Source organism: Ipomoea triloba, chromosome 9, assembly GCF_003576645.1.
Source record: "Ipomoea triloba cultivar NCNSP0323 chromosome 9, ASM357664v1".
In the NCBI taxonomy this organism is placed as follows: Eukaryota; Viridiplantae; Streptophyta; class Magnoliopsida; order Solanales; family Convolvulaceae; genus Ipomoea; species Ipomoea triloba.
The window spans coordinates 12,450,124-12,522,212 of NC_044924.1; the positions used below are offsets into that span (position 1 = coordinate 12,450,124).

Below are 72,089 nucleotides of genomic sequence, written 5' to 3' on the forward strand. Positions count from 1 at the left end.
AGTGCCAAGGGTAGCTCAGGATCAAGCTCAACAAATAGTTCAGGTTTGGACATTATCTCAGTCTGGGTAGCTGACATAGATTAGTTTATAATGTTGAGCACAGCAAAGGATACCTGTAAATAAAACATTTACCTTCAGTTGTCCTTCCACATGTGCAGTAAAGAGTGCCTTACCAACAGCCTGACAGCAATGCCAAGTGTCAAAAAATTAACAGAAACATTACATAATTGTTCTACACAAGTACTCTACATCAAACCTTGTAAAGCCCTTTATAATCAAGTGGGCCAAGCTCTGCTGCTATGATTCCTTCATCTAATCTATCTACCATCTGAAAATGTATAAAATATAACTCAACTACAATGAACAATTAGATGATGTTACAGAACAACAACAACAACAACAAACAAACAAACAAACAAACAGACATAAAAGCAACAATAAATAATTAGATAATGCTAAGCAGAAAGCATATAAAAATTTAAATAAAAGGTGTGATAATTGTCTAAAAAACCTAGATTCAGTAGCAAAAGGTAATGCCATTTGAGACCAAGCATAAGCAGAATGGATTGTGTTTTACAAGAGAGGACAGAGGAGTGCCATAAATAGCAGTGTCTCGGTAGATAGCAGCAAACTACTTTCATAAAATTTACTAGACGCTTCCCTAGCCTGAAGCTGGAAGGAACTCATTTGATTTGAAAGAATCTTTTTTGATAGGAAACACATCATTTAATGTTATTAGCAGTAAACATTGTAAAATGATTCTCATTTTTCTGTTTTTGTATCCTGTTATTAGCCTCAGTAGGTTAGATCTAATTTCCTCAATCTTTCTTTGTTACAATAACCTCCTAGAACCAAGGTAACCTTAGACTATATTTTTGTAATTCAATAATCTAAGAAAATAACAAGGAAGATTCATTCATAAAGCTTCCTTGTTCATTATATTAGAGCCAGCAATGGCAAAAATTGATTTCACTAAAGAAACCACTGAAGCCCCCTCGTTTGCCAACCAACAGGTTGCAAACATACCTGTGCCACATCCTTCAACTTATGCCACCTTCAAAAACCATTCCCTTCAAATCACCCAACACAAACTCAATGGAACTAAATTCAGACATTGGTTCCAATCTGTCTTCCTTGTTCATAAAGGTAAAGGGAAAATTGGGTATGCTGTTGGTACTATTCCCATGCCCCTTGCAACTACCCTCAATTCAGCACACTGGACGCTGAAAATTTGATTGTCATGGACTCATGGCATGGTTAATTAATTCCAGAGCCCAAAATTAGGTGAATTTACCTGTTGTATAAGACTGCCAAAGGTATCAGCAACTCAAAAATCAAATCATTAATTTTATTTCATGTTAGCTCACTTTTAGTTTCACTTCCTTCTTGACTTATTCACACTTTTACCTTACAACAACCAAAGAGAGTTTCATAAAGATGGGCAAGAGCTAAAGCTATACGGGAAAATAAAGAACAGAAGGAAATGAATATATAGAATTATAAGAGCATGTACTTAGGAAGTGATATACCTGCATATAAGCTACAGCTTCTGAAACAGAGAATAGTGTATTGAGGAACACCCATCGACTCTCCTTCCGCAAATCCACCAGCTCTCTCCCATATATCTCACTTCCATTGCACACAAAGATAAAGAGTCACACTAAACCGATTTGTCATCAAGTACATGTCCAGATGTTGAATACTAATGCATAAAGTACCATATCAAAGAATTTAATTTGAACATAAATATATAACTGTTATTCCATGGCTCCTCAGAGGTTCAGTAATGCTAAAATTAATTGAATAGCTCATAAGCAATGGCAGATCTTACAAGTTAAAAAGATTGTATAAATATAAGCCATATTTTAAATTTAAGATGGCAAAGGACTCAGTTAATTCGTATTCCTCAAAGTGAACAATCAAAAGTATTCATTCTTACCTCATTTCTCGAGTAGATAACATACTTGTTCCATGCATAGCTCTCTTAACATATCCAAAACGGTCTGCTTTAACCAGATTACCTTTCTCTTTATCAATAACAAGCCCTCTAATGACCTACATAACCATGTTGCATTGTCTTCTCTGCATCTGTGAGTACATATATTTATATAACAATATGTATGCAAATGTAAGGGGAATGCTCTACCATACCAATTCAGGGTCAAAAGCAAGCCCATCCACAGGGAAGCCCATATTTTTCAAATTGTCCATACAATAATCATAAGCCCTTCCCTCCCAAGCCTATAAGTTTAGAAGTCAAAGCATTCCCATCATTTAACTGGGGAGAAAGATTAGCCAATGAAGATTTCAGATATAGGAATAAAGAAATACTATTTACCATAACATTATAGTGCATAAGGGTATAGTCCATGTCATATCCAATCGCACTGATTGACCGCAGATTCAATGTGCGACTACAAAATATCCCACGGGGTGAATGTCTTGTGGAAAATGGACCCTGCAGTTTGTTTCCAAATCAAAGAACTAAACAACATAGCACATTTAAACATAGAAATACTAGAACCTATGAGAAAAATAAGGGCTAATGAACATGGGATAACACATCATGTGATCACACATGGATTTCATCATTCAAGAGTGATGATAACTCAAGACCATTAACTTCTATAACTACTGTCACTTATAGGTGCAGTGATTAATAGCTTAATAGAAGGTGATATATCTAATGGACAACCTTCATATTTATACTTCTGCAGATAATGCTAATAGTTGCAAAAATGTCAGTACTTGCCACTAGGATATAACTGGGAAGTTTTCTGTTTCATATAGGGGTTTTTGGAATACCAACCAAAATGAATATAAAAGGAATCCAATAGCATAATGCTTGCAATCATCTAAGACCCACCCATAAGACATGTTACTTTTACTTGGTGGAAGCTACTCAAGCTAGCATAGTTTAAGACCAAGATTTAGACATTTGACATCACCTGGATTTTCAACCAAAATATCCACTCTTAAGCATAGAAAATGAGTGTGTTATTATTAGCAAAATCTATCCCCTATGCATGAAATAAAGAGTGGAATGCATCAAGCACTGGTTTTTTGGCTCCTTTTTACTAACCAAATACACTCAACCCTCTCATTAGAGGAAGATATTCATCAAAGGTATCACTCTTGTAGCTGCAGAAAATTTAATCTTGCAGCATTCTAGTAAAAAACAAATCCTAGGTAATGTTGACAAAAACAAAAACAAAAAATAATAAAATAATAAAAAATTTAAAAAAATAATAATAAACTCTGCTGATTTCTTTGCTGAAATTATTAATGTGGTTGAACAAAAGCATCACAACTTAGGGATGAAATGTATTTTTGGCACTGTTAGTGTGCTGAATTTCTCATATTGTATTAAGATACTGCTTAATAGAAGCAAAAAGAAAATAAGTTTAAATTTGCACAACAGCATTATCAAAATTGATAGCTAAGACTAAAAATTCACATGTACAAGTCTAATAGCATGCATATTAATTACCAATTAACAAATAACAGTAATATTCAAATTAAAACACAGTGGAGACTTTTACATGTTTGCTCACTTGGCTTGACACTTCTCTTGCTCATGTTTATTATCAATCAAAAATTCAGTTGCAGATAGTTTAGCTACTTTAGCAACTTCTTTACAGTTTCCTATGTATTTCAATTCTTTGAATGACTTGCCTAGTGACACTATATATATATATAATTTCAGATAAGGGCCAAATTCCCTATATCAACCCTAAAGCCACATTGGTGTTTCTTGATTAAAAAAAGATGTTAGAAACAATAATATTCTTTAAAAAGGAGAAAAAGAACAAAAACGGGTATAGAGTGCAACAATTAGGGTGTGTTTGGAAGCCCGGAAAATGATTTCCGGAAATCATTTTCCGGGCTTTGAGTGTTTGGCAACCCATGGAAAACCCAGTCAACGGAAAATGATTTCCGTTGACTGGGGAAAATCAGCCCCATATGGCGGAAAATGACTTCCGCCAAATTTGGGCGGAAGTCATTTTCCGCCGATTACACAACGCACACACAGCAACGTTTCCAACGAGAAACCAGAGCAAAGTGCTCTGGTTCCTCGCTGCAGAACCAGAGCACTGCTCTGGTTCCCCGCCGGGAACCAGAGCTCCGGCGGAAACCAGATCTGGTTTCTGCCGGAACGGGGTTTTTTTTTTTTTTTTTTTGTAAATTTATTATTATTATAAATTATTAATATTATTTTTAATATTATTATAAATATTTTACTATTATAAATAAAATAATAAAAATATATAATTATACATTTTTATCCATTTTCCGGAAAATGAACCAAACACACAAAGACAGTTTTCCAGAATGCAACCAAACACTGGAAATGAAACCATTTTCCGAAAAATGACTCATTTTCCAGAAAACATTTTCCAGAAGTCATTTTCCTGCTTTCCAAACACACCCTTAAAGTAAAAACACACAAAAATGCGAACGTATAAGCAGATAGTACCCCAATGCCAAGCTGTTGCAGCAAGTGCTCAGCTTCCTGAGCTTCTGCCTTGGCAACTTCCTGAATGGGACCTTCCAGTGTTGCACCATTGAGTCCTGCACCATCATTCAAAAATAAGAACAATTTAACTGATAGAGATAGTGGAACAAGACAACCAAGTCAAGAGTAACGTTATGTTTGGATGGACAGGAAGTGGAAGGGGGAAAGAAAATATGAAGTGAAAAAAAAAATGAAGAATAAAAGTTTTATTCAGGTGAAAGAAAAGAAAATAGAAAATATTGCATCTGCAATGAGTATGGTTAGCCAATTCATGGACCAACCTTGAGTTCCACACTTCCATAGTTCCATGTTGGCAAGAGGTACTTCAAATTCAACGGAATTTGAATAAAGCAAATAGTGCAGGGATATGGCACCATGCTCACATGTAAGAGTAGAAGATTATTCCAAATTTCCAATGCTACCATAGGTAACTTGGTTTTGTTGGTGGCAACTTGGTTTTGTGGAAGAGTAAGAAGCAGGTTGTTGTGTCCAAATAAAGTGCAGTCAGAATATGGAATGATACCTCAAAGTAATGAGTGAATTGAGGTGGACTAAGTAAATTATGGAAGATTTGGAGTTGAAGTGATAATATGCCTATGAGACCAACAGTGTGATAATCAACGTGCCATGCATATTGCCTCAAATAAAAATTTCATGCAGGAATCTGACAAGGTTGATTGTCATTTTGTTAGAGAAAAGTTGGAACAAGGGTTGCTTTTTCCATCCCATGTAGAATTGAAGATCAAGCTGGAATATTTTTACTAAAGCTCTTCATGGTCTTAAAGCTGCAAAGTTAGGCTTGATTAATATCAATATTCCAACTTGAAAGGGAGTGTTAAGAGATGTGTCTATCCCATATTATATAAATATGATAAGTGTTAGGGAGCCTACTTATAAATAGAAGTAAAATGTAATACCTACACACACAATATTTTATTCTTCCCTTCATGTTTACTTTTATTATACATACCCTGCCACCCCACCCCCACCCCCACCCCTTTCACTCCACAGTATCACATCCCACATTTTTAACCCTAGCTCACATATAACCATCACACAAATTCACTCCACTCACTTTGTCAATTGTTATATTGCATACATGGGAGTGTAAAACAATATACACCGTAGAAGTACACTTATATCAAAATGGTTATCCAACACACCTCCTCCCTTCTCTACCTTGATTTGGTCTTAGTGAACAATCTCAACTCCATCCATGCATCTAATTACATTATAAATGAAATACGAAACTAAACATGTTTGTGTGTTTTCCTCCCTCCCCTCCTTTTCCTGTATACATAGGGAAGAAAGACACTACAAAACACATAAAGAACACTAATAGAATCAGCCAGTACCAATGTACACAAGTCTCCCGTTGGTCCTGAAAGATGTGTAAACCCACCAAGAGACAGGTGACTTCAATCGGCACAATTTCATGTTTATGTCTTTAATTTTTCTTTTAACAAAACATATACTTGTCAAAACAAAGCACCTAAATTCTTCGCAACTTCTTTCCCCATTTTCCACCCATCGAAACACACTATTAACCTCATATCTTTGATTTCAAAAGGGGAGAGGGAGAAGTATTTGCTCTACAGTGGTGAGGGATTAAAGTAGTATTTGATTGATAGTTCATACCGGAATTGAGGTTCAAGTCGCCTTTAGTGCTTTGACCGAGGTAGTCCACTTGGGATCTGTTAGAAGAAGTGATGACCGAGAACACATCCCCTTCAGCTTCGGAGGAGAGTGAATTGGCATTGCAGCGACGTAACGACCTATTAGTACTATTATTGTGACTGAGACTTGGATGGAGGGTAAAGACAAGCGGCTGATACCAAGGCCGAAGATTGGATTTTGGGACAACCATCATTGACACCACTGGTCCTACTCCCATTCCTACCGGTAACAGGCCGGCTGCCATACTCCTCATTTATCTCTTTTTCTTGCTTTAATTTCTTGTCTCAGGCATTTATGTTTATATACTGCTTTACAACAAATCAAAAATAAAGCATATTACCTAACATGTCAACATGATAACTAGCCCAATACTTCACATAAAAATCTTACAACACAAGTTCAATACAATGTCTAGAATCAAAACCAACCAATACATAATAACAATGTCTAAAATGACACCAAGTCACCCAGATCAATCAAGGTTTTAACATAACCTCCTCCTATTCAATAGTGACTTCTTGTTCAGCAACAGAGTTGTTACTTTCTATTGGTTAACTTGAAGAGATTGATGGAGTTGCAGCATGTTCATTAACTTCTTGTTCATGAACAGATTCAATTGTATTGTTACTTGTCACCCTATATAATACCATAAATTGAAGTCTAATAAAAATGAATACAAACAACATATAAAAAAAAACTGACAATTAACTCAAGTATTGAATAAATGGCATAAATTCTCCAGTAGAAGAATACTTATTTTCCTATTTCCAGCAATCTTAATCTTTCACAATATTTTCCTCTATACACTCCAAGAGCTATATAGTCACAAGTGACTAAGAAAACTATGCAATCAAAAGCTGGAATTCACTAAGCTCTAGCAGTCATAAATAAAAAAGTCAAACACCTGACATATGATCCAGAAAGTTTAGAACAACATTTTCTCAATCCTAAACTACGAGTACCATTCAAAACACATCAGACTTGATCTTTGGTCCCATATTCTCATTCCAAAATCTTGACTTTCCTTTGAGTTTACAATTACTAATGTATTGAGAGACAGAAACAAATGACAACAAACCAACACAAACAAATTTCGTATAGCAGATTAACAAAATTGCATGACAGCATTAAATTCGTCTAAACATAATGAACACAGCAAAATTGAAATACAAATAAGCATATATTGAAATCACACCGCCGGAGGCAACCCAGAGTCGCAGGTCGCGAGTCCTAATATGCAAAATACAGTAGAAGAACTACTGACTACACGCTCAGAGAAAAGAAAGTAGAAGAGTAGAAGACCTACCTCAGCTCAGCCGTCCCCAGTCCACAGCCGGTCTGGCACACGTAGTCACTCCACGGACCACGGCTCCACCGATGTCCCCGCAAGTTGTCCGGGTCGGGATAGAGAAAACAGAAAAATGAAATTAGGAATAATGACTTTGATTTGGAAATTAGGGTTTCAAAATAATAAATTAATAATTGATAATTGATAATTACAAAAAATAATAAATTAATAATTGATAATTGATAATATAATGAAAGAGTTATAATTAATGAAATTAAGAATTATGACTTTGACTTTGATGTGAATACTGTAAATGTTGTGATGTGTCAAAATATGGGCAGGAGGCGGGTATTGCTATGCAAGCCCGCCTAGAATTATGAGTCTTCTATCCTGGAATTGCCGGGGGCTTGGTAACCCGACGATAGATCGAGTACTTGCGGACTTAATTCGCACAAAGAGGCCAAGTTTGGTATTTTTGATGGAGACGTTTCTTACTAAGAGCAAAATGGAACCAATTCGCAGTCAGTTAGGATTTCAGAATATGCTAGTCGTTGATGCCCAGGTCCATAGGGGTGGCTTAGCCCTATTATGGTTCGAGAATATGGAGGTAGAAGTAACTAGTTTCTCCCATAATGCTTTTGTAACTATTGATATTGGCAACCCAGAATGGCGTTTTACAAGTTTCTACAATTTTTCGGAAAGGTATCGCAAACGAGCTTCATGGGATTTACTTCGTACTCTTGTTGGTCTAAGTTCACTTCCATGGGTAGTCATGGGTGACTTTAATGACTTGCTTCATCAACATGAGAAGAGAGGAAAATTGCCTCACCTAGAATGGTTGTTATTGGGTTTTAAGGAGGTGGTTTTTTTTTTTTTTTTTGAGTACTACTGACTCTGTTACAATGTAGTATCTGTTCATAGCTACTTTCTCAACCTAATGAAGCACAAAGAGTCAACAGTGGCCGGGTGGATTTTCCCTTCACGGGGCATCAATTCACTTGGGAACGAGCTTGAGGTACGCAGGCTATGGTGGAAGAAAAGCTTGATAGGATCCTTGTTACAGAGTACAGACACATGGCTTACTTTATTTGATGGAGCTCCGGCTAGTTCTTTGACCTGTCCGTATAGTGGCCATTTGCCTTTATTTCTCTCGGCGGCTACGGTTGCTCAACCCCCACGTTGTTTTGATAATATGTGGCTTCGGGAGGATATTTTCAAGGAAATTGTTGAGCAAAGTTGGTATAGAACGACGGGTTTGGACATTATTGATAGAGTTGAGGTCTGTAGTAATGACATTTGGCGGTGGGGTCGTAACTATAACAAGGATTTTCATAAACGAATTGATTGGTGCAAGAGCAAATTAGATAGCCTTCATAATCGTAGGGATAACAGGGGACTTACTGATTATAATCATACCAAGAAGGAACTCATTACATTGCTAGAGCAGCAACATCTTTTTTGGAAGCAAAGGGCGAAGGAGCACTGGTGGAGAGGTGGTGATCTGAATACGAAGTTCTTTCATAACTCTGTTAAAACCAGGAAGAAGAGGAATAAGGTGCATAAGTTGAAGAATGAGGATGGTACGGGTTGAGGGCTTGGATGAGATTAGAGGTGTCATGGTGGATTATTTCTCTACTTTGTTCAAAATTGATAATGGTGATATGGACGAGGTTATCTCATGCATTAGTTCCTATGTGACACCATCAGCTAATGAGAGTTTAATTCGGCCAATTAGTTTGGAGGAGGTTTGGGTTGCAGTGTTTCAAATGTATCCCGATAAATCGCCAGGTCCAGATGGTTTTGGTCCGGGTTTCTATCAGAACTTATAGGGAGTGTTAGGAAGGGATGTGACTTTATTTTGTAAACGATTTGTTGAGACTGCACGTTTACCTGCCAAAGCGAATGACACCTTTATAGTTTTGATCCTGAAGAAAGTAAACCTAGAAACCATGAAGGATCCTCGTCCCATCGCACTTTGTAATGTGTTATACAAGATAGCGGCAAAAGTTTGTGCCAATCATATGAAATCATTCCTTGATGGTTGAAAGTTGTATTTTTAGTGGTTTGATTTAGTGAGTGTCGTCCTCTAAGAATGGCTAGGAGGGATTCGAGTAGCAAGGGATTAAACACGAGTTCATCAAGTGTTTGAAAGCTAACCAAAATGATGTATTTGATTGCATGAGATCAAAACAAAACAAGTAATTGATTTAAGAAATAAACAATGATAAACAGGAGGATTTAAATCAAATAGCAATGCACAAATGCTTCTATAATGTTCTAATGTTCTAGGCTTAACAATGCTAAACAATGAGGTGAAGACCAAGTGTTCGATGAAATGTTACTTAGGATTATAGTCACTTAAAGGTGTTCTATACCGAGAAAATGCTTACTAGACTGAGAGGTGAAAAGTATTTGTAAAGCCTCACTTGAATATCTCAATTGCAATGTCACAACCTTAACCTAAGACACTAGAAGCATCATGTGATAGATGAGCACTTTCATTCCTAGCTTTCTTTATATTGCATTCAAATACTTACTTTTACTCTTGAATTCTACAACCACAATCTTGATGCACAAAGCTCTTTGGTGAACATGTATGTGATTGACATATACGACTTCTATTCCCTAGTTTAAATATGGTTGCAGTAGGCGCTAGGCGCTAGTTGGACGGTAGACTAGCGCCTAGCGCCTAAGCGGTCTAGGCGGTACCTAGGCGGCGACATATAAAAACAAAAAAATAATGCATGTGTATGGGTGTATGTCATATTATATATATATATATATATATATATAGATATATATATATATATATATAGATATATATATATATATATATAGATATATATATATATATATATAGATATATATATATATATATATAGATATATATATATATATATATAGATATATATATATATATATATAGATATATATATATATATATATAGATATATATATATATATATATAGATATATATATATATATATATAGATATATATATATATATATATAGATATATATATATATATATATAGATATATATATATATATATATAGATATATATATATATATATATAGATATATATATATATATATATAGATATATATATATATATATATAGATATATATATATATATATATAGATATATATATATATATATATAGATATATATATATATATATATAGATATATATATATATATATATAGATATATATATATATATATATAGATATATATATATATATATATAGATATATATATATATATATATAGATATATATATATATATATATAGATATATATATATATATATATAGATATATATATATATATATATAGATATATATATATATATATATAGATATATATATATATATATATAGATATATATATATATATATATAGATATATATATATATATATATAGATATATATATATATATATATAGATATATATATATATATATATAGATATATATATATATATATATAGATATATATATATATATATATAGATATATATATATATATATATAGATATATATATATATATATATAGTTAGGATCATATGAGATCACTTGTTTAGGTAAGATCGTGAGATCACATCTTGTGCATCCATGTAATACTTTTTAATGGTCTAGATTGATTGACACACACACACTTCGTTCACACATATTTAATCATCGTTCGCACACACTTCAACTAGGAATCTTAATCAGTCTAGACCATTAAAAAATTTTGAGATCAAATCTTGTACATCAATCACCATTCGCACACATTTAATCACCGTTTACACACATTTAATCACCGTCCGCACACATTTAATCACCATTCGCACACATTTTATTACCGTTCGCACACACTTCAACTTAGCATTTTAAATCAATCTACACCATTAAATTATGAAATGGATGCATAAGATCTGATCTCACGATCTTACCTAAACAAGTGATCTCATATGATCCTAACTATATATATATATATATATATATATATATATACTTCTCTTATTTATATAAATAAATTAATTTAAATATATATAAATATAATTAAAAAGTTAACAAGGCTGACTCGCTTGAGTTAACTCGGTTCACTTTGATAATAAGTACCAAAGATGCTATATTTTATGAGGTGTTTTGGAGGCATTTTGTACTATTTGAGCTAGTTTTATGCATTGAATAAGCTTGATTTACCTAGATTGAGAAGGACTATGTGTAGGTACAATTGTGCATTTTCTAGAAAATGGAGCTAAATCAAGTGCATTTTGGCCATTGTGGAGCTCACAAGGAAGACCCAAATCTGTTGTCTTTACGAGCTAGGTACGCTCATACGTGGGGTCGTGTGGTTAGAGGTAGAAGGTTGCATGCTAACTAGTACGCTCGGGCAAAGCAAAGCGCATAAAGCGTTTATACGCTCATACGTGTGCATATAGAGCTCCAAATTAATAGGGTATAAATAGCTTTGTTCAAGGAGATTGAGGGGATTTTTGCCACTTTTTTGATCAGCTAACAAATTCTGTACTTTAATATTTTAGAGAGAGAAAGTTCTTCTAGGGTTCTTAGGTTAAATTGAATACTTGTTCCTAAAAAGCTTGTATGATCCTCTTTTTACATTGTTGAAGATCTTTTGCTTCGATTGCAACTTGTAATTGAGCTAAGTGTTATTGCTAATTTGAATTCCATTTCCATCATTGATTCCTACATGTCCTCAATTATGTCTTGCATTTCCATAATGATTATGCTTGGCTAGGCTTTTAGAGAATTAGATTAAGATTACTTGTGAGGATTCATGATTTGATTTCAATTGTAGATAGGGAATGATTTGATGCATTAGCGTGATTCTGGTTGGAAGTGAAACTTTGTATGGAGTATTGCATGGTTAGGGCCCAACCATGCAAGAATACTAGCTAGAAGGTGTGTAGTTACCAAGAGATTGAGATTACACTATAGCCTTTTTCACTTGCAATTCCATCTCACCTTACCTTGAGAGACGGAATTTGAAAGAAGATGTAGATGCAAGGTATTTGATAAAATGGCTCGAGTGGTTAAATTTGCTAAAAGGTATGACTTTAACCATTTGATAGGCCAAACTTATACTTTAGCATTGGATAATGTCTGCTAAGGATCATGGTTAATATATTACTCTACTCCCTAACTAGGATCATTCATTGCATCCAAACCAGGAAGCTTAATCCAAGTCCCCCTCTTCCGTTCATTGCTCACTTTACTTGATTTATTGACTGCCTACTTGACATTGTTTGTTATTGCTTGTTACTTGTTACTTTGATCATGCACACTTTTCCAATGTTGAGATCTAGCTTCCTATCGTTAGTACACTTTTGTGATTGACCACGCATTACTCCATTCCCAGTGGCCATCCTTTGAGAACGACAACTCGAGGAAGACTTCCCTCTTTCTCACCTCCCAACTCACCGCTCAATTATACTCCTCAATTCAAGGAGTTCAATGCAAGGGGGAATATCAAACCCCACTCCCATCGATTTACCGGGTTATCTCAAGTAACCCCAACTAGTTCCTCAGTCCCATTCCATCAAGGACCTATTGAGATAAGTAACACTTGTGCAAGACCGTCTCACGGATCCTTATTCGTGAGACGGACTTGTGCAAGACCGTCTCACGGATCCTTATTCGTGAGACGGGGTCGAGTCGGGTCGAAGCAATATGCAAATGTCATACTTATATGTGCAAATGTCATACTTATATGCTCAAATATAATACTAATCAAGAATACAATTTTTGTTACATATAAGAGAAAAAGTAATACATTTTTCATAATAAGTAATGTTGCCCCTTACCTATATAAGGGAAAATATAATACTTTTGAGGAAAAATGTAATACTTTTAAATTGAAATATAAAAGTATTGTATTTTTCCTTAAAAGTATTACATTTACCCTTATAAGTAACAAAAATTTTATTCCCCATTAGTATTACATTTGACCATATAAGTATGACATTTATGTATATAAGTATTACATTTGCATCTTGACCCGACCCGACCCGACCCGTCTCACGGTGAGACGGTCTCACACAAGTTTTTGTCCATCAGGGATATGGGAAATTATTATTCATATTAATTGAGTCTAATTTAATACTTGAGCAATAGATATGTCATTTATTATCTTTTTTTTCTTTTAATAATTTGTATCAATGCAAAGAGATACACAGGTTATTTTTTTTTAAAGAAATAGGACATCTCGTTTTATTATTAATTGAATTGGAAAAAACAAATCAACATAAGAACATACGAAAATGCATAAAATCAATTTAAACAACAAATAAAAACACTTGCAATGCACTACAACATTAGAGAAGTTTGCAGAAACTTCAAGGATTTTGGGAGGTGCTAGGCCCTGGTCCCCCCTGAGTTTGATAATTCGACGCCATTCCAGGATTAAGATTGGGAGACATGGGAGTCTGCACACCCACCATGCCTTGATAGCTTTGCCCAGAAATCACATCCGCTGAAGCAACCACATTGCCTGTCCCAGGCCCAAGAACTGAAGGTGACGCAGCTGCAGAGAGAAAAGGAGCCAGAGTTGGGGATGAATCTCTTACAAGTTCCCTAAACCTCAAACCAACATCAGCCAAGTTCGTGTTTAAAACCCAACCAATGTCATTTAAGTCTGTGAGATTCAAAGAATCAATTGTTTGCTCTCCGGTAAGGATCTGATGCATCAATGCATTCATCTCCCTCTTCCTATTGTTATTCTTCAGATTTAGAAGTTGAGTGCTCAACTTTTCAATCCTTCCCCTATTTAAGGTTTCATGGTCCATCATCCTTCTAGTTTGTTGCTCGTCTGGCAAGTTTAAGAACCTTACAATCAGTTCCTCAAACCTTTCAACAGTAGGCGGCCATATTACAGGCCCCTGCTCAAACGAGCTATACATTATCATGGCAACAACCGCATCGCAAAGAACGGTTAGCTCATTAATCTTCTTGAGCATCCCTCTCTTTCTTTTTCGGTAGGATGTTTTTCTTTTGGATTCATTGACGATATATGTCAATCTTAATCTCCTTCTTGCCATAGTATTGATTGAAAATGAGAGAATAGGAAGAAGTGCTCAAGATTTGTGATTTTTTATTCTTTTATCTTGTGCTGACTATTATGCAGAGATCATACTATATTTATAAGTCATCATATGACCAAAAATGGTTAATTTTTTTTACACATAATTAGATAATATTTTCATTTATAGTAATTTTTTACACATAATAAGATTATATTTTCTTTTATAGTAATTTTTTACACATATATGTATAATATATTTTCTTTTATAGTAATTTTTTTACACATAATTAGATTACATTTTCTTTTATAGTAATTTTTTACACATAATTAGATTATATTTTCTTTTATAGTAATGTTACAGTCTGTCACGAGATTTTTTACCTAAATTTTAAAATATAAATTTGGAAGCTAAAAAAAACATATTTGTTTCTTTGATTAATTCCTTATGAGGTTGGGCAATTCAATATTTCTATGAATGTTATTTTCTACTTACTAATATAGTAGAATATATCACAAAGGGAAGATATTGATTTCTAATTAATTGCTATTACATTCAATTGATTAAAATTATTTTTTTAATTGTTGCTACTAGGTCAAATTTAATTGTTGCTTTTTGAATATGAGTTTACCCTACAAAATATAAGATAATCTATATATGTTATTTTTAAATTATTATTTTCGTCATATTCAGATTTAAACATAATATTTATCCAAATTAATATCATCATATAATTGAATAAACCTCTTTTATTTACCAGTATGTCTAATTGATTGAAATTAACTTGTAATGTGTTGTTATTAGATCTAATTAATTATATAATTTGTTATTATGTAGTTTTTTCGTATAATTAATAATCGATTAAATGTTAAGATAATTAATCTAAAATAATAAAAAGATGAAATTATCTATATCCTCATTTTTGTTATTTATTTTTTTTGGAAATTTTATTTTATATATGTTCATATTCAAACATAATATGAACATATACTGCTTTTCCCCAACTTTTTCAATCACAGTTGGTGGAGGCAGAAAATTTAAAAAAAGTTATTACCAATTTCGATAGTGATGGGAAAATTGTTTATCATCATGATAAGGTGTGGTTTAACGGTGGATGGAAAGTAGGTTGGAGAATGAAGATTCTCTCGGATATATTCTCAAAGGATGGACACTTGAAATTGAATAGTGTCTTGTCAAATACAAGCACGCATTTCCAATACAAAGCTAGGAAGGTTTGTTGTTTGTGCAAGGAAATAGGGTCAAAGTATAGAGAGCAATGTAAAGTAAAGGCAAGCAAGTAAACTAAAAGTAAGCAAGGGAATGGAAGGTGAATTGGATGCCCTTAGATTGCAATGTAGAGACCTTGGAAATAAATGGAACTAAATAAGTGATGAATTGAGGTTTATGTGAGATGACTACCAATACCATAGCCATTTTAGGTCTTGATGACATACACTTCTTATCTTATTATTTTAATCCATTATTTTCTTATGAATTGTTATGGATGGTAGCGAGGTTAGGTAGAGCCATGGAGTATACTCCCTATCACTGTCCTCATTCGAAAAATTCCTCATTGGTACACTTCAGCATTCTCGTCCCCACTAGAGATAAAAAAAAATCTTCATCCAGTTCGCCGTCCCTGCAAAGAATTCTCGGAGATGAGTAATTCCCATCAACGGTCAACCTCTAGTCACGCTAGTATAATTCATAATACTTAAGTAAAAAAATTTCAAAAATTTAAATTTTAATCTTAATAAAATACTTAAGTATTGATTAATTATCAATGATAACAAAAATGTCAAATATAATATTCAAATAATTTTAGTGTAAATAAGAATACAAATATATAATTATAAAATGTCAACACATCCAATATATAAATACAATACAATCACTCTACAACCGTAAAAGAATAACAACAACAACAATAATAATAATAATAACAACAACAACAACAACAACAACAACAACAACAATAACAATAACTGTAATTGTACAAATGATACACGGTCCTTTTTAATTGGCTATATTATTTGTCAAAAATACACTTAACCTATATGTTTTATTATAGTTTTTGGACCGTCAGTCAGGTTGTCCGCCAGTGTTGAAAGGGAGGCTAAGTCAGCATATGCTGTCTCAGACAGCAAGCTCTCAACAAGGAATTAGTCAACATATTTATTTTATGTGGCTAACAGCTTTTTAAGGGATTGTGGCTCTCATTTAATCAAGGATTATTCAGCTCTATTTTTGTGAGGTTTGTTAAGAGATTCTAAGCTATAAATATGAAGGCACTTGAAGCTCTAATTTTCATCTCTTCACACATTAAATGTTCAGAGCTTCACACGTGAATTTCAAGTGAATTACTTTGGAGAATTAATGGCGTTTTGCAACTGTCTTTGAGACTGAAGTTGATGCTGAGTCGTGGTGATGAATTGAAGATTTCCCGGCTTGCAGTTTTGCCAATTCAAGTGTAGATGTTGAAGGTTGTGTTGGTTTAGGACCATTGTATGTTTGGGCATATATTCCAACTGTTGTAACCTTGGTGATCATCTAGTGGATTGAGCGAAAGCTGAGTAGGCCCGCAGATGTAGGAGTTCTAGCTCGGAACTGCGTGATCATTTCTTGTGTCCGGGTTCATTTCTTTTACTTTTGTTTTTATATTTGTTTGTCTTTTAGTATTATCTAATCTGGACTAATAACTATAAAAACGTTAAATATTTTCTGAACCCTTAAAGTCTTGCATTCAAGATCCACGAAGTAATTTCAATTGGTATCAAAGCCCGGAGACTTAATTTATTAGTCTAACAATCTCTTCACTGCCCCCTTCTTGTCTATACATACCACATACTCTTATAAACTTGGAGATGTGCGCATGAGGATCCTATGATGGCAATCCTGAGTATTGGCTATTTTGCACCAAAGTGAGTATGGTTGGATATACATGGAAGTTGACATTTTCCATATGTGGTACATAGATCGAATTGTGCATATTAAAGTCTGGCGTCATATAATCGGCGATTGATCTTTGTCGTTCTTGAGGTATTACATAGTAATCTTCTTCTCTTATATGTTATTGTGGATTTGCTCTATTAACTTGTGGTTCTTCCAAAATTGGTTCTTCCTGATTAATCGGTCCTAGAGGATTAACTGGCACAGGGGGGCGGGTTTGGTATAGTTGCTCCTCTCCCTGGGGGATTTCTTGTTGCGCTTGACGAAGCCATTTGTGATTTTTGGATGCTTTTCTTCCGAGTTGCTCTGTTAATTTCTAGAATATAAGGGAGTAAACCTTGATTCCCTTTTGCTCTCGTGTGCATTCACCTGTTAAGATTACCAATGAAGCAAATAATCCACAATTGACTAAAAGTAGTCAATTGGGTAAGTAACAAGAACAAGTAAAATAGAAAATAAAACAAAGTAAAATGTTATGGATTAACAATGCTCAAATCTCACAATCATTCAATCAAAATAAACAAAACAATTGACAACCTATTGCCTTCCCCGGTAACGGCGCCATTTTGACAGGATGCAGTTTTGCGTAGCGGTGAGGTGTCAAAAGATATGTGAATGTGATAAAACGGAAAGTCTACGACTCCCCGAGTGTCGGTCTCGAAGGAAGGACGTGGAGGTTGTTGGTCCCAAGGGGATGGGGTACAAGTCTAGAGGGGGGGTGAATAGACTTGTATAAGATTTTGCAAATCTTTTTCGACTTCTCGTGTGTATTGGACTTAGGATGTTTAGGTCTGATACCTCACAAGATGAAGACAAAGTTTTATGCGCAGCGGAAAGGTTATCCCCTTTTAGTTAGCACGAGTTTGAGTTAGTTCGAGAGGTGCGGTTATATGCAGTGCAGTTCGAGAGTTAGATCGAGAGATAAAGACAGAAAGTAAATGCGAGAGAGATTTTTAAGTGGTTCGGCCAACCCGCCTACATCCACTCTTCTTCCAGAAACTCCCTGGAAGGATTGCACTAAAACTTCCCTTTTTAGTACAATATCGAGCGCTTGAGCTTTGATCACGAAGCCCGCCTCAAGCCTCAGGTTTTTCGCCCCGCTTCTTGTTACTCCACCTATCGAGCACTTGAGCTTTGATCACCAAGCCCGCCTCAAGCCTCAGGATCTTCACAAGACAGCTCCCAGGTTACTCCGCCTCTCCTCAGGTTTTTCTCCCCGCTTCCAGTTACTCCACCTCTCGAGCACTTGAGCTTTGATCACCAAGCCCGCCTCAAGCCTCAGGATCTTCACTAGACAGCTGCCAGGTTACTCCGCCTCTTCTTGCTTAATCCAAAGCAAGGACCTTTGGTTGTCATAGTTGAGTGTAACAAGCTCCAATCTGACCAAAAGCTATCGTTGAATCAACTTCGATGTAGAGCTGCTTCGGTCACCTTCTAGATGTATAGCAGTTTAAGCTTTGTAACTCTCTCAAACACTAAGATGTGTTCTCTCGCTATTTTGAATATCAGGATGATATTCCGGATTGAGCTCAGGCACTTGAACGTTTGAAATAGACACCTCTTAAGATTTTCAGAATGAACTCACTTCTTCTGACCAAGACTTCCCTTCTTTTTCTCTCTTTTTTCCTTCGTGTCTTCACGTCCTTTTTATATGAGAGTTAAGGAATAATTCCGTTGGAGGGAAAATTATTCCGTTTGAAATTTGTCTCCCATGCTGTGTATGGGACTTGCATCTTTTCAGCATTTTTCATGGAGTAGTGGTCTTGTAACTTGAACCTTTTGTTTGGTAGTGGATATTCCATAATCCACTTTCTTGAGTCCATGCTCCACTTGCTACTTTTGGTAAAAGTTACTCTTTTTAAATTCCCATTGATTCTCGTTCTAGGGAATAAGATCGACTTTGGATTAGTGCACCTTCTATCCGTTTGTTGTGGAATTCTGATGTGGCATCCACTTCTGGCACCTCCTTAATATTTTATCTCCATGATATTCTTCTTCTCCAAACTTTATTCATGCTTCCTGACCGTCATTCAGCCTTTTGGAGAAATGTCAGTTTATCGAGACCAAAGTTGATGTCTCGATTGTTTGATGTCTTGATCCCCATGTATCGAGAGATCTATCTCTCGAATTCTGCTTATGTCTCGAACTGGGTTGTTGTATCGAGAGGTCCTACCTCTCGAACTCTGCTTATGTTTCGAGACTTAGTTGGTGTCTCGCAGACCCTTATTCCTCCAGTGTTGTCCCGTGCCTTCTTCTGATCTATCTATAGGATTACAACACGAGACTTTCTAAATGTTCACACAAGTTTAACTTAAGCTTAAATATTTTCCGAGTTGAGCTCAAGTTACCCGGTTGTATTTTCGCTCTTAGTTTACTTGTCGAACTTACATTGATTCCTATCTTTCGAGACTTAGGGGATTCTAAAATACATTTTGGTATCATCAAAACCTAATACATTATGTTCCTAACAATTTCCCCCTTTTTGATGATGCCAACACTTATACTTACTTGTATGCCTGATTAGCAAGAAAAGATCATTGATTTTATTTTCAGCGCATACGGTAAGTTTGACAAGCGAGCTAATCTGCTAAAGTATGAAGTAAGAACTCACGCAACACCCCACCTATGTGTACTAGGGCTTCTTGGACTTAGGAGTGCCTTTAAGCAACCAAAGTCCTAAGAGACATTAATATTTTATCAAACACTTTAGCTACACACTTTCCTACTATTCTTAAGAAGTCCATAGGATCTATGATTGTTACAAAGATTTCAATCCCAACTCTAATCAAAGACATGAAAGAGTCAAGAGCTCAATCTCTCATCTAGATTGGCCAAATCCAAACAAGATATCATCAAAACAACAATCAATAGACAAGAATAGAAATTCCAACAATCCAAGCAATTAAATAAAAAAGAAGACATAAGATCATCACACTAGCAACATATCTTCACACAATCCAAACCCTAGATTAAACTAGTCACTCATAATCAAGAATTCAAAGACAATAGCTAATTCAATCTAAGCACAAGATAATGAGAATAAAATAGATTAAGATGTAGTAGAGATCACCTAGTAATGAAATATAATGTTCTTCAATCCAAGCTTGTTGTCTTTCTTACAAGGTGAAATTGCTAAGCTAAATTATCCTAAAAACTAAGAAATGAAAAGGGAATTTTCTAATGATGAAAGAAGGAGGAACTCTCCCCCAAAATTGGAAAAAGGGAAGAACTCCCCTGAAATTCTATCAAGGGGCCTTAAATAGTCTCCAAAATTTCGCCCTAGAAAATATTCTCGCGTAGTGTCCCATCCACGCTTCCCACACGCGTGGTTGCGTGTGTGGTCGGTTACTGGAATTCTGTCACGCCACTCAACACGCGTGTGGGCTTCATTCCGGGTCCTTCGGGGCTCCAGACTTGCTCGGTTTGCTTCTCAAGCTCGTTCTTTGTTCCTAATAGCTCCCGGGACCTCTGTACTGTCTCAAATCATGCTAAGGGTAGCTTCGTGTGCGGTTAACGAATTTAAAGCACAAATTCTCAGAGATTTATCATTTAAGGATACTGAAAACGCTATAAAGCACCCTAGTTTATATTCAAATAATGGGAATCTTGGTAGCTTATCAGCTGTTCTCTTGGCACAAAGACTAGAACTGGCCGAGTAATCAAACAGTGTGCACGCGTGAAAGATCCGAGTTCGGCAGTGATGGAGAGCCAGACCTCACGGGCAGTATTATGGCCAACCGCGAGGTACATCACCTCGTCGAAGAGCGAGGAGATGAGGAGGGAGAGCATTGGTTGATCCTATTGCACCCATGCGGCGTGGGCTGGGTTGGGCGTCATAGTGGCAGCAGCAGAGCTCGTGGCGGGAGCGGTGATAGTGGTGGCCGGTGGACACTGGCATTCACCGTCAATGAACCCGAGGAGACTTTGGCCGCGTAGGAAGGGGACCAACTGAGTACGACAGAAGAGAGAGTTGCGCGTGGTTATCTTAATAGAAATGAAATGGTGCGCCGAAGAGAGGGGGTATGAAGGTGGCGGCCGGAGCCGCGGGAGTGGTGGCCGAAGCCGCAGTATGGTTGGCGGTGTTGCTGGTGGCCATCGGAGAGGATGTCAGGTTTGAGGAGAGAGAGAGAAAGTGTGGTGGGAGGTCCTTGAGCACTCATTATGGTGATACACTAGGCGGCTGGCCTGCGCATAACACCTAGGCGTCGATTAATCAAGGCAGGATTTTTGCAACACTGGTTGCACTTCACACTACACCTTCATTTGGTAAGAGCTTACATATGTTTAAGCCTCAATTGGGTTTGGAGAACCTATTATTTTACGCTATGTTCATGGAGGTTTCCTTAAAGAAATTGCAAGGAGAGATTTCACAAGTCCTGTAAACTATTTTCAGTTAGCTTGACCCTCTCCCTTTAGTCAAAATCTTTTCATTTTTACAAGGGTTTGGCCATGGGTGTGATTTTTGACAAATTTTACTATGGAAGGTGCTATTCGCTAATGTCTATATAGCATACTCCCTGCTAGCCCGAGTTAACATTGTATAACTGTTGCATATACTCTAAATTTTTTTTTAAAAGTGAAAATTTACATAGTATATATGGCGGTTAGACGTATATAACCGCCGTATATACTATAATATATTTTAAAAAACATAACGTATATACGACGGTTATTGTATAACCACCTTATATACTCTAAATACTTAAAAAAAAAAAAAACTATATAGTATATACGGCAGTTAAATACATATAACCGCCATATATTTTATAAATATATAAAATAATTAAAAAATGGATGCCATCAGTTATTGCAACCCCAACGTACATACTCCGTCAGCACTTTCCAGGGAGTATAGTCCCTATCACAGCATTCTCCGTCACGTTAGTATAATTCATAATACTTAGTAAAGAAATTTCAAAAATTTAAATTTTAGTCTTAATAAATTATTAAGTATTGATTAATTCTCAATGATAACAAAAATGTCAAATATAATATTCAAATAATTTTAATGTAAATAAAAATACAAAAATATAATGAAAAAATGTCAACACATCCAATATATAAATAGAATAAAAACACTCTACAACCTTAAAACAACAACAACAACAATAATAATATTGTTGTTGTTTGTTGTTGTTGTTAGTTGTTGTTACTGTTGCTGCTGTTATAAGAATCAGAGTGGGAGTGGGGTATTTTCATCCCCGCCCCCTTTCCCCAATTTTCCCACTCCCCATCTCCGTTGTAATGGGGAACGAGAATCCTCATCAGGAACATGGGAAATTGTTATTCCTATTAATTATGTCTAATTTAATACTTGAGCAATATATAATAAGTCATTTATTATCTTTCTATTATAATTTGTGTCCATGCAAAGAGATATGAACTTTTATTTTATATATTTATGTATTTTGAGAAAGATTTTGTGCAACTCAAATTTGTCAATGCAAAGCTCTTGAACCCTTTAAACTGTAGGAGGCCATTAATCTTCTTGAGCTCAAATGAGATATACATTATCATGGCAACATCCGCACCGCAAAGAATGGTGAGCTCATTAATCTTCTTGAGCATCTCTCTCTTTCTTTTTTGGTAAGATGTTTTTCTTTTGGATTGATTGACGATAAATGCCAATCTTAATCTCCTTCCTGCCATGGTTGGAAATGAGAGAATAGGTTGAAGTGCTCAAAATTTGTGGTTTTTTTATTCTATATCATGTACTAACTATTATGCAGAGATGATATATACAATATTTATAGGTACTTATATGACAAAAATTGGTTAATTTTTTTTTATACAGATAATTAGATTATATTTTCTTTTATAGTAATGTTCGTTACAATCTGTCACAAGAGTTTTTTCCTAATATTCATTATATGACTTATTAAGGTTATTTTATTAAATTTTTACTATTTAATGATTAAGTGAATTCTATATTAAGAGTGATGCAATGTTCTTGACATGTAATTACTTATTTTAATTTTTTAGTTGGTTATTAAATGTATTCCTTTTACCGCATGTGGTAGCTAGGTCAATTCTTAAAAATAATAAATATACATATTTTAATCCAACGTTTCGATTTAAACATTAAAAAATAAATTTGGAAGATAAAAAAAACACGGGAAATTGTCATTCCTATTAATTGTGTCTCATTTAATACTTGAGCAATATATAATATGTCATTTATTATCTTTCTATTATAATTTGTGTCCATGCAAAGAGATATGAACTTTGATTTATATAATTTTGTATTTTGAGAAAGATTTTGTGCAACTAAAATTTGTCAATGCAAAGCAAAGCTCTTGAACCCTTTCAACTGTAGGAGGCCATATGACTGGCCCTTGCTAAAATGAGCTATAGATTATCATGGCAACATCCACACTGCAAAGAATGTTGAGCTCATTAATCTTCTTGGGAATCCATCTCTTTCTTTTCTGGTAGGATGCTTTTCTTTTGGATTGATTGACGATATATGACAATCTTAATCTCTTTCTTGCCATGGTTGGAAATGAGAGAATAGGTTGAAGTGCTCAAAATTTGTGATTTTTTATTCTATATGATGTGATGACTATTATGTCTGGTGATATAATATTTATAGGTCCTCAAATGACCAAAATTGGTTAAATTTTTTTTTTTTTTTACAGATAATTAGATTATATTTTCTTTTATAGTAATGTTCGTTACAACCTGTCACAAGATTTTTTTCCTAATATTCATTATATGACTTATTAAGGTTACTTTATTAAATTTTTACTATTTAATGAATAAGTGAATTCTATATTAAGAGTGATGCAATTTCTTGATGTGTAATTACTGATTTTCATTTTTATAGTTGGTTAGTAAATTTATTCCTTTTACCGCATGGGGTAGCTAGGTTAATTCTTAAAATTAATAAATATAAATATTTTAATGCAATGTTTGGATTTAAACATTAGAAAATAAATTTGGATGCTAAAAAAACACATGGAAAATTGTCATTCATATTAATTGTGTCTAATTTAATACTTTAGCAATAGATATATCATTTATTATCTTTCTGTTACAATTTGTGTCAATGCAAAGAGATAATGAACTTTGATTTTATATATTTATATATGGATTTTGGGAAGGATTTTGTGCAGCTCAAATTTGTCAATGCAAAGAGATATAAACCTTGATTTTTTTATATTTATGTATTTTGAGAAGGATTTTCTGCAGGCAACTCAACTTTATTAATTGAACTGGAACAAACAAAAAACACATAAAAACATATGAAAATGTTTGAAATCAATTTAAACAACAAATAAGAAAAACTTCATTGCACTGCACTACAGCATTAGAGAAGTTTGCAGAATCTTCAAGGATTTTTGGAGGTGCTAGGCCCGGGTCCCCCCTGAGTTGGGTCATTTTGAACACTGCTATTCATAAAACTCCAATTTTGATAATTCGACGCCATTCCAGGATTAAGATTGGGAGACATGGGAGTTTGCATACCCACCATGCCTTGATAGCTTTGCCCAGAAAACACATCCGCTGGAGAAACCACATTGCTTGTCCCAGGCCAAAGAACTGAAGGTGACGCAGTTGCAGAGAGAAAAGGAGCCAGAGTTGGGGATGAATCTCTTACAAGTTCCCTAAACCTCACACCAACATCAGCCAAGTTCGTGTTTAAAACCCAACCAATGTCATTTAAGTCTGTGAAATTCAAAGAATCAATTGATTGCTCTCCGGTAAGGATCTGATGCATCAATTCATTCATCTCCCTCTTCCTATTCTTATTCTTCAGATTTAGAAGTTGAGTGCTCAACTTTTCAATCCTTCCCCTATTTAAGGATTCATTGTTCATCATCCTTCGAGTTTGTTGCTCGTCCGGCAAGTTCAAAAACCTTACAATCAGTTCCTCAAACCTTTCAACAGTAGGCGGCCATATTACAGGCCCCTGCTCAAACGAGCTATACATTATCATGGCAACAACAGCATCACAAAGAATTGTGAGCTCATTAATCTTCTTGAGCAGCCCTCTCTTTCTTTTTTGATAGGATGTTTTTCTTTTGGATTCATTGACGATATATGCCAATCTTAATCTTCTTCTTGCCATAGTATTGATTGAAAATGAGAGAATAGGAAGAAGTGCTCAAGATTTGTGATTTTTTATTCTTTTATCTTGTGCTGACTGACTATTATGCAGAGATCGTACTATATTTATAGGTCCTCATATGACAAAAAATGGTTAATTTTTTGCACATTATTAGAAAATATTTTATTTTATAGTAATTTTTTACACAAAATTAGATTATATTTTCTTTTATAGTAATTTTTTACACAAAATTAGATTATATTTTCTTTTATAGTAATTTTTTACACAAAATGAGATTATATTTTCTTTTATAGTATTTTTTTTTACAGAAAATGAGATTATATTTTCTTTTATAGTAATGTTACAGCCTGTCACAAGATTTTTTTCCTATTATTATTCATTATATGACTTATTAAGTTTATTTTATTAAATTTTTACTATTTAATGATTAAGTGAATTCTATATTAAGAGTACGTGATGGGATGTTCTTGACGTGTAATTACTTACTTTCATTTTTTTTAATTAGTTGTTTTAATTGTTGCTATTAGGTCAAATTTAATTGTTGCTTTCTGAATATGAGTTTACCCTACAAAATATAAGATAATATATGTTATTTTTAAATTATTATTTTCGTCATATTCAAATTTAAACATAATATTTATCCAAATTAATATCATCATAATTGAATAAACCTCTTTTATTTACCAGTATGTCTAATTGATTGAAATTAACTTGTAATGTGTTGTTATTAGGTCTAATAAAGTATATAATTTGTTATTTTGTAGTTTTATCATATTCAAATTTTCTAGATCCAACTGATTAAAATTATTTTTAAATTTTTTACAATTAGATTTAATTTAATTGTCTAATTATATTGTTTTAGTTTTTAGTTGTTTATATTAATTTGTAAATGTTATAAGATATATGAAGAAAATTGAATATATTTTATATAATTTACGTAATGTTACTCCTTGTTACCAAAATTTTATATAATATTATTTGTATGACTTATTACTGTTATTTTATTAATTGTGTTTTCTATTTAATTATTAAGTGATTTCTATATTAATAACAATGATGCAATATTCCTCTTAAATATACTTCTTAATATCAACATCTTGACGTTACACAACTTTATTAGTGTTTTTTTTTTCAATAGTTGGTAATTAAATGAATTCCTATGTAAGTCAATTCATGAAAAATATAATGCATGGGCATATGTAAGTTTTGTTAGTGGAAGAATGGGCATGGAGATACGTGAGATGAAAATTTGTAAGCCTATGTATAATTTTATATATTTTAAGGGGAAAGAGTTAGTTAAATAAGCTCAGAAACTTTACGTGAAAAGTCAATTAGATACTTAAATTTTTAAAAAGTTCAATTACATCATTTGACATATTATATTGAGTCAATAAAGTTCAAGAATCGGTAAATGGCATGCTATTTATAACAGTTCTGGCATTATTTTTGGCACGATTAATCTAAATTATTAATCACCGATTCTTTTTCATTTTCTTCCGCAAAATCTACCTTATGTTCATTATATTAATAGTAAAATAACCGATTTTTAATCTAAATTATTAATAACCGATTCTTTTCCCTTTTTTGCACAATCTTCCTTATATTCATATTCATTAGATTAATTAGTAATTTTATGAACATTATGGATTCTTGAATTTCATATCCTTTTCTATTTTTTTTATTGCTAACCTTATTATTATTATTATTATTATTATTATTATTATTATTATTATTATTAAGTGAAATTACAGATCCTTTTCTATTTTCCTTTTTTTACTCCAAACCTTATTATTATTATTAAGTGAATTACGGATCCTTTTCCAATTTTCCTTTTTTACTTCTAATCTTTAATGCATCCAATGGTCCTCTGAGTATTAGCGATTTACTAGTTCTGGTCCCTCGACTTTTAAATGACCTCCAATGGTCCTCCAAGTTTAATAAAAAAATGATTGCTATAAAAATTAGTAGTAATTTTCATGTTTCTTATTATTAGTAGTAATTTAATTTAATGTATAATTGTAGTACGAATAGGAATTGTATTACCATATTTTACAATATTACATTGCAGAGAAGTATATGTATAGTATTATTACGATTAGTAATTTTAATCTATAATTGATCAGAAATAGGAAAGTATGAAAGAATATATTTTATTATGAATTGTATTACCATATTTTAATGTACAATTGTATGTAGTACAAATAGGAATTGTATTACCATATTTTACAATATTACGCAAACCTTAATAGCATAGGAGTATTTTGGGCGAAGGTTAAAATGGATGATTTTGTTTTTATTAATAGTATAGATAGTATAGATTACATAATCCTATATATGTCTTCATTGAAGTGTGATATTTTCTTAAGTAATATTAAATTTTCAAAAATTAATTTCAAACTTATTTTATCATTTTTTTTTTAAAAGTGTCATTATCTATCCTTTCAATTTTTTTTTTTAAATTCTAAGTTAAAAACGTAACGGTTGGACCAATAATGATGTATTCCTTTCGTGTTATTGTGATACGTGTGACAGGATGAAGTAAGGCAAATACAGTTGTTTTATGGATTCTTTGCTTACGTATATGCTTCTTTCACATTGATTTGAAACAGTTGTTAATTTATTATCTATAAATAATATTAATATAATATAATGTGTGACGAGAATCCTATACTTGCATGCGGTCCACTGTATTCTACCAACACATTCAATGGGACCCAATGTTTCTCTCGATCTATGTAGTATTACTCATTAAAATGCAAGTTCCAAAATTTGTCGAGAATTTGCGTGCGTTTGAAAGAGAACGTGCAACATTTGTCCTTTCTTCATCCAACGGCTAAGAGAATTCCAGATGTCTTCATCATCTCAACTACTTCTGAAAGTCATTGTTGGTTTGCATTGCCTCTCCAACTGATGAAGTAACTAAGGATTTTTTTTTTTTGAAAACAACTTTGAAGACCAAGCTGGTCTGCTCTGCTGTTCCATCTTTGACATTATCGAAATCTAATTATAATCATTTCATACATTCTTTTACATTGATTTAAAATGGTCCCCAATTTATCATGTATAAATATTATTATTATAATATAATATAATGTGTGATAATACATTAGAATCCTATGCTTGCATGTGGCCCACTGTATTCTACCAATGCATTGAATGGGACCCAATGCTTCTCTGACCAATGTAATATTACTCAACAAATGCAAGTTCCAACACCTCTCTATCATATTCAATATAATTTTAATCTTTTATTTTTTTCTAAAAGAGAAACATTATATGATAATTGAATATGCAATAATTAATGATGATATTTATTTGAAGTTTTATTGTATTTTATATATAAAACCACTATTTAGTTTGGATGAATTACTTTTTAGCTTAGGTGATATATGTTTGGAAGCTAAGACAAATTATTAAAATCATTCAAACATGCTTGACTCTTATTCATTTCTCTAAGCCGTGTTAAATGAGTGGTCTTTACTTGTCATATACTAAGTTATTTAGTTACAATTTAGACTATATATCAGATTGGACCAAGTTGGGTTAGGTAGTAAAAAATCTTGGGTTCAACCAAGCTCACAACGTAACCCAATTTTTTAAGCAATTTTTTTCTTTTATCTATTTCATTAGTTCGAAGATAATACCTTTATCAATTTAAAACAATTGTTGTGAAGCAGCATAAGTTTCTTCATCCTCACCTCATTGCTCCTTGGCCTCTCCGGCCGCCATATATATTAGATATACCAATATGTAAACAAAGGTTAGTATGGTAAGTCTTCATTACATCGCCGGTTCTTGAATTCTGTTGAATTCCTTGGAGGAGTGCGAAGTAATCTGATCAATTCAATGCACATAAAATACAATATAGTCTGATCTTAATTGCTTATTATTTTAGGAGAAAAGAATTCCAAACAAAAAAATATAATTTAGCTTGTTTTACTACAAACAATTCTTAATATTTAATTATTTTATGTATTATTGATTCATCATTACAGGTGCAACTCCAAGAGCCATTGTTGATCTAATGAAAGAAAAAGATCTAACCTTACAACAAGTGGCTATTCACTTGCAGGTCAGAAAGAAACAAATTTCACCCTTTAAACACAACATGAATAATTGTTTTTTTTTTTTAAACAAAATTTATGAGACTAATGAATCTTTTGTAGTCAGATTCACAAAAATTTTTGCATTGCTCAGCAACAGGCAGCTAGAGGTATATATATATATATACTACTTCCATTTCATACATAAAAATGAAAACATTATTTTTTCCATGGAGCTAATAATATAATGCTTGTTCTTTAATTCTTCATCAAGAAGCTGAAGCTGCACAGCTGGAGCTGAAATAGTTTCAAGCCGAGTCCTCCCAGATTGTACATTGATGCCCCTTAGCATACCGCCCTCGATGAGGTTATTAAGAAAACTGTATTTTTATTGTTTTTCCAAACGTTTATACAGTTTAATAATCACAGTTTTTAGCATTACTAACATTTTGCTGGAATAAATGATGGATAGGATGGTGAATTTTTCAGCATCACGGCAAGAAACCATATTGTTCAAGGAGACGTTTCAAGAGTGCATTAAGAAGCCGGTAAATAACAGCCATTTATTGTTGAAACTATTTCAAGAACCAATTTATTTGGTTTACTTCAGTTGCATTGCAGTAATTAATAGTGGACACTTTAATTAGCAGATTGATGTTGCTGGTGTTGATGAGGAGGATGAAGAAGAAGAAGATAATGGTCCTGTTTGGTAAATGGTTGTTGGCTGTGGGTTAGAAGGTATGAGTTTTTGATAACATTAGATGATTGTAAAAAGTTGTTTGATAAATTAGCTGTTAGCTGATAGTTGTTTGGTATAATTTTTTTTCTCAAAAAGCTAATTGAAAAGGCGGCTTTGGGTAGTCTTTTAAATTTTAACATTTTGGAGTTACAAAAAGCGTATTAGCCAAACAACTAATAGTGATCAAACTCCAAAAAACTTATTAGCCAAACAACTAATAGTGATCAAATAAGTCAAAATTGACTGATAGGCTGATTATTTATCAAACAGGACCAATGTGACACTGGAGCTGATGTATGGTGGCCGTGGAGAAAGAGACCTAAGATTGAGGGCAAAGTCTCTATCGATCTCACCCTCACAATCAAACTGCCTGCCAATGGCAGTAGTCCTCTGACAATTCCAAGCCCCATGCCTGAATTTCCATTCGGGCCATATTCTTATATATATCGTCCTTTGTATTCCGTTAGATTTGTTTATATCCAAGCCAGTGTAGCTAGGTATGCATCTAGCTACTACCTATTTTGGAGTTGTTGTAGGTAAGATTATCACTTATTTAAGTTATTTATTTTTATTTTGTGACCCCATTTAGTAAAATATTTAATTATATTATTAATAACTCCGCAATCATAATTCAAGACAATAAAAGACTACATTTTCTCATTATATTTTTGAATAACAATAAAAGAAAGAAATATAAACCTAACACATGCGTGGTATAATTCAAACCATGAATATTCACTAAATCCAACTCGCTTAGATGATTTTTTTTTACACAACAATAAGTGGTAAATTGGAGTAAATTTTAAAATTTGTACATATCACATATTCGGTCTACTTAATATTTTAACTATTAACTTTAATATTAGATGAACGAAATTTATTTAAAATTTTGGTAAAGATTTATTTACCTTTAAAACTTTTGAAATTAAGTTATTATGTTATAATATTTATATTATATTAATTTTTATAATAAATTATAAACTTTAATTTGTTTGTTTATTTTATATTATTTAAATTTTTTATTAAGACGGTGAAAAATAGTTTGTATTCACATAATAGAAGTGAAATAAAATTTTAAAATGTGCACTCACTGGTGTTATGGTGAGTTGTGAATTACAATAATGACAAATAAAATTTAAATTATATTTAGTTGTATTATATATATGGATCCTAAACTTTAATTTGAGTATTTTTGTTATATATTGTTTAAGAGCAAATTGTTATTTTGGTCTATTGACTATAGGGGTCCTCTTAATTGCAGTCCACGACTTTCAAAAGTGTTAATTGCATACCCTGACTATTCAATTTTTATTAATTTTGGTCACTCCGGCCAAATTGACGGCCAAATTTCGCCCAAAAATTTTAAAAGTTAAAATAATGAGGGTATTTTAGTCATTTCACTTCTATTTCTTATTCTCCGGCGAGCTCACACTTTTCCGGCGACGGCACACTTCATCCTTCACCCCTCCGGCGAGCCCTTCACACCATCCTTCACATTTTCTTATTCTTCTCTGGCAAATGGAGTCTCGCGTCCTCACTGACACCACCACTCCATCTCTACAGAGCGCAGGAAGTCGCCAGAAAACTAGAAGCTGATACTTAGAATCGGAAAAGTCAAGTGCTTTGCTTCACCTACTTCTTCGACTTCACTGCTGCAGCTTATAGAACCAAAAAATGTTGAATTCATACTCGTGATATTTTCTATGGCATCTTGAAGCTTCCATAGCCGCGAGCGGTGGTGGCGCCAGTGAGGAAGCAAGACTTTATTTGACGGAGTAATACACACATAGATGATAGATCTAGAAAACAAACAACAATACTTCACATGGCAAGTTCAAAAAAATCTTGAATTCAAAGCTTTATAACGTGAAGGATGAAGTGTGCCGTCGCCGGAAAAGTTGGAGCTCACCGGAGAAGAAGAAATAGGGGTGAAATGACTAAAATACCCTCATTATTTTAACTTTTAAAGTTTTCCGGCGAAATGTGACCGTCAATTTGGCCGGAGTGACCAAAATTGATAAAAATTGAATAGTCACGATATGCAATTAACACTTTTGAAAGTCATGGACTGGAATTAAGAGGACCCCTATAGTCAGTGGACCAAAATGACAATTTGCTCTATTGTTTAATTATTTAGTTAGTATTCACACTCAATGGAGCGGAAGTAAATTTCTTAAAAGTACACCCATTCTAATGTGAGTATGTGATGTTGGTGAGTCGTGAAATTACAAGAATGGAACAAATAGTGAATGCAATCAATTAATTTCAAATTAGTCATATTCAAGTTATCCCCAGATTACATATTATAAAACTTGATTAAAAAAATGTTCGACATTTAATACATAGTAAAATTACAAGAATGGAACAGATAGTGAATGCAATGCACGCCTTAGGCACGTCTGACACCTCTATTTTTATTTTTATTTTTTAAATTAATTTTTTTTGTTATCTTCGTTCATTTTCTCTTTTCTAATCATACCTAAAAAATTCTCCAAATACCGCAAATAAACTTTATTGATAAGGATGCTGTAATACAATGAATATCGCGAATGTATTACAAAGCGATAAAAATGTGACGAGCCGAACAGTAACCAGTTTCATTATTCTTTTCTCCAAAAACGTCGTTCTCCATTTGCCGGCTATCTTCTTCTAATCTTCACCATATCAAAGCTCTATAAGTGATTCAGTCAATCAATCCTATCCAATTTGTTCAAAAATCTTTGGAGCTGATATTGGAGAACAAAGAAGATGAGTGGAAAGGGGAAGGTTGTGTGCGTTACCGGTGCCTCCGGCTACATTGCTTCTTGGCTCGTTAAGCTTTTACTTGAACATGGTTACACTGTCAAGGCCACTGTTCGCAACCTCAGTCAGTCTTCTTCTCTTTCTCTCTCTCTCTCTCACTCTCTGTGTTTCTATGTATTTACCTTTTCTTTCTTGAAGTTTTAGCTTCCAGCATCTGATTTAGGAATTTCCATGTCTGGGTTTTGAATTTTGCTTCATTTGCTTTACCAAATTGATGTATTAGGACTTAGTGCTGTCTGGTTCGCCGGAAATATTTGAGAGAACATAATATTGAAATTTCATTAAAAAAATTTATCATAAAATTTCACTGTTTGATTGGTGAAAAAGGAATTACTGAAATATTTGTTATATTTGTTCTGATGTTTAGTTGAATCGCAATGGTGAAGAATAATAAGTGTAAAGATTAAGACGTACATGCACCATAATAATAATAATAATAATAATAACAAAAATAGTAATGACAAACTTATAATTTCTTTCCGTACTTTCAAGGAAAACAAAATACCACTCCTTCCTCTTGGATAACTTTTTCCTCAAAATTAAGGAACCATGAAGAGAGAAATTTTTTCCTTAGGAAATTCTTTTTCCATCCAACTAAACATGCTCTTAAAGCTACATGTGTAATCATAATACCATAGAATTTATTCCATGGCCTTCTAGAAATAAGGTGAGGTTATTGTTTTCAGAGCCTCATATTCTTCAAGCTGTATCTAGATTTTCTTTTTTTTTTTTGTTTAAGGAACATGAAAGTTTAGGTGAGGATTGCTACTCCAATTCAATTGCTAGACATACCACTAGTCTCAAAAGAGGATTTGTGTTTGAATTTACTAATTGCCCATCAAGAACATAGTAGAATTTACAAGCTGTGCAACAAGGGCTGCTTAGTAATTGGAATTGAACCTAAGTCCTTAAACAGTAATATGATGAACCTTACCAACTCAACCAACCCTCATTTGCTCAAATTGTATCTAGATGATCTAGCCATTAACTTGTGTTCCAAAACTGTTATCTCCCAGTGTTTGTGTTTAGGGTATCTTGCTAAACATAAAAGAGAGTAGGAAGCAATGAGATAGTGTTATTTCTAGCTCAAGGGTTGTTTAATGTGTGCTTCATTATGGTCATGTTTCACTTCAACTTGGTAACTCTTACATTTCTCAATCTGTGTCTGTATTATATTTGGCAGATAATCCGAATAAGGTGGCGCACCTCCTTGCACTTGAGGGAGCCAAAGAAAGGCTACATCTGTTTGAAGCTAACTTACTTGAAGAACAATCTTTTGACCCCGCAATTGATGGTTGTGAATGTGTTTTCCACACAGCATCGCCCGTATCCCTCACTGCTTCTAAGGTCAATTATTTAACTTTTCCCGCTTTGATCTGCTTTCACATTATGAATCATCCGAGTAAACCATGTTGAATTTCTAGCGTGCTTGAGGCCTTTTATAAAAGCAGTTCGAGTAGTGTGATTTTGAACTTAAATATATGGCTGATACTCATGGGGAATCACGGAAATGATAAGGGTAACTGAGCCAGTTTATTTGTGTTTCTTATTCTCCTATTTTGTCTGTCAAGAGTTTCTTCCATGTTTCAGGAAGAACTAGTTGATCCTGCATTGAAAGGAACACTTAATGTTCTTAGATCATGTGCAAAAGCATCTTCTGCCAAACGGGTTGTGATAACATCTTCTATGGCTACAATTATGGTCACTGGAAAACCCGTAAGCCCAGATGTTATAATGGATGAAACTTGGTGTTCAGACCCTAAACATTGTGAGGAGACTAAGGTGAGTACACACTAAGTGTAGGACCTGAAGTTTGCTGTTTTGTTAAGAGTTTTCTTTCTTTATGTAAGTAGAGAACGGTGAATAAGTCGCTTATCACAAGTGCAAATCATCGTCAAAATATCATTTTTACAGAGATTTTTTTTCCTTAATCCCTTTCTCAGAAGAGTGGCGCATTCAAAGTGATTTAAATTGAATATGTTCAGTACGTTTTTCTTGGGAAAAGCTTTCTCTTCTAACTAGAGCTGTTCTCATTCAAAGCAATGGTATGCACTTTCCAAGACCTTGGCAGAGGAAGCTGCACAGAGATTCACAAAAGAGAATGGGATTGAATTGGTGACACTGCATCCAGGATTAGTCATTGGTCCTATCTTGCATCCAACTCTTAGTTTGTCTTCGGAGGCAATTTTTAACATTATAAAAGAAGGTATGTAAGGGTCTGTTTACTTCAGGAAACTGTTCTCTATTTTCTGTTTTCTAATTTTGATAATGTGAATAATGTCTAACTTTAAGCGTAAGCAAATAAGTTAAGTTTATATAAGTAAATGCGAGTAGAAATGATTGAAGATGATGATAAGTAAAAGAATATGATAATGAATGTAATCATAGTAATAATAAATGTGTAAGTATATAATGGTGAGAATGTGGTTATAGTGAATATAACAAAATAAATGATTAGAAGATTCCATTTTCCCATTTAGAAAACAATTTTTAAAAGTTCTCAAGTTTTCTAAAAAATTAGAAAATGTTTCAATTTTCAAAATGGAAAATTATACTAGTAAACATGTTTTCTGTTTTCTGTTTTCTATTCTCTAATTCTCCAGTTTTCTGAAATTCTCCGATTAGTAAACGGGTCTTAAGTGTTTCTCCAAGTAACAGGGGTTATGTATGATGTGTCTTGTTTTTCAAGCATTCTATCTTAACAATAGCATTGACTATAATCTGTTATAGGAAAGGAAGCAATGCCTAATGGAATATATAGGTTCGTTGATGTTAGAGATGTCGCACTTGCACATATCAAAGCATTTGAGAATCCTTCGGCTAGCGGGAGATACTGTTTGGTTGAGGTAGTGACGTACTCACATGTGGCTCTCAACATTGTACACAAGCTTTTCCCTTCTCTTCCGATTCCTGACAAGTAAGTTGCATTATAGATTTAGAATGCGTCGAGTGTATATTCTCATTCGGGAAAGTTGTTTTCTTCTAACCTTGAAGATGTTGTTTGGAATTCAGAGGAAAACAGGAGTTGCCATTCGTCGCACCCTATCAAGTCTCCAGGGAAAGGGCAGAAGCCTTGGGCGTTAGCCTCACGCCCCTCGAAATCAGCCTCAAAGACACTGTGGAAAGTTTTAGGGAGCATAACCTCCTCAGCTTCTAAATCTTCAATTCTTCCACTGGAGCCTTCAAGTGAGTAGTTAATGTGCAATGAACCAACATATATGCTACTGTTTTGGCACATGTTCAGATAAATTCTGCATTTATATCATGAAAATAAAAACCTTGGAGACAAGTTTTGATCAGTAAAGCTCTTTTACTTGGGACAATAATCTTTCTCTATCTAAACTAGCTAGCTACATGGAAAATGGTATATTGTATTGTATACACACTATTATCTATCTTCCATAGCCATAAGTGGCAGATTAACCCATCCAAAGCTTTAAAACTCTGTCTTTGCCACCAGAGGCGACTTTCTCACCATCTGGACTCCAATCAACAGCAAAGACCTTCAAAAAGTTGAAGTCAAAATAAATCCATATACCATAGTACCATACTATATAGTGAAAAGTACTCCAAGTTTAACTGTACCGTTTTTCACCCGGGAAGGAGTAGACCTTACCTCATCTGCATGGCCAGGAAGGTCTTGTTTCAACTTTTTTGTCCGAATATCCCAAACCTATATAATGAAAATAAAGAGGTAATTCACTCAAAAATGAAGCTACATTGTTATAGTATGTAACCTGCAAGCAAGAGGCAAGTGATGATTTCAAATGCACTAATTAGGTTAAGTGTTGGATTTTGATGATAGCTTAATGTACAATGATCTTTAGATTGTATCTCAGGACGGATCCGGAAAACTGCTCGAGGTTGATATACTATAGTCAAGACTTTCTCCACAGAAACTGCAAATATATTCATTAAAAGAAGGTTTCATTATTTTAGATTATAATGCTAGTAACGTTTCTTTAAAACAAGGATTAAGTTTGAATAGTTCACTCAGGGATCCAATTACCTTTAATTTGTAGATATAAAATGCATAAGGCAATTTTTCATCTTAAATATAAGAAATGTCAGAGGGTGCAACTTACAAAGCCATATAATGTAAAGGCAAGCCATCGTCCTAGGCTTCAAAAACATATCCTACAAACTCCAAAAATCACACAGCCAAAAAACTCCTCTATTTTAACGTGACAGCAGTTAAAATGGTTACCACCATTGGTTTTGTGAGATCACTTTCGTGTATGACTAGAGCGGTCAAAACGGGCTTTGCTCGCTGCCCCGACCCAACCCGCTCCCTATTTAGGTAAGGGTGAGTTTTGAAAATAGAAGCCCGCGCAAAGAATGCACTTTTTTGGCCTGTGGGCTGGCCCACCAACCCGCCAAAGTGCCAATTTATTATACATACATACATATATAATATTTGATGAACTTTAGAATTATTGTTTAATGTTTTAAAATTTAAATTAATACTTAACAAGTTATTTTAATTATTTTTATAGTGTACAAATAGTAAAATTAAACTTAACAAAGTAACGAACTAACAACTTAGAACAAGGAAAAAAAAAACCAAAGGTTAGGTGGAGGGGGCCCGCCTAACCCGTGGGGCAGGGGCGGGGTGAGCTAGCAAAACCTAGGCCCGCCAAAGAGCAGGTTTTTTGACTCGCTCCACCGATCGATTTTTCAGCTCTATGTATGACAAATGTATACAATAAAGATAAAACTACATGACCTAAACAATTTCACTATCTTACATGGTAATAAAAAAAAATTTATTCATCGTTATCATGAATTTTTTTAGGTGACGAGAAAAACTTGTATTCATTATTTAAAGGATGCACACTAGATAAACACCGCATTGTGTCTATAATTGGTAAAAAAACATCAACTAGCTTATGTTTTCCATAGATGATAGGACTCAAATCTAAAAAAAATAAGTATACTCAAATTAATAGGTCAAATAGTAAAATATTTTGACCAATGTTTTTAAAAAATACTCCGTAATATGTACAAATACCATAACCAAAAACTCTAAACTACAACTTTACGAAAGTAGCAATTCACTTCTTCTACTTCTTTTCTTAAAACGATATTTTTATCCACCTCATTAAATAAAAAAGAAAGTTGAAGATGAAAACAGAACAAACAAAACAAAAACAAAATGATTAGGAATTCAGGACAAATGTCGAAAGAGAAGCTTTGACTTGCCAGTCGAGAGCTAGGGAGTAGAGAATCAGCAAAAACACACAATACTTTCCTCAGAGGATGAGGAATCCAAACTTAAACTGGAATATGGGGTGTGATTTGAATTATTTCTTTGCGTTTCTGATTCTTACTTTGTTTGTGTGTTCATCATCCTCACTATCAGTGCAAGAATCAGAAGCTATAGAGTCCCTGCTAAGCCGTCAGGACAGCAAAAGACCATCAAATTCAGTCCAAGAATCTGCAGCCAAGGGTGTCCTTCAAAGGCTCCTTCCCACCCATTTGTCAAGTTTTCAGCTCAAAATTGTGTCCAAGGTACCATATTTCTGTAACTATTCTGTACTGTCTGGTTTCTTTCGAATCCTGGTTGTTTATAAGCTACTCAGTGCCATTTTCTCTGGATTTCTAATTCATGGTCTTTCTCATTTAGTATAATTTCGCTGTTGATTTTCATTATCTGGTTATTCTTTGAATTCATGCCTAATCGGTTTTAGAATATAGAATAGTTCAGAAAAATGTTTAGTTATGAAGATAATAGTGGAGAAAAGTACATGCAGTGCATCTCATTGGGTCTAGAGTACCCAAATTTTATGTGAGACTCAGATTTTTGATCCTTTAATGGGTTCTCAGCATTCTCAATGCTAACTTAGCTCGTTGTCTTTAAGCTGAAGTGTCTTTATAGCAACCACAATAGTTGTTTGGATGTGTCGGGTTTTTTGTCCACAGTAGAAAAGTGTTTATTCCTCTGCAATCTCATATCCTGGGATATTGAACAACTTTTCTTTGAAGAACATTTATTAGACAATTTTGGCTTGAATTATTATCTCACAGAGAGGTAGGTTACCAAGCAAGAACTAGAAATAAAAAAACAGGATTCAACTGTTCTTTAAACTTTTAGGGAAGATACTGTTTCTTTTGACATAACTGTTCTCCATCCTGTAACACGCTATTCTTCAGCTGAACCATGCAAATTTCATATCTTAATTTCTCAGGTTCGGTGTCATTGTTATCTTTATCTGGTTGCATGGATTGATGTTATTCTAATCCATATGCTTGAAAGCTGGTTGTAGGATGTTTGTGGTGGGCAAAGCTGTTTTAGAGTAACCAATTACAAGAGCTCAAGTGGAGATTCACCTCAGATACTGTATGTATTTTCTACCTTTTATTTCTATATACATAATTCTCCCTAAATTTTAATCCTTATGTTATTGGAGACTTCACAAATGAAATACCCATGCCTTCTAGAGTATTATGCAATAGGTCAGAAGTGGGACATGTGCCCAATTCTGAGTTACAGCATTGTTCCCAATCCTATTGCATATATAGGTTGCATTTCTGAATAATTGATGTCTATGATTTGATACACTATCTTATCCACGTAACCTTTTCTCTTCAAAGTGATTTTTCAAAAGTATTACAGAATTTTAGATTATAGAAGAATAGCAGATCTTAAGTTCTACATTGTTATCATTTCCTTGAAGATTCTTTGGCCAGACAATGTCTTTGGGCGGTTATTTCTCTTTTCCTTATACAGAGATGACAATATTTTCATTCTCAGCTAAATAATTCGCAACATTTCTTTTTGTTAAGGGATAGACACACCTTTTTGATATTGTCAAGTCAATGTGAATTAATGATTGCATATAATATTGCTTAATGCTTAATAGTTTCTTCTTTTAACTGTCTGAAACATGCAGAAACATTAACCTTAGATTTTGATTCTCTTTTTTCCTTTCCAAGGATACAAGGAACTACAGCAATTGAAATCACATCAGGCCTCCATTGGTACTTAAAGTATTGGTGTGGTGCTCACATTTCATGGGAAAAGACTGGGGGCATACAAATAAATTCAATTCCCAAGCCAGGATTACTACCTTCTGTAAATACAGAGGGTGTGATGATTCAACGACCTGTGCCATGGAACTACTACCAAAATGTTGTCACTTCTAGCTGTAAGTGTGACATTTTCACTCATTGCTTCAGTCTAACAGATAAATTAGTTCCGCATTCAAAATTTTGGAGCCATGCTGGTTGGCTTAATTGGTCTAACTCCACCCAGAATAAGAAAATGATGAGAAAAGATACATACCTCGGTCTTAGTTAATTTTCTCTTATGTTGTGGACTTTTATGCTCTGTGGTAATGTTCTGGAAGCTGCCCACTTCTCTGCTTGTGGGATTGGATTTATTTATTTTATTTATTTTTATTTTTTTCATTGTGTTTATCATTTACTCCATCTTTTAGTAAAATTTTATGTGTCTGCTATACTTATCCCTAACAAATTCTTGCTTTACCTCAGTTTAACACAGTTTGGTGCCTTTGGGCAAAGTCAGTTTAGCATACTAAAGCTATTTTCAATCATTTATTTATTGAATTAAGAAAACAATCTTCAAGTGTTTTGGGACATAAAGTTCTACTATTGGAAAAAGTGGAATCCTTTTCTGAAGTTCTAACACATGGCCAACAAAACAGGGAAAGGGTTGAAAGTAACAAGTTACTAAGGCTTTCAGGAAGGGTTGCCTTAAGTGCGGCTACATTGCAACTAAAATTCTTTGGTTATTTAGTTTTTGTTTGAAACAGGCTTTCTTTTGCCACATCTATTTCTTATTGCAATTCTATTGCTCTCGGTATCACAGCTTAGCACAATTCAAATATTCAATTGCAGATTCCTATGTATGGTGGGATTGGCAGAGATGGGAGAAAGAGATAGACTGGATGGCACTCCAAGGAATTAATCTGCCCCTAGCATTTACTGGGCAAGAAGCCATCTGGCAAAAGGTTTTCTTGGTATGTACATTATTGCTTCTTAGTTTATGTTGCTAGTTTGGCTTTGAAAGCTTATTTACTGTTTACAATGGATAAGTCTATAGCATTAGCATAGCAATTGCTGCTTATCATTCAGATAGTCAATTCTAGGGCAATTACAGTATAAGGTTTCTCATAATAGTTCTCCACACTACATGAATTAAGCAGACAGTTTTTTCTTTTTTCTTAAAGCTGAGAACTTGCTGCTGGAATAAATATTTAATTCTTGCCTGGGACCTCATAGTCTAGTAGCGTAAGCCTAAAACTCCATACATGTAGTCTCAAAGTTTGATCCCCATTCCCGAGAGTTGTACGAGAATATATATATATATATATATATATATATATATATATATATATATATATATATATATATATATATATATATATATGTGGGCTAATGTTCAAGTGCATCCACCTGTTCCCGTGAGTCTCGTGAGACCCTTCGGAAATGCACACAAACTATTACATGAATACACACAGGGCAGATTGTGCGCATTCGTGTAGTAGCTTCTGTGCATTTACGAAAGGTCTCACGGGAAGAGGTGATTTCATTTGATTATTACTCTCTCTCTCTCTCTTTATATATATATATATATATGTTATTCACACTCCTTCAGTGGAAAGGGATACGATAATTTATAGACAAGGAAGGTCACATAAAAAATGTAACAAACTACCTAGTAATTGAAGAATAGGAAGCAACCACTAATTCCTCTATTAATAATTATTTCTACCTATAAATTAGGGAACTAATTTCTGGTAGAAATTAGGGAACTGAAAAGTGAAAACAGAAGAATATACCGAATAAAAGAGTAGACAATAGTAAATTAAAAACATTCCTTTCAACATTTTCTTTTCTTGAATTTCAACTTCTGTTGTTTGACAGCAAGAGTTTAATTTGACCGCACAAGATTTGAATGATTTCTTTGGTGGACCTGCTTTCCTAGCTTGGGCTCGTATGGCAAATCTACATGGGTAAGGCTTGCCTCCTCAATTACAGTGCAGAACCTTTTTATGACCAAATCATTTATTTTCTAGTTGAAAGATTTAGTTAAATTTATTAAACTAATTATCAGGTTGTAATAATGCTTTAGAAAGAGTTCTAAAAGAATAATGAAGTTTAGTATCATATATCCAAAATAACATTTTGATTTGTCAAAGTTTTATGCATTTCCTATTTCTCTCTTGGACACTTAACTATGGTCATGATTTTCTCTTGCTCTTGCTTGTTTACTTTACTGAAAAATTATATTACATTTACCAAGAGAGTTTACATTTCATCATTCTCTGCAAAATAGATGGGGTGGGCCTTTGTCCGAAAACTGGTTGGATAAACAGCTGTCATTGCAGAAGCAGATATTACAGAGGATGACAGAGTTGGGCATGACCCCAGGTAAACTTTCATTTTGACTTAAAATACTCTTTTCTCATTCTGGCTCATTTACACCTTACAAAATCTGTAGTTATAGAGCCAAAAATAAAATGATTATATACTTCGGCAGCTACTGCCTGCTAGTATGTTTTTATGCTTTTCTTAAACAAGTTAAGGTGAAACATTAATTTTGTTGGATATGTTTCTGATATGTGACCAACAACCATGATTGGTTTTTTTTTTTTTTTTTTTTTTTTCCAGTTCTCCCATCATTCTCTGGGAATGTACCAGCTGCAATAAAAAGGATGTTTCCCTCTGCAAATATAACTAGACTTGGAGACTGGTATTTCTTGTCTAACTACTCATCACTAAATCTGAATCACTCTTTTACATCTTCCTTTCACCATCTCCTTGTTGACATGTATTGTATTGTTTTTATTGTTGTTTTTAACTTTTTCCCTGTCAAATGATTTTAGATCATAACTTTTTCCTTGTCAATTAACCCCACTCAAATGTGTATGTTTGAATGCTCGAATTTGATAAAATTTCAAACTCTTTGATCTTAGGAACACGGTTGATGGTGACCCTCGATGGTGTTGTACTTTCCTTTTAGATTCTTCTGACCCATTATTTGTAGATATTGGTGAAGCATTTATTCGCCATCAGTTAAAAGGTGATTTACTTGTCACGTATTTGTTACTCTCTATTGATTTTATGTGTTATATTTGAATGCAGTCAATAACAACACGATTTCGTTTGCTTAAGTAGTGGTGACTTAAAGCTCCAAATTTGAAATGTCCTAGTTTAGTGTTAGCATTTCCATTCTTTTTTGAAGCTTTTGATCTCTCTCTCTCTCTCTCTCTCTCTCTCTCTCTCTCTCTTCAAAAGCAACATCTAAACTGGAAAACTGTGAAGTCTTATCTGTTGGTCCTACAAATATAGTGTGCTCTACAGTTTTATGATATGTTTTTGTATGGCGTATTATTTTAGATTCATTAACTACACTCCAATTGTTCATTTCTTGTTTACATCTTTGTTTGGCAGAGTACGGAAGCATCACAAATATTTACAGCTGGTATTCTTTCTTTCAACTTTAGTTTATTAATTTTTCTCCTCTGATTACGTGTATGGTGGTCCCTAACTTTCACTTTATCTTCATTCCAAATCCTATCAAATTGCCCGAACAAGTTAGGTGCCTTCTTTATCATCTTCCATATACGGTTATACCTTTGAATGTGAACATATACATAGCTTTAGACTTGGTTAAGAAATGAACCAGCTGCTTTTATATTTGGAAATATTGGAGGTTGGTGTGAACTTCTCAAGTGTATTATGTGTAACAAAAAAAGTTGTATAGTTCATCATAATGATTTATCTACTTTGATGGCTAGGAGTGCCTATGTTGCAATTCTTTTGCTTCCCGCAAAATGTTTCTTCTTATGCTTTATATTATGACATCGGGAAAGTATTTAATGCAGCGATACCTTTAATGAGAACACTCCACCTTCAAGCGATCCATCATATATTTCTTCTCTTGGATCTGCGGTCTACAAAGCAATGTCCAAAGCAGATAAGGATGCAGTGTGGCTAATGCAAGTATGTTTATCTTCTAGTCCACTCTTAGTTTTATTAAGCAATTCAACTTCATTTATTTCACTTTAACTCCACAAGACTATCAACATGACTGTTAGAGTAGCCTCGTTGAAACAATTGCAATTTGCAATAACATTTTCCTTGTACAATTCTCATTGTAAGGATATAACTGTATTTTCACATTGGGGGCGCATGTACCTGCAGTTCCTTTTCTTTTATTCTGCTAGTACTTCAAGACTTGGGGAGAAACTTCCTATAGATGTGTAGAAACCTCACTTGCAGCATATATTGTCCTCTGCTTATTCGGTTGTGCAACAATTTAGTTCTAATTGATATATCAATCTGCAGGGTTGGCTATTTTATTCAGACTCCTCGTTTTGGAAGCCACCACAGATGGAGGTATGCTGTTATGTCATTAGGAAGAAGCTTTTATCAATTTCACATCTTTGAGGTCTTTGCCCTTGTGATGAGTTATCATGTATTCAAGTGTGTGTGCAGTGTTACTTATTTGTTGATCCACGTTGTCAAGTGGACTGTTTTGTGTATCTATCAATTATGCTATCCACGGATACACTTTCCTGCACTCAATTGGGCTATAATGCACATAGGCCAAACCACACTAAAAGATTGATTCCAATCAATTAGCTAATCTAACCCATGGCCTTATATAGGGCAAATTATACCATGGACCAGGGTATACCTTGTATTGTGGACCATGGTCCAAAATAAACTTTTGAGGTACATAATATGTTAACTGCAGACACATAATTTTTAGATCAGGGCCCACAATGCAAGATGAACCCTGGTCCATGGTATAACAATTGCTTATAAATGCATATGTTCTCTTTTATAAGTGAATCATGAACCTTAACAAACAGAACTATTGCTCTTTGATTTTATGAACTTCATTTTCAACGTTAGCTCATACTGACAGGCACTTCTACATTCTGTTCCATTCGGGAAGATGATAGTTCTTGATTTATTTGCTGATGTCCACCCAGTATGGAAAAATTCTTCTCAATTTTATGGCACTCCTTACATATGGTACGCATGAAGTTAACTGCGCATGCCCGTCCTTAAGTGTTTGGCACTCCTTAGGAAGCTCGAATTTTAGTTCTATTCCTTGTTTGATATTTCCTATTATCTACATAAAACAGGTGTATGCTACACAACTTTGGAGGCAATATTGAAATGTATGGCACGATGGATTCTGTTGCCTCAGGCCCTATTGATGCTCGTACTAGTGAAAATTCAACAATGGTGAGTGAAATCCCTTATGTGCACCTCAAAGCTCGTTCCCATGTTCATCTTAAGCTATAAGTTGTGAATTATTCTTAACCCCCTTATTCTACCAGAATGTTTACTGAACTCCTTCGAGCAAACTTCAATTCTGAAGTTCCTTACTTGGCAACTTTCTGAGCAGGTTGGGGTCGGCATGTGCATGGAAGGGATAGAACACAACCCAGTTGTGTATGAGCAAATGTCTGAAATGGCATTCAGGAGCGACAATTTTGACATTAAGGTAACAAAACGTTTTCATCAAAAGTATCACATTTTTCCTCATAAATAACAATCAATCAATTTATCCCTGATTAGTATTTTTTTTTTCTCATAAGTAACTGTTCAACTCTTAAATATTACATTTTGATTTAAAAGTATTACAATCTACTCAAAAGTATTACATTTTCCCTTATAAGTAACAAACAATTTATTCCTGATTAGTATTACATTTTCCATTATAAGTATTACGTTTCCATCTTGACCCGACCCATCTCGCTTATAAGGATATGTGAGACAGTCTCACACAGGAGACTCACCCTAAAAAAAGACTGTTTTCTGTGATAGGCATGGTTGAAATCCTATGCTAGTAGACGATATGGTAAAGCAGTTGGTGAAGTCGAAGCTGCTTGGGAGATACTTTATCACACAGTATACAATTGCACAGATGGAATTGCTGTATGTTCTCCTTCTTAGCTAACTGTCAAGTTAATCTTACTCCATTGTAGTTTAAGTAACATTGAAAATTACTTTGTTTACAAATTGAAAGACATTTTTTGAAGTGCTATGATAGAGTTTACAATTAATTGATGGCAAACTCTAGCTAGTATTGCTCTCAAGGAACCCATTATTCGTGTACATTATGTGTGGACCATAACAAAAAGTACATTTTTAATATACTAAAAGTACATTATTTGATAGTATGGTCCACACAATAATGATTGGTTTATATCTCTATGCAATTACCATTCCGAGGACATAGCTTGTTTAACCGAGTCAAAGGTAAAACCTGACTAGAAGAGCACAAGCACTTGGCCATATAAAATTTCAACTTCTTGTACTGCATTTCTTATGTGTAATAATTTTGTACTTTTAGAATACTGGATTCTTTATAAGTTTCCATTTCAGGAATTATATGTTATATACCCTCCCCCCCCCCCCCATTTCTGCTTCCTCATTGTTCTGTGCTAAGAATATTATCCTTTACTAATAAATTTAATGCAGGACCACAACAAAGACTACATAGTAGAATTTCCCGACTGGGATCCATCCAATCCTTCAAGATCGGATATGCCCGAAAATGATCATACAAAAGCATTTCTTATGACACATCAGAAGAGAAGATTCTTTCTCCTAGAAACTAGCTCATCTTTGCCTCAACCACACTTATGGTATTCCACCGAGGATGTCTTGAAGGCATTGAAACTATTCCTTGATGCAGGAACTGAGCTTGCTGGAAGCCTCACTTATAGGTAAAATGAAGAAACATGACCTGAATCTAATTCTCGGGTTTCACCATTCATATTAATTCAGAAGGAAATGAATAGATTCTAATACCATGTTTAAACTGGGCTATAATGCACATAAGCTAAACCAAATTGAATCTATTCAATTAGCTAGTTTAACCCATGACCTTATAAACTTATATGTTCCCTCTTATAATTTCAATGTGGGACTCTTAACAGCATGAACTACATTGACTTTGATGTTGCATTTGCTTCTGATAGGTATGATTTGGTGGACTTAACGAGACAGTCACTATCCAAGCTTGCAAACCAGGTTTATTTAGATTCAATAGCTGCTTTCACAAACAAGGATGCCAAAGCTTTGAGTGTTCATAGTCAGAAGTTCCTGCAACTTATCAAAGACATTGACGTACTTCTTGCTGCGGATGATGGTTGTCTACTCGGGACCTGGCTTGAAAGTGCGAAAAGCCTGGCAGAAAATTCTAACGAGACAAAACAGGTTTAAACAATAATCTACTCTTCTAGTAACCAGTTTGGTTGGCATGAGTGGTTGTGCACTCTCATTCCTTAAGAGAGGTCAGGTGTTGAAAACCCCCTCTCATATGGAAAAACCAATATAATCAGCACTTCGCCCCTTAATTGGGCCGGTTCGGTGCGAAGGGGGATTAGTCTAAGTATGCACTCTGCCCCTTAATTGGGCTGGTCCGGTGCGAAGGGGATTAGTCTAAGTATGGTACAGGTTAAAGGTGCCTCCTGTAGTTAGGGTCTACTCAGAACACCTCGTGGTCTAACAAAAAAAAATAATAATCTACTCATCTAGTGAGCTTCATGATTCTGGTATAATTAAAAGTTAAAACTGCAATGCAATGTTGTTCTGTGAAGTACTAATTATCCTACCTGTTTTTAGTATGAATGGAATGCTAGGACACAAGTGACAATGTGGTTTGATACGACAAAATATGTTCAGAGCAAGCTTCATGATTATGGTAAGCTTGTTTTCAAATACGTAAACAATAGTTTCATCGTTTTTTATCTGCTTCTCAGTTTACATTAACATAAACTATTTGTCTTGATTGCTGACAATATAATCAGCGAATAAGTTCTGGAGCGGGCTCTTGGAAAGCTACTATCTGCCACGAGCCTCGATGTATTTCAATCATCTGTCAAGAAGCTTGAACGAAAACGTGGAGTTCAAGGTGGAGGAGTGGAGAAAAGAGTGGATTGCATTTTCAGACAAATGGCAGAGAGGTTCAGAGCTTTACCCAGTGAAGGCACAAGGTGATGCTTTAGCTATTGCAAATGCACTGTACCAAAAGTACTTTAGCTGAGGCTTGGAATTCAATTGCACAACTGTGTGGAACTATAGCCAAACATAATAAAAGATCATTTGGCAATAACATGAGCCATGGGATCATAATTGCACATTACAAGCACCGCTGTAAAAGATCTGTTTATTTCAATTCTTTGTTTTCCAATTTAGAGAATAGATATATTTTCCTTTCTCAGTGTTCTAATCTAAGACTGAATGTGAACCAAACTAGGCTTTGATCCCATGTAATAATTAGAGATGGCATATATCTACTTGAATCCACCTCGCATGAATTAGATTCTTTTTGGGTGAGAGTGGGTGGTGGGTTAGGGGTGGGTCTTAAAAAATTAAGCCTGGTATATATATATATATATATATATATATATATATATATATAGAGAGAGAGAGAGAGAGAGAGAGAGAGAGAGAGGAAGAGAGAGAGAGAGAAATAATTCAGTTCCTGTGCGGTGGGTGTTTCTCGTGTTGTTGTGCGGTTGCTTTAGGTGCGTAATTTTCTTCTTCAGGTAAGTGATTTCTTTTAGGCGCGTGGTTTGTATGCTTAAGGTGCGTGAGTATTGAAACTTAAGGTGAGTGAATCTAAAGTTTAAGGTGTGTGGTTTTCCATCTTAAGGTGCGTTGTTTTCTTTCTTAAGGTGCGTGACGTGCGTGAGTTGTTGAAATTTAAGATGCACCATTTTAAAACCTTAGGTGCGTGGTTTGTGTACTTAAGGTACGTCGGCCTAAAGCTTTAGGTGCGTGTGATTTGTGTTTTTAAGGTGCTTTGTTTGTGTACTTAAGATGCGTGATTTGTGTACTTAAGGTGCGCCATTGTAATGCTTAAGTGCGTAACTGAACAACCGCACGAGAAACCTTTCCCGCATCTGAACTCTCCCCTATATAGTAAAATAAGTAGTAACCTTTCCCACATCTGAACTCTCCCCTATATAGTAAAATAAGTAGTAGTATGTAGTTAATTATACAAGTTTCTAAAACTTTTACTAATTTTTTACTATTTTTAGTTCTAAACTAATAAGTTTATTTAAAAAACATTAAAATTTAATTATTATATTTTAATATTTTTATTATTTTATGTTTTAATATAACTAGTGAATTTTAAAGTCACTCAACTGAGTTATAATGTATATGATTCAAACTACACTGAAAAACTTAAATTCAATCAATTAACTAATCTAACCTATAACCTAACTTAAATTCAATCAATTAACTAATCTAACCTATAACCTTATATGTTCTTTATAATTTTATCAAATGTGGGACTCTTAACGCACAAAAGAAAATGAAAAATCTCCCCATATAAACGCACCGTCATTGGAATGAATGCTGATGATTCAAAATGAAACAAAATCAATCCTTGGTACAATGTTACAATGTATATACAGGTTACAGACAAGTGAAAGAATACAACAGAGATTATTGCTGCAAAAAAAATCAAGAACTGAAGAAAGTATGTGGAAAAAGGTATTGCATGCTTTCTATTGGTTTTATAATCTCCAAAGCATCCAAATATTCACAAGTGTTAAAGTATCAAACCTTAGAACAATTCCATTAAGAGGGGATCGCCTTCTGCCATGAGCCGTATTAGCTTTATGAAGTCAGACTCGGTGGAAACTATCCATGGATGCACTGCTGGTGCTTGAGCGGAATATATGTTCAATGAGTTTGTAGATGGCTTTCCCGTCTTGTAAATCATTCTATTCAGAAGAGGGTCAAAATTTCGGGGCACATCCATTGCCATGAAGAACATGGGCACCGCAATCTTGTGGTGTATTTGCAGGTCACCCACTAAGTCTACGAGATCAATGAAGTCCTGGGTAAAACGTCTAGGAACGTAAAACACCTCGGATCCACACAGTGCAATGTTCTGGTCACTTGGGCCGCTTTCTTTGTAGTTAACTTGGAGATGAACTGGCATTGTGCTCACCACTTTCTTCACCAGGTCCGCTTGTTGTGAAAACCACGAGGAGTCCTTTCCATCAATAGATGTTCGGGACAAGGGCACCTAACCGGATAATGCAAGCGAGATAAATAAACCGTTCTTGAAGAATCATAGAGAACAATTTAGATAATGTCAAATTACCTTATTCGCAATCCACAACCTAGATGTGTCGGCTTGCATCAGATTCCAATAGTTTAATATAGTGTTGTCCTGAAGGTAGAGGAACCCTTCGGTGTCGTTAAATCTTTCGAGAATACCAGGGATGTATCTGCCATTCAATTAAAATGAATTTAGAAACAGCCTTACTGTTGAATTTGAAAGATCCAAAGGCCTAGCCGGTGGAGAATAACAACCACCGGCCAGTTAGGCAAAAGCAGAGATGAAGAATCAAGGAATGAGAAAAATTACAATATATTACTATATTTCTATGTTTCTAATGAAGAAACATAGTACACATATATACAAGCACATAAATGTTAATTTAAACACCTACTCATAAACAGACACAACCCAATAGACAGACATAATCCTTTTCAACACTTACCACCAAGCTAAGTGTCAATTCCATTAAGAACGTTTGTTTGAATTTTAATTCATGTGTAACCTCAATACCAACACACATGGATAATAAATACAGGGGAAAACTTTAGGAGGGAATTTAAGAATGGAAAGCTAAACAGTGAAATTGGAAATCCAAATATAACCAAAACGCTTTAAATTAAATAACTAATCAAAAGCTTCTTTACGTACTTGTATATTTGATCCAACTGGCCTTGCTCGACAGCCAAATCAGCATCGGCCTGTGTTGACAGAATAACCACAGTTTTGAATATCCTTCCATAAAGCAGTCTCCATTCTAATGCAGTTTGCTGCACAGAACTACTGACAAACATGATTAGCACTACTTTGCCGAATCTCTTCCTCCACCGTATCAAGTTCCCGATTTCATAATTCACCACACCCGATTCCTCAACTCCAAGATGTACAGAAGGTAGCTTTTGCGGGACAAATTCCTTTCTGTCCCCCAGGCCAATATTTGGCTTTCGACCATCCAACTTTATTGTCGTTAGCCTTGGCTGCTGATACCCAATTGCAATCAAATCTTGCAACCAAGCAGCAGTGAACTTCACATCGTTCTCACTCCAAAACCCCTCTAGTGCCATGGAATAGCTCAATTGCAAAATTTTGTCGAACAATTTTTTACTTTGGGAACGGGATCTCCATGAAACTAAATACCTTACCAAACGACCCACATTAACGTGTAGATCTCTCTCTTCTGAAAATGGATATCCTTCAACTTTGTCATTTCTGTGTACCGTAGGTGGATATACAGCTACGAAACCACCAATCTCCCATAACAACCTTTGTGCCCAATAGCCTCTTAAAACATCAGAAGCCATTGTGCTGACAGAAACGGGGAGCATCAATCCCCAGAATGCATTATAATGGAACATAGTGTTGAATGAATTGATCGGAACCATTAACCCTTGGGGCAATGCAACCTTGGGGGCACGCTCATCAAACCTAATATCGAATGCTTCTGATCCTCGCTTTCTAGTTGAATAAAAAACTGCATCAACATCCGGCAACCCATTTGAGATACCCTGCTGTATATATTGCTTCCCTCCAGACACTTCATGGTAAAACTCCTCATGATTAACTACACCCACATTTTCCAACGGCAACCCTCTAGGCCAAACAGACCTTTGCCCAAAATGTATATAAGGATTCACAACAGTCCTATTCACAATTTCTAGACTATACTGCAAAATTTTCTCCTCTTTTCCTTTCAACCCATCCAACTCCAAATCAAAATGCTTCCCAATCTCTCCACCAATCACGTCCCCACGATCATCGAAATCAAATATCCTCTTAGCACCATGCTGGATTGCAAAAAGATACCCGACACTCTTCCTAAGATAAGAATCATAAGGAAGGTGATCCACCACCCTAAACCCCAAATCAGCCTGTTGCTCCAATGACAAGTATATAGCACCCTTCAGATTCCAATCCTTTGGGGTCTTTGAAGTTCCTATTGCAAGAACTTGCCAACCCTTTATCCTAACAAGACTTTGGAGCGAAATAGAGGGATAATCCGATACAGAGACCACAATCCATTGTTCAGAATGGAACGAAGAGTAAGGCGAGGACTTATCTACAATGGGTTGGACCGAATCAAGATCGATTTTAGGCAATTCGGGCTTTTGAGGTTGACCATGGTGTGATCTCTGGGAGCAAAACAAGGTAGTGGGGGTGGTAAAGGAAGTGTGGAAGTAGAAGAGGGCAGCAACAGTGATGGTAAGGAGTGAAATTATGAGGATTTTGACAGAGTTTTCTGATGCCCATGTTGAGAAATCAAGATTCTTAGTTTCTGAAAGCAGTGCAGCTTGTTTTTGTTTCAAAATTTGGGGCTTTGAGGGTCTAGTGGATGGTTGGTTTTGGACCATCATTGGATCAGTTACTATCAACAAGGCTTTTGGTTCAGTTTGTAAATGCAAATCCTTAAACCAGTACAACCTTTTCCCAAACCCACACAGATTTGCAGACTATAAGGGTAACTAAAATTAAAGAAACAAACAAAAAATGCAAGTTTTAAACTGTGTCTATGCCCATATATATAGAAATGTATGATTGTCTCACCTTTCGGCTCCGCAATGTAAAACGAAAATCAGGGCTCCTGGAGATTGACTAAACCTCTCTGAATTTGTGTTGCTTCTAAACTTGCAGATCAGTCACCGACAGTTCTTGTTTGTTAATAATTTAAGCTGGGGAAACATCCAACACTCGCTTGAAATGGCGCGTGAGTTTAAAGCTGTAGAGCAATTAGTGATAATTTCTCTTGGATCGTTGCGATTTTTGAAAACTTTAAGAAGATCCTCTCTACTTTTAGGAATTACATTAGGATCATCTTACTTGGAGTTGCCATGTTTTTTTTTTTTTTTTTTTTTTTAATTTATTTGTTGACCATGTCATTTTGAAAATTTAATAAGGGTTAACTACACTTTTTAGTATTTTTTTTCAAAAAAAAAAAATTACACTTTTTAGTGTGTAAGATGAGTAAGAATAGTCAAATTAATCGCTTCATTATAAGAGTGAGTTAATATTATGTTTAATTATGTATTAAGATGGCAATTTAAAAAATTTCTAGTGATAAACTCATTAAATGTTTACAAGTATAATTGGTATGTTTTAAGTTTTATATCATTTCTATTTTTATTTTTATTATAACACACTTGACTAAATATGTGTAAAATTTAGAACAAAATTAACCGCAATAAAAAATATCAATTGCTTTACCTAAAATTATACATTTTTAAGTAGTAGATGGTGGTGAAATCTCATTATTCTTATGTTAATTATAATTATAAAACATTTCTTTAGATAAAAATGTTTAAATTAGGAAAAAAAACTGACAAAATGAATACCTAGTTTTATATAGTTATATCACCTACTATATTCACACTAAAACTACTTACATAACTTATAAATAGAACCAAAAAATTGTGTTAAGAACCCATGGTCCGAAGTGAAGCTCGTGTGGTGGGGATAATCTAAATTAGGTCACCACGTTCGTTGAAGAACAATAGAAGTGTAGGTGACGCCACAAGGAAGGTATATAGTAAATCCCTTCATAAGTCGAATGAGACTCTCTTAGAACTCATTGAGAGAGAACTTGCATTGTGCAAGACTTTGATTCAAACTCATTAAAAAAGATTATCTACCAACTCTAATGTAAGCTAGACTACTTATAGCCTTATATGCTTCTAGAGTTCTAGGATTTCCTAACTTTAATCTTGGTCATAATCCACCAACAAAAACTCTGAAAAAAAAAAATAACCACAAAGAAAGGAAACAACAGTGTTTTTTTATCACTTATTGAATTATTGTTGGTGCTCAGGTGACTTGACAAGAAAAATGATATTTTGAGCCAAACATTGAACTATTTGATCAAGTTTTCAAGTCATCATAACATGAGGATATTTTTGTGAGGCAAAATGAAGCAAAAGAGATTGAACAATACTCTTTCGTGTGCCAAATTTTTGTTTCGTAATGGTCTTAATGATATAGGCAATTCAATGCAAAAGCAAAACAAAAGAAAGCAAGGTGGCATTTCTCGCCCAAATTGACGTCTTCTCGGTATCTCAATCATAACTTGACGTAGGAAAATTCAATTTGAGTGGTTTTAGCGTCGTTGTAAAGCTAACTTAAAAATATACAACTTCTATGAAGATTATAAAGAGTAATTTAAAGGTTTCAAGGATGAAAAATAGCCTAGAAGACAAATAAGATTAATAGGAATTTAGTCTGGTAGGCATGGCCACATGCGTGGCTGTGCCTATGTGCGTGCCTATGACACAATACCTCCTATGTCTATATTTTCTTGGCCATGGGCTCGACGTGACCATGGCCATGCGATGCCCATGCCTAGCATCCCTGGCCAAATGTAAACATTATTTGACCTAATTTTGAAGAGAACTCACAATCCTTTTATTCCATTTCAATTTTCTTTCATTTCCTACTTAGTTTTAGCTTTAGTTTAGCTTAGATTAGTATAGATTTCTTGTTCCTCCTCAATTCCAAGCTCAAGAACATTGTAATTTTGGATTCCAAAACTTCCAATAGATAAGTTTTCTTATTTCATCTATTTTAGAGTTAATACCACAAATGGTCCCCTGACTATTAGGCTAATACTCCTTTTAGTCATCGACTTTCAATTCAACCACAAATGGTCCTTCGACTTTCATTTTTGACCACAAATAGTCATTCATTAAAATTTCTGTTAAATAGGTGTTAAATCTAGGGGTATTATCATCAAATTGATATATATAATGGTCATAAGATAAAAATGTTTAGAACTTTTCACCAACAAGCATAATTGAAACAATTAACGAATATAAATAGTCCTAAATAAAAAGACAATAAACATTATTCTCGTAATTATGCGTACAAAATGAAGATTTAATATTAGAGCTATCTATTTTTTTATTTAACCAATAGATTAAAATGGATGAAATTTTTTTTCAAAAACCTTACTTCCATCATTTTCATGGTTGTTCATACATGGCCGATTAATAGTTTTCACTCTTCATTAATTGATCAAACATTTTGTTTGGGACATAACAAAAGGCCGACACGGTTGAATTAATATAATTAATCAAGTACAAATTACGATCATTAATCATGGATTTTTATTTAATTTGTTCATTTATGTAATTTGTCACGTCCATTTTGTTTTTATATTTATTAACTTAATGTTTATTAATGTTTGAAATTAATTATGTTGTCATATAATTCTCAAAAAGAAGTAATCATAATAATATTAATCAATTTAACGATATTACCCTTAGATTTAACACATATTTAACAGAAATTTTAACTAGGACTATTTACATACTACATGTCATAAATTCCAATCATGGAGAACGACATAACATTTGTACTCACCATAAAAAAATATTACATCATAAAACATATATATCCCATGCTAATTTGCAACTACGCTCCCACCAATTGAATTTTCACCAAATTGACCATGGTATATATCGTCACTGCCTTCATACTCACAAGGTGGTGAATCAGTTTCTCCCTCAATTAGCTCCAAAACCAACCCAGCTACTAAGTTGTATAGTCTCTTGGCTCTTAACCGAGTAATTGGTCCTAAGCCTAAACAAAATTACTAAATTCTAGTATCACCATATTAAGTTTCTTTCTTTCAGAGTAGTGATGGCAATCGAAAATCCTATCTACATTCTTCTCCCATTCTAAATAAGCATATAAAGATCTCTCTTACTCGTAAAGTTAGGAATATGTTCTCTAATGTTCTCAATGTCATCATCTTCCTCATCCCTATCTCTCTTATTGCTTCTATTAACCCTTTTCCTTGTTCTCCTATCACGATTTTCCTCACTTGTACTACCCTCATTCTTTCTCTCATTATCTACTACATTCACCCTCTCATTTTGACCTTCATTGTTATTATTTGAGTTAATACCTCAAATGGTCCTTCGAGTATTAGCGATTTACCAAGTGTGGTCCCTCGTCTTTAAAACGACCACGCGTCATCCTCCATGTTTTTAAAAATAACCACCCGTGGTCCTCCGTTAGATTTTGCTGTCAAATGGGTGTTAAGTGTGTGGGCAAATATGTCAGTTCACATAAAAAAAGACACCAGATTCACGTCCACCTCATGATCCACCTCCGCCGCTCTTTCCTTCATGGTCGCCGGCTGGCGATGGCTTAGTGTCCAAGGTAATAGGAATTGCCGAGAGAGAGAGAGAGAGAGAGAGTAGGGCAATGAAGACTGAGATGGTGGAGAATGACGTGAAACAGGAGCAGAAGAAAGGGATTGACAAGTCTCAGATAGCCAGAGGCTGCACTGCAGTCTCGCCTCGAACACTTCAAGGAGAATGCCAAGTGTGTTCACTTGCTCTTTCTATGTACACAACACAATGTGCTAGGCTTTGTGGGAACAATGTGCTGGGCTTTGTGGGAACAGTGTGCCGACTGCCAAGTGTTGTAGATTCATTGGTTGACTGGATTGATGAAATGTGGAGGGTGTTGCATATAGAGGAATTGGTGAAGGTAGTAACAATGTGCTAGGCTTTGTGGGAGAATAGAAATAAGATTGTGTGGCATGCACAATGTGTTGATCTCATTCTATGATTATTCATGCAAACCAGTACGTAAATGGTTGGAGGTTGGCGTAACACCCATTATCTACCATTCTAGAAGCTCAATATGAGACCTACCATTCTAGAAGCTCAATATGAGACCACTATTCTTTCTGTGTGGAAGCCTCCCCAAGTGGATTATTGGAAAATCAACATTGACATAGCTATGGACTCAGCAAATGGAAAAATGGGGTTTGGTTGGGTGGTGAGGGATTCGGAAGGCGTAGTGATCAGGGTGGGTTTGCAAATGGTGAATGGACTTTATACGATTCGTGTGGCAGAAGCTATGGGAGCTAGGGAGGCGTTGAGTTGGATAAGTGTAAGGGATGGAGTAGGGTGATTTTGGAGACAGATGCTCAAATGGTTACAAATGCAGTGTTACGGGGGCAGAATATTACTCAATTTGGAGCTATAATTGACGAGATTCGGTTGCGAATACGAAGTCTGTTGATGGTTGAGTTTTGTTTTGTTAAACGTAGTGGAGACTAATGGCATTTCTTTTATGCATGCATGAGCTCCGAGACTGTGCAAAAGGTGCAAATGGTGAACGATAATACTCAACCATGCATGAGCTCCCAAACTCTCATGGTGCAAAGGTATTAACTCTCCTTGTTTCATGCATGCAGAAAAGAAATGCTCGGAGCTCATGCATGCAGAAAAGAAATGCCATTAGCTGCATACATAAACTCCCAAACTCTCCTCGCTTCAATTATCATTCACCATTTGCACAGTCCCTCGCAGTCTTTCAGACCCACTATCAAACATTTCATGGGAATCGGAAAAAGAGCGAGGTGAAATTTTACAGTATGGACTTGGATAGACCGCATCACAGTCACAGAACTCCAAGCACAAGTACTACTACTAGTGGGGAGCTTTTGTTTGCTTCACTTCTCGTCTTTCTTCTTCCTCTTCGATGAAGCTTTCCAAATCTATACTAAGTCCGGGTCGGGATCGAGACCCCTCCGTTTCTCTCTCCACTTCCCTTAGTCGGAGGCTACGCACCAATAGCAGCATCAAGGCCGGTCAGGCTTCCCCACGTTCCCAGTTCCGCCAAGAAGCGTAGCTCTACTTTTGAGAATCCCGAGCCGTCTTCCCCAAAGGTTACTTGGGCAAGTCCGGGTGAAGACTAAGAAGAAGGTGAAGCACAACATAAGTTTGTCGAAGAGAAGAAGTAGGGATTTGAGTTTCAGGAAATTAGAACAGGGCCAAGAAGGGATGAATCTGACCGAGGAAAGGGATAGGCCCTGTCTCCAAAACCAGAGGAGTTCCAGCGTCCATTATCAGGTTCATTTCAATTCTTTAAAACAAAAATTAAAATATTAAGGTGAAAGGACAGTTTTTCCCTCAAATTTAACACCCCTTTGACAGCAAACTTAACTGAGGACCACGGGTGGTTATTTTTAAAAACATGGAGGACGACTCTGGTCTTTTAAAGACGAGGACCACACCATGGTGCAAAGGTATTAACTCTCCTTGTTTCATGCATGCAGAAAAGAAATGCTCGGAGCTCATGCATGCAGAAAAGAAATGCCATTAGCTGCATACATAAACTCCCAAACTCTCCTCGCTTCAATTATCATTCACCATTTGCACAGTCCCTCGCAGTCTTTCAGACCCACTATCAAACATTTCATGGGAATCGGAAAAAGAGCGAGGTGAAATTTTACAGTATGGACTTGGATAGACCGCATCACAGTCACAGAACTCCAAGCACAAGTACTACTACTAGTGGGGAGCTTTTTGTTTGCTTCACTTCTCGTCTTTCTTCTTCCTCTTCGATGAAGCTTTCCAAATCTATACTAAGTCCGGGTCGGGATCGAGACCCCTCCGTTTCTCTCTCCACTTCCCTTAGTCGGAGGCTACGCACCAATAGCAGCATCAAGGCCGGTCAGGCTTCCACCACGTTCCCCAGTTCCGCCAAGAAGCGTAGCTCTACTTTTGAGAATCCCGAGCCGTCTTCCCCAAAGGTTACTTGGGCAAGTCCGGGTGAAGACTAAGAAGAAGGTGAAGCACAACATAAGTTTGTCGAAGAGAAGAAGTAGGGATTTGAGTTTCAGGAAATTAGAACAGGGCCAAGAAGGGATGAATCTGACCGAGGAAAGGGATAGGCCCTGTCTCCAAAACCAGAGGAGTTCCAGCGTCCATTATCAGGTTCATTTCAATTCTTTAAAACAAAAATTAAAATATTAAGGTGAAAGGACAGTTTTTCCCTCAAATTTAACACCCCTTTGACAGCAAACTTAACTGAGGACCACGGGTNAGTAGGGTGATTTTGGAGACAGATGCTCAAATGGTTACAAATGCAGTGTTACGGGGGCAGAATATTACTCAATTTGGAGCTATAATTGACGAGATTCGGTTGCGAATACGAAGTCTGTTGATGGTTGAGTTTTGTTTTGTTAAACGTAGTGGAGACTAATGGCATTTCTTTTATGCATGCATGAGCTCCGAGACTGTGCAAAAGGTGCAAATGGTGAACGATAATACTCAACCATGCATGAGCTCCCAAACTCTCATGGTGCAAAGGTATTAACTCTCCTTGTTTCATGCATGCAGAAAAGAAATGCTCGGAGCTCATGCATGCAGAAAAGAAATGCCATTAGCTGCATACATAAACTCCCAAACTCTCCTCGCTTCAATTATCATTCACCATTTGCACAGTCCCTCGCAGTCTTTCAGACCCACTATCAAACATTTCATGGGAATCGGAAAAAGAGCGAGGTGAAATTTTACAGTATGGACTTGGATAGACCGCATCACAGTCACAGAACTCCAAGCACAAGTACTACTACTAGTGGGGAGCTTTTTGTTTGCTTCACTTCTCGTCTTTCTTCTTCCTCTTCGATGAAGCTTTCCAAATCTATACTAAGTCCGGGTCGGGATCGAGACCCCTCCGTTTCTCTCTCCACTTCCCTTAGTCGGAGGCTACGCACCAATAGCAGCATCAAGGCCGGTCAGGCTTCCACCACGTTCCCCAGTTCCGCCAAGAAGCGTAGCTCTACTTTTGAGAATCCCGAGCCGTCTTCCCCAAAGGTTACTTGGGCAAGTCCGGGTGAAGACTAAGAAGAAGGTGAAGCACAACATAAGTTTGTCGAAGAGAAGAAGTAGGGATTTGAGTTTCAGGAAATTAGAACAGGGCCAAGAAGGGATGAATCTGACCGAGGAAAGGGATAGGCCCTGTCTCCAAAACCAGAGGAGTTCCAGCGTCCATTATCAGGTTCATTTCAATTCTTTAAAACAAAAATTAAAATATTAAGGTGAAAGGACAGTTTTTCCCTCAAATTTAACACCCCTTTGACAGCAAACTTAACTGAGGACCACGGGTGGTTATTTTTAAAAACATGGAGGACGACTCTGGTCTTTTAAAGACGAGGACCACACTGCCATTAGCTGCATACATAAACTCCCAAACTCTCCTCGCTTCAATTATCATTCACCATTTGCACAGTCCCTCGCAGTCTTTCAGACCCACTATCAAACATTTCATGGGAATCGGAAAAAGAGCGAGGTGAAATTTTACAGTATGGACTTGGATAGACCGCATCACAGTCACAGAACTCCAAGCACAAGTACTACTACTAGTGGGGAGCTTTTTGTTTGCTTCACTTCTCGTCTTTCTTCTTCCTCTTCGATGAAGCTTTCCAAATCTATACTAAGTCCGGGTCGGGATCGAGACCCCTCCGTTTCTCTCTCCACTTCCCTTAGTCGGAGGCTACGCACCAATAGCAGCATCAAGGCCGGTCAGGCTTCCACCACGTTCCCCAGTTCCGCCAAGAAGCGTAGCTCTACTTTTGAGAATCCCGAGCCGTCTTCCCCAAAGGTTACTTGGGCAAGTCCGGGTGAAGACTAAGAAGAAGGTGAAGCACAACATAAGTTTGTCGAAGAGAAGAAGTAGGGATTTGAGTTTCAGGAAATTAGAACAGGGCCAAGAAGGGATGAATCTGACCGAGGAAAGGGATAGGCCCTGTCTCCAAAACCAGAGGAGTTCCAGCGTCCATTATCAGGTTCATTTCAATTCTTTAAAACAAAAATTAAAATATTAAGGTGAAAGGACAGTTTTTCCCTCAAATTTAACACCCCTTTGACAGCAAACTTAACTGAGGACCACGGGTGGTTATTTTTAAAAACATGGAGGACGACTCGTGGTCATTTTAAAGACGAGGGACCACACCTGGTAAATCGTTAATACTTGGAGGACCATTGAAGGTATTAACTCGTTATTATTTGGTCCTCTATCTCTCTCAATTCTATATGTTCGAACACCCCTTTGACAGCAAACTTAACTGAGGACCACGGGTGGTTATTTTTAAAAACATGGAGGACGACTCGTGGTCGTTTTAAAGACGAGGGACCACACCTGGTAAATCGTTAATACTTGGAGGACCATTGAAGGTATTAACTCATTATTATTTGGTCCTCTATCTCTCTCAATTCTATATGTTCGAACATTCAACACCTCCATCACAGTGGTCATCTTAGCAAAGTCATCATGATGCACATGTCAAGACTCAATTCCTACTCATCAACTTCACTAGGACTCGACATATTTCTACCCTTCCCCAAGTATGAGGATTATACCTCACGTCACTCCCTCGCCTGTACTTTTATTTATTTTGGAGTGATCACTCGTGTATAGAAGCACTCTAAAAATCTCACTAGAATATTCTCTCGTATTAGAAAATGAAGCTCTCTACTCCAAGTTCTAACAACCAAGATCAAGCTCTTACTACCAAGTAACTAGGTAAGTGTATTTGAGTTATAGGGTAGCAAATAGATTGTAGCCTTTTGTTGTCGGCCGTCGTTCGACACCCCACCATGGCTTCAGGTAGACCACAACAGAACCCTAACGAGATGTGGTAAGTGGTGAGTTGGAAAGTGAGCAAGAGTGAAGTCTTTCTCATATGTTGTTCTCAAGCATGGCTAATAGGAGTGGAGTAATGTGTGGTTAAGCACAAGGGCGTAATAGTAGTAGGAAACTAGATCTCAACATTTTGAAAGACAGCATGTTCAAAGTAACAAGCACTAGCAACAAGCAATGTAAAGTAGCATGTAGGCAAACAACAAGTAAAGTAAGCAATGAACAAAGATGGGACTTGGATTAAGCTTTCCTTGCGTGGATGCAATGAATGGTCCTAGGTAGGGAGTAGTCTATTTGGCCTATCAAGCGGTGATAGTTATTTCTACCTTGTAGCAACTTTAACCACTCGAGTCATTTTATCAAACACGTTGTGTTCACATCTTCTTTCGGGCTCCGACTCTCGACGTAAGGTAGGAATTACACGTGGAAGAGGCTATAGTATAGTCGCAATCTCTTGGCAACTATACACCTCATAGTTCTCTTGACTGGTTGGGCTATAACTATGTAAGAGTCTATACAAAGTTCCACTTCCAACAAGGATCAAATCACTCCCTAATTGCAATTCAAATCATTTCATACATCCTCACAAGTAGACTTAAACCAATTCTCTAAAAACCTAGCCACACGTGATCATTATGGAAATGCGAGCAAGAATTGAGCACATGTAAGAATCAATAAGAGAATCGAAATTGAAATTAACAAGAATACTTAACTCAATTACAACTAACTTGCAATCCAAGCAAAAGGTCTTCAATAATTGTAGATTGAGAATCCTCTAAGCTCCTAGGAACAAGTTCTCAATTTGCATTGTGACCTAAGAACCCTAAGATAATTTCTCTCTCTAAAAAGTCAAAGTATAGAGTTTTGAACTGATCAAAGTAGCAAAAAGTCTCCCTAATCCCCTTCAACAAAGTTATTTATACCCTAGTAATGTGGAGCCTGTACGAGCGTACAGACACTCGTATGCATCCTACTTTCCCAGTTCCCCTCGCGTACACTCGTATTTCCAAGCGTGCAACTTTCTGGACATGATTGAGAGTACGAGTACAGTGTACATGCACTGATACAACTTTTTGCCTCCGCCATGTTCTCCCTTCATACGCTCGTACAAGTCGGTGTACAACTTTCTGCCTCTCATTGTACGAACCTTTGTACGAGCGTACAACCACTCAGTACAAGCAGCATACTTGGATTCCTCTTTCTTTTCAACTCCAAAATAACTAGAATACCCTTGATATAGCTCCATTTCTCTAAAAATGTACAAATATGCCAACACTTGGTCCTTATTCTCAAATTAAGCTATTCAATGCATAAAATTAGCTCAAAGGACCACAATTATAACATAAAATGCCTCCAAAACATCCCACAAAATATATCATTGTTAACACTTATCAAACCCCACTAGTCACATCAAACCACAACTAGGCACGATGGTTACGTTGAATGTAGGAAAGGTCGGGTAGAGTGGCTAGGTAATTGGTTGCTTGGCAGAAAAGTCTTGCAGCTAGTGGAAACACGTGGTCGAGGATCTCTGAGCATCATGGTTTACTAGTTTGTCATGGTCTTTGGCCTAAAAAAATAGTATAAGGGGGAAGAAGGGGGGTGGTGGTGGTGTGGGGGGTGGGTGGGAGCACCTATATTTTCCAAACATTAGCTCCTTTAACTAATTATCTACAAATCTAAAATGGTGTGGTTGGGCTTGAAGGTTAGGTCATTTGGACCTCAGCTTATTTTCCTATTTTATTGGTTCAATTGTAGTTCAATTACAATGCTCTAAGGATTAGTTTTCCTCTCCCTATTTTTTCATATCAAGTCGACTTTATGGTAGATCGGATCCATTAAAGACCATCATTTATAAATATGACATCATCCATTAATTTTTTTTTTGGTAAATTTACAGGGTCTTTCTCTCCGTCCGTGTAACGGTCCGGGGTCCACCCATGTTCGCTCCGAGAGGCACGGGAGCTGGCCCAGGGGGAATCGTCATTTGTGGGAATTGAACGCGGGTTCTCCCGAAATTTCTCCCCAGAGAGCTCACTTGCCACTTGAACTACCCCATTGGGTTGATATCATCCATTAATAGCCATTTTCAACACATACTGTAAAATTCCTTTAATTTGTATTAATGTTACTTACAGTGGTAATAAATATTTGTTGTGAGGTACAGAAGATAGAATGAACCAAGGAGCAGGATAAGGCACTTGAATTGGATTATTGTACATTATACACTCTGGATAAAAGGAAAAGAGCATGAACCAATAATCAACATATTTCTATCGAACGAAAAATGCAGGTACCCTTCTCTTGTGTATTCTTTGGGCCAAAATTTTCAGGGTAGGGTTTAGATTGCTATGGTTGTCAAAGTGTTATCCACGTACGTACTACATACGTAGGGTTCCATTTTAAAGAAAGTCATCATAAGATGGCCTTTGGAAGTCCCAGCTTATTGCTGCTGAGGAAGAGCAGCCTAGGAATATCCCATTTGTGGAGACCTGATAAAGCATCTGCTTTTTTGAGTCTCAGTGATCCAGTGAGTGCAAGCAACGGCTCTAGTAGCACACCTACGCTCTTCCGCTTTCTTTCCTCCTCCTTCCTCATTTCTTTTAGTAGATCATTGCAAGTGTCTATGCCTGCTCATCAATAATATAATAATATAATAAATACGCAATATCATATGATGTTAGGATCAAATGCTTATCATTATGCCAAAAGTTATAGCTGATTGCAAAAGCCCAACTTTATTTCCTTATACCGCTACACATTTTCGAGATGCTGGTTGTTAGACTTGGCTCTTTACTAGCTTCCGCCTGTCAGTTCCCCAACCACGGGGTGCTAGACTTGGCCTTTTACTGACCTCCGTCCAACAAATGTCTCCTTAGCTAGTTTATATATTAATTGCTCACCAGAAAGATAGCCTCCATGGACATAGCCATTAAATTTCTCACTAGTGTGTTCTCCCGTGAAAAATATCCGCCCCACTGGTTCCTGAAATAACGTAACACGTATTGCAACTGTCACACGCTTATATGCCAAATGAACCAAGGTAAGAGATTGTTTTTTTTTTTTTGAAGGCAAGGTAAGAGATTGTTAAGATCAAGCGCTAACAACTTTTGCCAAAAGCTATAGCTAGTAACGAATGCGCAATTTTATTTCTTTATACACCGTCAGCACATTTTTTAGAGGCAGAGTGTTAGACTTGATCCTTCACCAGCCCAACAATTCCCTAGTCACATGGTGCTGGACTTGACCCTTACCGGCCTTGCCAACAGAGATTAATTAATTAAATGGTTTAACCAAATGAAGTGCAAACCTTGAGATCATGTGCGAGTTGGGCATTTCCGTAGACGGGGTAATTGCTATAGCTGCCACGCTGGAAGGGATTATTCCACCATCGTGGCACAAGGATGTGTGTGGCGTCAGGAATGTCCGCCCCAAAAATCTTTCTCAGCACTTCCATGGCTTCTTTTAGCGTGTCTTCATCTGATTGAGCTTCCACGCGTTTAGACTCATCATTCGTGAGAGTGACCACCAGAATATTGGACCCAGGGTAAGCATTTTCCATGTGCTGATGACATGAAAACAGTTCAGCCAAGGTGGTAGGTATATATGTAGTTAAAGATGAGTAGACAATCCATTAGCAGCTATATTAAATTATATTATGATAATCACAAACGCACCCGCCACATTATAAAGTTAATTGGCATCTACCCTTTCTAGTTTCTAGTAAAATTACTGAAAGTGACTAGGAAGATGCCTAAAATTACATCCTCTCTGTATCATTTTATCTGTCTGTTTTATTTACTATTTATTGATCAAATCAACTCTTTCTTCTTTTTTCTTTGTTTATTTCTATTAGCATGGACAGATCCAGTATTGGGGCAGTGGGGGCAGATGGCCCTGTATATATACGTATAGTAAATGTTTAGATATAATTAATAATATAGATATAAATTGCTCAAAGAAGAAATTTCTATCTCTGCTCATTTTCTTATAATTTTTTGTGTTTAATAGTACTTTTAGTGTACTTTCTAAATATATAAATTTTACAAACTAATTTTAAAGTTAGTATTGTAAAAAATTAAATTGTAAATAATTTCAGTCAAACATGGTTAATCGAATCTAACACATAAAATGGGACGGAGGGAATATTATATTGGTATATGGATTTGGAAACAGTGGCTGACAAAGATTCATTTTGGGTGGTCCAACTATAGTGACTTACTGCTTCAATCAAGGAATAATCAATCTGACAATAAAATGAAAGAGGAATAATAGAAAGTGGGAGTAATTCAAAAGCCGCAATTTTAACAATTCTGGTAGCTAAATCACCAAAAAAGTATAATAATGAACCATCTGTCCCAATCTGAAAATTATATGGCGTGGAATTCTAGAAAATGATGACACTATGATTGGCAAAAGGATGTCATTTTCAGAAGAAATAAAACAGTGCAGAAAATGACTTATACTGGAAAAGATATCATCATGAATCATGAATCTCTAAAAGGAAAGATGATTTAACCAAGAAGATGCAAAGTAGTACACTATACCAATATCCAACTAGAAGCAAGCAAGTAAGAAATGAAAGCCACTGTAAAGTAACTATTTTCCTATTAAATTAGTACGGCACCAGCTAGTGGCTAATAAATAATACTCCGTAGGATTGATTGCCATGAAAGCAATATTTAATAATAAATTTGCTTGATGTCTTGATGATGATTCCAATGAAAATGACAGAGTAATCCGCCGCAAATCCTTTATATGTAAAGATGTCATATGATCCACAAGTATTAGGCAATGACTTCTTTGTTAATGAAAAAATAAGGCTAACAAATCACATTGTCTACAATATTTTCCTTTAACTTATCAATATGAGATGTGAACTTATCAATTCCAACACATTTTTTTTTTTTTTATAGTTCTCATCATTTGCATCTATACTTATATTTTATGTATTTTAAGTAGATTTTAATTGGTTTTATATTAAGAAATAGGAGATACGCTTTAAGATATCATATTTTGTATTAAATGCGGCAAATGCAATAAGTATGAGATTTGGAGCTTCCAGCAACAACTTAACATTATAAGCAAAAAAATAGTGGGCACATCAATTAGACAACATATTATTAGCAAAGCAATAGAAGATGATCATAGTGCAATGTTAGTCTATTAGTAATACCTGCCAGAACGTGTAGTATCCTCTTTGCTCATGGGCATAAATGAAAAACTCGTTTTCAGGGCCACAGGGCCAGAATTTTTTGGGGAACTTGAGAAATATCTTAGTGTACACTATAATGTCACAATTTTCAATGGCTTCTGTCTTCCACCTCTGTTTAAATTTCACATTTACACGGTTAGCCTTAAGAAACTTATAATAATATATATGTATGAAAAGATAGAGGCATTGAGTCACCAAGGGATCAAATATCTCGTGTACTTCATTTGTTATTTGTTAATACTGACCATGTGAATTGGTCAAAGTAATGAAACAAAGACAACTAGGTTCCTTTACAGTGTAAGATGCCTGATTTGCACTAGCTCTTTAATTTAGAGGTCAAATTTGAACTTTGAAGGAATATATATCATCTTGGTAGACCCCATTAATTCATGAAAAGCCAAGAAAACTAGCAAGCTGTCACTGATTAACAAGGTTCAGATTCCATAATAAAAAGCCAACAGTGGCCTATCTAGTAATAAATCAATCAAATGAACTAATGTATCACACAATACCACGGATCACCCAAGTACTATACCCACAGGTTTCGTACAATCACGTAGACTATGGTAATCAAAGAAACCATACATAATTTACACATGGATAGTCCACAGTCCACTGCATACCTGGCCTAACTTTTTAACCTCATTGATATGAGTTTTTATTTGAATTTTGGTGGGAAAAATTTACCCAACCGGGTGAGAAAGAAAGAAATAAAAATTAAAATTCAGGATGCTCACCAGTTGGCAACCACTTTATAGGTGACAACTTTGGCGTTCTCGCAAGTTAGCACATTTTTTTTTCTTTTTCCAATTTTAACAAAAAATCTCAATTTAATAAATGGAGCTAATATTTCTCTCCTCTCCTCTCTCACCCACCTAAGTTAAAATTTGACAAAAATTCATAAAAAACTTCTCAATGGGAATTCTCTTACATACTTGCAATGGCACCACTTGGATAAAGATATGGAAGTGCCATGTCAATTTTTTTTTTTTAAATATAGTATAGGCCACATATGGAAGAGTTCTACATGCGCTTCCAAATTCTACTTCCTCACTTTTATTTTATGACGTGACAAATAAAGATTTGATATTTTCATTATGTGAATCTCAAGATAAGTGTCTAAATAAAAAATTTGTGAAAAACATACAAGTTAAGAGTAAAAAATAGGAGTCCATGTAGTATTTTCTCATTGCAAGTTTTGAAAAAGTTGTTCTTTAGCAGCTTTTTGTACTATTTCTTTTTTAAATTAATTTATTATTAGTATTTTATTATATTATTATTAAATGTGAGTTAGAATTATATAAATAAAGAGAAAATAGTAGCTAATAGGATAATAAAATTTAATTTTACAAGTGAGAAAGATTACAGAATAAACTTAGTCTTAGAATTTAATAGCTAGGTCCAGAATCCTCATACATCCATATTCTGCAGATGGCCAACTTTAGGTAGTCTAACCTATAGCCGATGACTTGTATCCTAGCTGGAAAGTTATATGCTTAAGCTGCAATGCTAGCCATTGACGGATTGACCGAATATTTAGCTAGTTTAAAATAGACATATTTAACATGGTCTCTGTGTGACCAACCACATAATTGGCCCACAGTGTAATTATTTTACAGAGTTAATACTTGATTTGTTCTCTTCATTATTAGGATTTCATTATTTTGATATTTGATTTTCAGATTTACTTAATTTCATCTTCAACTATGTAATTTTTAACTAAAATAGTCTTTGGTCCAAATAAAAATAATTCTGATTGAGGACCATTTTCGTTAAGAATTACATAGTTAGAAATGAAATTAAGCAAATTTGAGAGTGGAGCATCAAAGTGGTAAAATCCTAATAGTCAATGACTAAATGAGATATTAACTCATATTTTACTAATAAACTTTTGAAACATTCAAGAATCAAAAAATTAGAGCATTCTTTCAAAAAGAAACTAATAAGAGTATTAATACAGATATTATGTGATAGTTGAGAAGTAGAAGCTTACTGGTAAGGGTGGTTGAAAGGAAATGAGATCACTTTGCAGAACGCCAATGCTAGCAGATAATATTATGTAATTGCCTTGGAAAACTTGGCCGTCCTCTGTGGTAACTGAAACGCCATTTCTCGAGTGCCTCACTTCCCGAACAACCTGTCCCAATTCCGTGAAGTGTGAATAGAAATCCCAAAAAGATATGCACTGATTCAGATGCAATTGACTTCAAGATCAAGAGAACACATAGATGGGCAGCCATAGTCAAGATGACAAGAGATTCACATTTATAATTAGAAGATCACGAGTTCAAATTCTTATCCTTTGATTTGGGACTATCAACTATGATAACTTAGGCTGGTTTATATTCTTGTGACCCTAAGCGGGATTTACCTAGATGGGTTTTCCTAAAAAAGAGAACACATAGGCAGAATAAATAGAGAGTTATACCGTGTTTAATTTGAGACGACCGTCCACAATTTTACCCTCTGAGGTAGACAGAAAAGTTTCCGCCATTTCGTAAAGCAAATGTTCGTAACCTCTTTCATCAGCAACCAGAAATTCTTTCTCACCATAATCTACGTAGGTTGATATGGGTTCCACCTCTGTCAAGTTCAAATACAAGTGCAAACCCCATTTAATAAATGCAACTCAGAAAAATTGGAATAAAACGTTGAATAACTCAAAATTCAAAGCGGATAGAAAAGAGAGAGAGAGGATCAGGGAGCAGAGTAATGGTAGAAAATAGACCTGCCATTTCAAAATCGTGAAGAATGAAGTCAATTGCTAGCTCTAATGGTGTTTTAGGAGTACTGCAAAAACCAAATTCAAAATTTCAAAAAAAAAAAATCAAAATATGGACATGAATTCAGCTTCATGTATAATAATTCAAAATATGAGAATTCATCTTACTGCATCGTTTCATCAGCTGTGATGCAATGGTTAGCCTCTTTGCTATTCAGTTCCTGAATCGCCGAGTCTACAGCTTTCTGGTATGAATCAGTTGCAATAGCAATTGGATATTTCTTCCCACTACAAAAAATAAATAAACAAATAAAATCTTCGAGTGCTAGTCATGGCGGTAGCAGAGAAGGAAATGGAGGGAGAGGAATTCACGAAACCTTTGATCGTAGATATTGTAGGGAGCATAACTATAGTCGGAGAAGCAGGTGCGAAGGTCGGATTGAGTAGCGAGGTCCCATATGGGGTTAGATTGCTGGCCGCCGACGCCGGCGATCCAACCGGCGCCGAGCTCCACGTTCACTCCGCCAAATTCCTCCTTCCTTATCCTCCCCCCAATCCTATCCGCCGCCTCCAGTATCACCACGTCGTCCACTCCATTCTCCGCCAACACCTTCGCAGCCGCAATCCCTATCACATACAACACCAAATTTGAAAATTAATCTCATAAACACACCAACATTTGTTACACACAGAATGCAGTTTCGTCCGCGTATTTGCAATACGGCACCTGAGATTCCGGCTCCGACGATGATAACGGAACACCGAGTAGAATTTTCCATTAAACCGAGAGAGAATACAGGTATATATGAATGATGATTGTGTGCAATGTAGAGAGAGAGAGAGATGGTAGCGCTGTATGTGTTTGGAGTTGGCAAGCGAGGAAGAAGCAGCGGGAGTGGGGTTTTTATAGTTGCATTTCAACCTCCTTTGCCTCTGTATCGGTGTTTCGTCTCTGCTTCTTATTCCTTACTTTCACATTTCCTTTATAATTCTCCCACCTTTTTACACGGAGTAATTTTTTTTTTTTTTTTTTAAACTTAGGGGATACAGGGCAATTACAGGGTCCAATATACAAATTTTAACTTCATATTATACATAATTTATACTCATAATGCATAGAATTTATGTTCATAATTCCTTAAAAAAAAGAATTCATGTTTATAATACACATACACATAATTGTGGACATGATCCAATACACAGAATTTGATTTCATAATATACAGAATTCATTATGAACATAAATTATGTACATTATGAAGTCAAATTTTGTGTATTGAATTAGTATTCAGTATTCACAGTTGTGCATTATGAATGTTTTGTTTTATTTTTTAAATTTTGTCTCATTACATTTGCCACAACTAATCGTGGGTACTCCCGAAACTCTTCCCCACAAAGAGAGTTCACTTGCCACTTAAGCTACCCCATTGAGTTAAACTTTTGACATTTTACCATTTAATAAAGAGTGCTAACAATGTAATTTTATCATTCAAATATCTTTTTTCGCAATAAAATAAAAGCCAATGATGTAATATGACAAAATTAAAAAAAATATTACTAAGAGTGACAATATCACAATAATCAATGAATAAAAATGAAAATTTCTCTTAATTTTTCTAAGATAAACTCTAAAACGACAATAGTAATAGTGTTTACTATTATAAATAGATGGATGTGTGTCAACAAATAAAATACTGAGTATTTTTTTTTTTTGAAAGGAATAAAATACAGAGTATTAATTTTACTTTCCATTCACAAAAATATGACTGTTGTTTTTATTAATGTGTAGTAAATTGTACTTTTACGAGAAATTCTTAATTAATTGTTTGAAATACGTAGTATATTTTTGTGTTAAATTATGTGACAAGTAATAAATCACAACTTTTTATATTATTAGATATTTATAAGTAGGTATATCCATTGTAGTTAGTTATGTCCTACCTTACCAAATTTAATACAAAAATTTGATCCATGTAATATAATATTTTTCACCTAAAGAATCTAAACTACATTGTTATTATGAAAACAATACATGTACGGCATTTTGTACTATACAATATGGCTAAGTCAAATGATGCACTATCTTATATAAGAAATTTTAAAACTAAACGTAATAACATTGAAATAGTCTACCGTTAATAATTAACTACTAAATTTACTAAACATCGCTGTGAGAAATGGGACTTTCCACAGTTTAGGACAATTCTTATGAGTTATGAGACGTAATTAATTTTTTTTTTTTAATTCTTAGCTTAGGTGATCCTACCAAAAATAATCCTAAGCCTATAGGCATGCCCCAATCATTATTGTGCAAACCATGGTCCATACAGCTGTGCGAATCACAAATAAAAAGTACATTATTTATATACATAAAGTACATTATTTGAAAATATATTATGTGAGTATTGAAAGTACATTATTTTGTATATTGTCAAATATATACACATGAGTAGGAACAACCATGTTCATCCTAACTAGCTAGCCACATGCACCACGCAACATCAAATGTTTCCCAGTCCATATAC

At 35.1% G+C, this 72,089-nt stretch overlaps 7 protein-coding genes across 8 annotated transcripts in view; 2 read left to right on the forward strand and 5 right to left on the reverse strand.

The window, feature by feature from the left end:
• The window catches only part of LOC116030084 (5'-nucleotidase domain-containing protein 4), an 11,960-nt gene extending 4,331 nt beyond the window's left edge, over positions 1–7,629 (reverse strand). Inside the window, exons 1-10 of one of the 2 annotated variants that reach the window (XM_031272205.1) lie at positions 7,500–7,629; positions 6,155–6,498; positions 4,478–4,572; positions 2,339–2,458; positions 2,152–2,241; positions 1,940–2,055; positions 1,530–1,629; positions 257–328; positions 133–180; positions 1–62 (exon numbers count right to left, since the gene is read on the reverse strand). The exon at positions 1–62 is cut by the window's left edge and continues 16 nt beyond it. In XM_031272205.1, coding sequence (XP_031128065.1) covers positions 1–62; positions 133–180; positions 257–328; positions 1,530–1,629; positions 1,940–2,055; positions 2,152–2,241; positions 2,339–2,458; positions 4,478–4,572; positions 6,155–6,446 — 995 coding nt within the window. In that variant the 5' untranslated portion in view covers positions 6,447–6,498; positions 7,500–7,629. Of the gene's footprint in view, positions 63–132; positions 181–256; positions 329–1,529; positions 1,630–1,939; positions 2,056–2,151; positions 2,242–2,338; positions 2,459–4,477; positions 4,573–6,154; positions 6,499–7,388 lie in introns of both variants that reach the window. The other variant, XM_031272206.1, reaches the window with a different exon arrangement.
• Positions 7,630–13,833: 6,204 nt separating this feature from the next.
• On the reverse strand, positions 13,834–14,535 carry LOC116029564 (agamous-like MADS-box protein AGL80). The gene has a single exon (XM_031271615.1). It carries the CDS (start codon positions 14,533–14,535, stop codon positions 13,834–13,836), a length of 702 nt encoding a protein of 233 aa, XP_031127475.1.
• Positions 14,536–24,796: 10,261 nt separating this feature from the next.
• Positions 24,797–25,537, reverse strand: LOC116029566 (agamous-like MADS-box protein AGL80). The gene has a single exon (XM_031271616.1). It carries the CDS (start codon positions 25,535–25,537, stop codon positions 24,797–24,799), a length of 741 nt encoding a protein of 246 aa, XP_031127476.1.
• Positions 25,538–32,917: 7,380 nt separating this feature from the next.
• Positions 32,918–36,444, forward strand: LOC116030093 (cinnamoyl-CoA reductase 1-like). The gene is made up of 6 exons (XM_031272218.1): positions 32,918–33,185; positions 34,305–34,468; positions 34,712–34,903; positions 35,162–35,327; positions 35,852–36,038; positions 36,134–36,444. Exons 1-6 carry the CDS (start codon positions 33,068–33,070, stop codon positions 36,276–36,278), a joined length of 972 nt encoding a protein of 323 aa, XP_031128078.1. The 5' UTR covers positions 32,918–33,067; the 3' UTR covers positions 36,279–36,444.
• A 1,815-nt stretch (positions 36,445–38,259) lies between these two features.
• Positions 38,260–48,338, forward strand: LOC116030039 (alpha-N-acetylglucosaminidase). The gene is made up of 19 exons (XM_031272137.1): positions 38,260–38,632; positions 39,388–39,461; positions 40,058–40,269; positions 40,982–41,103; positions 42,011–42,099; positions 42,423–42,517; positions 42,758–42,839; positions 43,063–43,169; positions 43,541–43,571; positions 43,975–44,092; positions 44,438–44,488; positions 45,024–45,133; positions 45,247–45,349; positions 45,513–45,611; positions 45,935–46,045; positions 46,592–46,839; positions 47,095–47,332; positions 47,741–47,819; positions 47,926–48,338. Exons 1-19 carry the CDS (start codon positions 38,381–38,383, stop codon positions 48,159–48,161), a joined length of 2,457 nt encoding a protein of 818 aa, XP_031127997.1. The 5' UTR covers positions 38,260–38,380; the 3' UTR covers positions 48,162–48,338.
• A 1,133-nt stretch (positions 48,339–49,471) lies between these two features.
• Positions 49,472–52,848, reverse strand: LOC116030420 (probable glycosyltransferase STELLO1). Its single transcript, XM_031272666.1, has 3 exons — positions 50,850–52,848; positions 50,241–50,367; positions 49,472–50,162 (listed from the first exon to the last, which is right to left on the reverse strand). The coding sequence occupies exons 1-3, from the start codon at positions 52,547–52,549 to the stop codon at positions 49,695–49,697; spliced, it is 2,295 nt and encodes a 764-aa protein (XP_031128526.1). The 5' UTR covers positions 52,550–52,848; the 3' UTR covers positions 49,472–49,694.
• A 10,877-nt stretch (positions 52,849–63,725) lies between these two features.
• Positions 63,726–70,429, reverse strand: LOC116028738 (polyamine oxidase 1-like). Its single transcript, XM_031270549.1, has 10 exons — positions 70,293–70,429; positions 69,943–70,192; positions 69,734–69,853; positions 69,572–69,633; positions 69,272–69,426; positions 68,837–68,980; positions 66,805–66,954; positions 64,939–65,193; positions 64,532–64,613; positions 63,726–64,258 (listed from the first exon to the last, which is right to left on the reverse strand). The coding sequence occupies exons 1-10, from the start codon at positions 70,342–70,344 to the stop codon at positions 64,044–64,046; spliced, it is 1,485 nt and encodes a 494-aa protein (XP_031126409.1). The 5' UTR covers positions 70,345–70,429; the 3' UTR covers positions 63,726–64,043.
• Positions 70,430–72,089: the final 1,660 nt, after the last annotated feature.

Coding starts and splice junctions, on each gene's coding strand:
- LOC116029564 (XM_031271615.1), bottom strand. CDS start 14,535: ATGGCAAGAAGGAGATTAAGATTGACATATATCGTCAATGAATCCAAA.
- LOC116029566 (XM_031271616.1), bottom strand. CDS start 25,537: ATGGCAAGAAGAAGATTAAGATTGGCATATATCGTCAATGAATCCAAA.
- LOC116030093 (XM_031272218.1), top strand. CDS start 33,068: ATGAGTGGAAAGGGGAAGGTTGTGTGCGTTACCGGTGCCTCCGGCTAC. Junction 34,469..34,711: donor TATCCCTCACTGCTTCTAAG/GTCAATTATTTA, acceptor TCCATGTTTCAG/GAAGAACTAGTTGATCCTGC. Junction 35,328..35,851: donor TTTTAACATTATAAAAGAAG/GTATGTAAGGGT, acceptor AATCTGTTATAG/GAAAGGAAGCAATGCCTAAT.
- LOC116030039 (XM_031272137.1), top strand. CDS start 38,381: ATGAGGAATCCAAACTTAAACTGGAATATGGGGTGTGATTTGAATTAT. Junction 43,170..43,540: donor TATTCGCCATCAGTTAAAAG/GTGATTTACTTG, acceptor TTTGTTTGGCAG/AGTACGGAAGCATCACAAAT. Junction 46,046..46,591: donor ATTGCACAGATGGAATTGCT/GTATGTTCTCCT, acceptor AATTTAATGCAG/GACCACAACAAAGACTACAT.
- LOC116030420 (XM_031272666.1), bottom strand. CDS start 52,549: ATGATGGTCCAAAACCAACCATCCACTAGACCCTCAAAGCCCCAAATT. Junction 50,368..50,849: donor CAGTTGGATCAAATATACAA/GTACGTAAAGAA, acceptor ATTGAATGGCAG/ATACATCCCTGGTATTCTCG. Junction 50,163..50,240: donor GGTTGTGGATTGCGAATAAG/GTAATTTGACAT, acceptor TTATCCGGTTAG/GTGCCCTTGTCCCGAACATC.
- LOC116028738 (XM_031270549.1), bottom strand. CDS start 70,344: ATGGAAAATTCTACTCGGTGTTCCGTTATCATCGTCGGAGCCGGAATC. Junction 69,634..69,733: donor ACAGCTGATGAAACGATGCA/GTAAGATGAATT, acceptor TGGTTTTTGCAG/TACTCCTAAAACACCATTAG. Junction 64,259..64,531: donor CCATGGAGGCTATCTTTCTG/GTGAGCAATTAA, acceptor ATTGATGAGCAG/GCATAGACACTTGCAATGAT.